This window comes from Vigna unguiculata, chromosome 3 (genome assembly GCF_037176805.1).
Source record: "Vigna unguiculata cultivar grain cowpea cultivar isolate G323 ecotype 2 chromosome 3, ASM3717680v1, whole genome shotgun sequence".
Taxonomy (NCBI): Eukaryota; Viridiplantae; Streptophyta; class Magnoliopsida; order Fabales; family Fabaceae; genus Vigna; species Vigna unguiculata.
The window spans coordinates 63,397,157-63,461,002 of record NC_140794.1 but is presented as its reverse complement, the minus strand read 5'-3'; the positions used below and the strand labels follow the sequence as shown (position 1 = coordinate 63,461,002).

The following is a 63,846-nucleotide window of genomic DNA, read 5'->3' as shown; positions in this document are numbered from 1 at the left end:
TTATAGGAATATGTGTAGTTTATGAATCATGTTTACAAGTTCTGGTTTTTTTAATTTTAAATATTTTTTGGAAAAACGTACAAATTACGATAAGGGGAATTGATTTAATCTTTTTGTTTGAAAAAAAAAATGCTAATTATAAAAATGGAATTTTAATGAGATTAAATCCCATAGTAGATTGTTGTTATTGAATTTTCTGATTTATTGTGGTTGATATATAAGTATAATCACGATGATTTTTAGATGAACTTATTAAATTGATATTAAGATTACACATGACAGAGTACATTGAAATATACATGTACGGTATATACAACCATTGAACTTATAGTTTGAAATTATTATTTGAATTGAATTAAATTTGAATGACGTGTATATTTACAAAAACCTTTTTTGATATGGAATAACGATGATATTAAAAATTTTGAGGGTTGGAAAACCTGAATTGGACCAAAAACAAGTGGATTTTAATTTAAGAATGGTGAAAAATAGTTTTAAAATTGAAATAAACTAAGTTTTTGCCTAAGGGTATTAAATGATTAGTTAATATATCCGATGACTCATAAATTACTCCAATGAATCTAAAAAATTTGCAGTAGATTAATTTTAGTCTAGTAAGGCATACCTCATGAGTAATTGATTAATTGTTATTTAAATTTGTTTAACAATTTCCCTAAAATGCGGAATGGCGTGTCTAAGACGAATAAATTAATTCATAAGTTTATTATAATAATTACAAAAAATAATTATTATACTTGAGTCCGTATTGTGTCACAATTGAAAGGAAACTTCTCAACCAATACCAAATAAGTCTGACAAAGATAAATTAATATAACTAATACCTGACAACCATAAGAGAACGCATTAAATGAATAGTAAAAATAATTTTTAGGTGTTTTTTTAAGTGGTTTTTTACTTTTTTATTTTTAATATTTTAAATTCATTTAAAAAATATAAGTAAAAGGTGTCAAAAATTAATAATTAAAAAATCATTATCCAACTGAATATTAATATTTACAATGATTTAAAATTGGAAAAGAACCTCGAAGTGCAATTTCTAAATCAGAGTGAAGTCAATGTTATAATGGAGTAGAAGGGTTATTGCAGATGCTCTCACTCATCTCATCTGTCTACAGCCTGGTGTATACTATAACTATATTCCACACAACCTCCTCTTAAAGGAAGTTGCGGCTGTATTTTTTTTTTTACATTTATTTATCGGGGAAAGGACAAATTAATTTAATACATGAATTGGTTAAAAATAAAAATTTAATTATAGAAAAAATTTGCAGAAACTTTTGCACTGTATTTGGAATGTTTCCAATGGGTTATTTAATTTACGGTACGTTTACAGTTGGAAAAGTTGGTAAGGAAAGGAATGCATTGATTTTCGTTCAATTACCGAAAAACAAAACAAAGAAAAAAAAAACACCAGCACACCTTCCATTCTTACATACACCTTTCATTCCTGCATATGAGAAAATGCGAAGGTATCCGTTTTATAAATTTATAACAAAAATAATCTAATCAAATAAACGAAATTCATTAAAATTAAATAAAAGACAATAAAATGTTTATTCTTTTCTTCTGACATTATAAATATTATATAAATAATAGTTAAATTAATCAATTTGAATTTTGATATTTTTAATATAACTTTACTTTTAAATATAATTTTTTACAAATTATTTTTTAAATATTTTAATATATAACTAAATTTATTCTATCGATGAATTAAATCTATTATAAATTTTCATCTCACTTTTTATTCTATTTTTCTCCTTTCAAATAATATCATTTTTCATCCTTTTTCTTCATTTTTTTTTTAAATTTTCCATTCTGTCAAATTCACTTTCTAATCCAAATACATCCTTAAAAATAAAATCACAATAAAAAGAAATATTCTTCTTTTGAGAGGATATAACAGCAAAAAGTGTTTTCTTTCGAAATAAGAAGCACACTTTACATATAAAAGAGATGTTTGACATTAAAGAAATTAATTTGTATTAACTATTACAAAATTTTAATTAAAAGAATATAATTGTGAGCTGTTTAAAATTTATAAATATATTTCATTAGATTAAAATTGAAAATATTTTGTTAACTGTACAAATCAGGAATCATATTTATGGAGTATGAGTTGGTTCAATGGGACAAGTCTCTCTCGTTAACTCTTTAATTGACCTTTCCTTTATTAAAAGCAATATTACATCTTTTCCTTTAAATTGTTTTCTAAATTAAATACCAAACAAAAAAATAAAAATAAAAAATACAGTGAGGAAATCGTGGTAATGTTCTCATTTATGGTAGCAAAAAAACTAATGCTTTTGTAAGCAAACATCTCAATAAATATATGAACGAAATCATTGCTATGTAGGACCACTAGGGCACAGACAGTGACAACCACATCGTGGAAGTGCCCAACAACTCAAATAGGTTAATAATAAGAAACACTACAATTTTAGCCTAAAAAAATCTCTCTTTTCAAAAGATAAAAAATGTAGGTTGGGAAAATGCTGTCAAAAGTATCATTCACGAACGGAACGTGTTCTTATGGGAAATATAAAGTAGTTTATAAATCTCATATTTGATTTTAAATTCTTTATCTTCACTCACGATTGATTAATCTTTTCTATCAAATTTTACATTTTGGTTTACCGACAATGAAAAGCTATATGAAAAATGTGTATAGACCGTGACATATAAAAATGCGTATAGAACGTGACATAAAATGATGAATCGTTTTGAAAGGACTAAAATAATAATATATTTAATTAAAATTAACAATAAAATAAAATAAAGAATTAGATTATTAGCTGTTTCAAAATAAATTAAAATAGATAATTTATTTTATTTTAAAAGATAATCTAATTTTTAATTTTCATAAATGTATCTGTTTAAAAAAATAAGCCTAAAAAATCTAATTTAATATTTAGTGACAATTATTAATATATATATATATATATATATATATATATATATATATATTTGTATCTTAAATTTTATTTATTTATTTAATTTTATGATAATAAAAACAACATTAAATAATGTGTGTTAGGATTGAGTGTTCACCGATAGACCAAAAGTTATTCTATTTATTCAAGTGTCACGATTCAATTGTGACCCGACCTACTTGGCCACCACCACAGGACATTGATGTCACCTGCAACAATTTCTCCCTCAGGCAATTGTTCTATTAGGAATCTCACTCTTGGATTGTGACTTGGCTCACCTGACCTTCGTCATGAGACAATTATACAACCCTCAACAAGGTGAGCATGTCTCGTTAAGATGAACAAAAGTACAAGTAAAAGGTACTTATGACTTGAAATGCTTCCGATTGAAAGGGAAGTGTCAATGTGAAAGGACTCACACTTAGGAAGAAATTGTTGGGAATCCAAATGTAAGTCTAAGTTTTTCAGAAGATATTGTTGAAAGACCCAACAATGTGTTGGTATGTAGCTTTCCTTGTATCATACTGTCACTATAGCATGGCCAATAGAATAAGAAACGATGATCAAATGAAGGAATACAATTATACATTTTTAATCCCAGATTTTGATGCGATACTGAAATTCGTTATTGTATGAAATTTTGATATATTTTAGTCCTCAAACTATAAAAATAAATGAATATTATCCTTTTAACCTAATTATCTTAAAAATTCTTATGTGAAAAATATATTTCATGTTAACATTTGAGATATTTACACCATTTCAAATATATCTGCTTTAGTGTCAGTTAAAAAACTATCAATTAAAAAACGTTTCATGTTAGTATTTGAGATGTTGATATCATTTGATACATTCTCAATTTGATATCAATTGAAAAAAGATTTCATGTTAATATTTACATAATTCAAAACATTCTCATTTTGATATTATCTGAAAAACTGTCAGCTAAAAAACATTTCATATTAGTATTTAATTATTTGACACTAAAAGATTTAACATAATTATAATTAAATATGTACCGTTACTAAAGACTAATAAAAAAAAAAAAAGCATCGTTGTATAATTAGGGGCAGGCATAGTATTGTGTATTTTTTTTTTCTTTTGTTTCTTTCTTTTCTCTTTTTCCGGTTTCAGGCTTCCGTTAATGTGCTTTTGTCATCATGTATTTTTGTGATTGTATAATTTGTATATTATTCGTTTTACTTTTATGATAATCTTTTATTTATTTTTGAAGAGATAATATAATTATAAAATATTGGAAGATGATTACTCAAATAATACTAATAATAATAAAAATATGAAATAATATAATAATAATAATTATTAAATCAATAATAATACTAAGACAATATATAAAACAATGAATATTAATCAGAGATTAACAATTATAATAATAAATAAAAGATAAAAAATAAAGAGTAGAAATATCCTGGATTGAGCTATGCATAGCGCTATCCTTAGAGAGAAAACGCTCCTACTGCACAAAGCTAAACAAATATATCAATTCACAATCATACGTGTTTCTTATCATATGCGTTTCTCTCCCAATATACAACAACCCGTCAGATCAATCAAGTGCAGCGAAGGATTTCCGAACCTTATGAACACCATTGTCTTAAAGATAATATAGAGAAGAAAAGAAGAACATTTCAGAGAAAACTCTAATGTTTGTTGTCTTTGTTGTTGTTTTTGTTGCCCATGCACCTAGGTGGTATTTATAGGTAGCAAAAGGAGACAAAGGAGTAAACAGTAATAAGAATATAGCCGTTAGCCATAAAAAACATTAACCCATAAATTAAAGGTTTATAAAATCATGAGTAACAGTAAGTTTTTTATTTTAATTATTTATTTTTTAAATTATATTAAAATATTTCTAACAATCCCCCACATAATTTAAAAATAAAATAAAACAAAATATATTATCTTTTAAAACAAAATATTGTAGTTCAATCTTCCGGGTCTGGCCCTTACACCTAGTGCTTATAAACTTCCACCCGAGAAAATGCAGAGACTTGATTGTCTTGAACTACATCTCCTGTGGCCGGGTTTTAGTAAATAACACATACAATATCGATGTTCATTATAGGTTCTAATCAGTGGGTGCACGTTACGGCCTTGTGCATGTATCTTATTTCATGAGTGTCACTTAGAGACTTGCCCATGTCTCACAATGGCGGCCCCACCATCACACTCACTAGGTAAACCCTCAAAGGGTGGTTTGTGACTCACACCCCTACAATAATTGTCATTGGGTTTACTAAGAGGTATTTTATAAAATAAGCATAATAATGCACATACCTCAACCTTATTATTGTCACAATTTATAGTACACCTCGCCGTAGGAATGAGACATAAAATTTAATCAAATTATTTGGGGTACTTTAGTCAACAACAACTTCGTTGTTACTCATTGAACTCCATTCCATGGGATCGTCATTCATGTGGAGATGGATGTCCATTGTTGCAACTAATTTATGGGCTATAGTCTCATTCCCCTCGACGACTTAAATACTTATTGTTGATGCATCAACCTTTTGATAAGCATATCTGCAATATTTCTTTCTGACCTGACAAAGTCAATAGAGACAATACCATGAGTAATTAAGTTTCTAATACATTTGTCTCTCATTCTTATATGTCAATTTTTTATTGACATTTTTACTAAAAACATTAAATATAACAATTTGATTGTCAGGATGCATTGAAAATATAAATAATTTATGCTTGCACAGTAGATCATGACATAACAACAACTTTTTAACATATTTTCATGATAGGGCATCTTCATCCATGGTTAAAATATAACCATAACCAATAGGTGATTTTGTGCCACCAGAATCAATATCCAGTTCACATTAATATATATCATTCAATAATCTCAAGAAATTGGACATATTGTCATAATTAGAAAAAATACAAAATAATATTACACTAGATGGCTAAACAATGAGGTATATATTCATTCACTCTATATAATATATAACTAAGATTTTTTTATTAACAAGTATGTTACCATTGCAAGACACCCCCACACTTTGAAATATTTTAAATGTGGTTCTTTTTTCTTTCATAACTCATAACAAGTTTTATCATAATCTTTTGTGTTCAAAATATGGTAAGCAAGATATAAAATTTCACTAATATAATTTTATAGGAAAATTTAAGCTAGAACTTGAAGCATAACATTTATTATTTCAAAACATTTTTTTTCTTTCTTTCGATGTACCATCATATTAACACCATACACTATATGAAGATGTTACTTAATGAATAATACCATGAGTTTCACACAAAAACTCATTTATAAAGACATGTATCATCACTTCTTTAATTAATTAATTTTGCACCTCAAAATTTTATAATTTGAATGGCCTCTAACCAAAATTTATCAACATCTCAACAGTTGTAACAATAGCATGTCATAAATCAGAATTTAACATTTTGTAATAATCAAAGAAAACTTATAAATATTTTATTACAAGATAAAAACACTTAACTCAAACAAGTTATCACAAATATAGCATTTATCAACCAAAAAATAATGTTTAGAAATAGTAATCATATTGCACTCAAGAATCACATGATAACTATGTTGAGCAAGTTTCTAAATTCAGAAACATGAAAAACATTTAAAAAGAAAAATCTAGAAGACACGTTTAATTTTTACTTGACCATCCTTTCAATTTATCATATGAAGATTTTTTTTTTATCATCACACACATGATCATAAGCATGATGTCAATTATTTCATTTTAATTTCATGTCATAAACAATAATTTTGAATTCATAAATTTGATAAAGATTATATTTATTATCAGTCATATTTTTTCTTTTCATATAAATATCAAGTTAATTTTTTCCTTTGCAAATGCAAAGTTTAGTTCAAGTGTTTTCATAACACAATAATAGTTTTAGCATGACAATTTATTTTATAATTGTTTTCATACAAAACAATTAAATTATATTCATGATATGGAACAACTTTATCAATGGTAAGAATAGACAATATTAAAGCATAAATTAATATAACAACAAAAACATCACACAAAAAATATTCGATGAGAAAGAATTTCATTTATTAATAATTTCATTTATTGTTACCAATAGGAGTAGAACAATTATACACATAAACTTTTAGGATTAGTTGAGGATGATTTAATTATAACCATAATAAACACATTAGTTCATAAAATGTGCTTTCAGTTGTCAGCTCTATATTATTTTTAATTTTAGGAATGAATACAAATGAGTAATCAAAAAGAAATAATAATAATTTTTCTCTCTAAGAATGTTAGAAGATGATTACTCAAATACTACTACTAATAATAAAAATATGAAATAATATAATAATAATTATTAAAACAATAATAATACTAAGACAATATATAAAACAATGAATATTAATCAGAGATCAACAATTATAATAATAAATAAAAGATAAAAGGTAAAGAGTAGAAATATCCTGGATTGAGCTACGCATAGCGCTATCCTTAGAGAGAAAACGCCCCTACTGCACAGGGCTAAACAAATATATCAATTCACAATCATATGTGTTTCTTATCATATGCATTTATCTCTCGAGATACAACAACCCGTCAGATCGATCGAGTGCAGCGAAGGATCTCCGAACCTTATGAACACCATTGTCTTAAAGATAATATAGAGAAAAAAAGAAGAACATTTCAGATAAAACTCTAATGTTTGTTATTGTTTTTGTTGCCCATGCACCTATAGGTGGTATTTATAGGTAGCAAAAGGAGACAAAAGAGTAAATAGTAATAAGAATATAGCCGTTAGCCATAAAAAACATTAACCCATAAATTAAAGGTTTATAAAATCATGAATAACAGTAAATTTTTTTATTTTAATTATTTATTTTTTAAATTATATTAAAATATTTCTAACATAAAAAATATAATTAATAAAAAAAAAACTCTACAACAACTAAATACTATTAGATAGAAGAAAAACAATACCATAGAACAAAGATAAAGAAAAAAAAAATCCAGAAAACACTAATAAGAAGACAACTAGCACTGCAACAAAGACTGTTACATCAAAAAATTAATTCCGTCAATTAATTCATCGGGTACCGGCCTAGTGCGGGCAACAATTAAATTGTATAAAAGGTTTATAGATTCTTTAATGTTTGGTTTTGATTTTTCAATATTTTAAAAATATTAACTATAACAAATTATATTGTTCTAAATTTTTTAAAAAGAGCACTTTTCTCACTCTTTTGTTTTATTTTTTTTATTGACAACTAATTAAAATCAAACACTTTTTAACAATAGATCATATTATTATGAGCCATTTAAATTATGAGTGATGTTTTTTATTGATTTTTTTAAGTATACGAACAACTTGTTAACATTAGCACCTGTATTTTTTGTTTGTTAGTTTTTAAATATAAAAGCTAGATGCGCATGTCGATACATAAGGGTATTAACACTGCAACTTTACACTATAGTGATATTGATAACGTTAACGTAGTCTTACTAGAACTTAATTACACTCATTCTCTATGTTTTTAATAGTCTATTCTTTCTCATTTAAAAGTTATATTATATTAGTGTAACTTGTATAGAAAAGATTGAAAGAATAATTCTGATGTATTATTTCAAAAAATATGGTATCATGTATATACATACAAGAGTGCTATAATTCCTCAATTATTAAAGGAATGAGTGCACAGATTTGCTCACAGAGATAATAATGCCTAAATTATAGCTAATACAATATTTGACATATCTTAACACCCACACTCAAGTTGGTGCATGGATATCACACATTCCCAACTTGAATAGAGACTCATTAAACACTCTGCTTGACACTCCTTTAGTGAGAACATCAGTCAACTGCAATTCTGATCTTACAAAAGGAAAGAAAATTATTCCAGCTTCAAATTTCTCTTTGATGAAATGTCTACCAATCTCCACATGCTTTGTTCTATCATGTTGCACCAGATTGTGAGCAATTGTTATAGCCGACGTATTATCACAGTACAAACTCATAGTTTCATTTTGTTTAAAGCCCAAATCTGATAGCATATTTTTAATCCACAAAAGTTCACATACACCTAGTGCCATGCCTCTGAATTCTGCTTCAACACTAGATCTTGCTACTACAGGTTGCTTTTTACTCCTCCAAGTTACAAGATTCTCTCCTACAAAAGTAAAGTATTCAGAGGTAGATCTTCTATCATCTTTTGAACCTGCCCAATCTGCATCGGTGTACCCTTCTACTTTTAAGTTTCCAGGATTTGAGAACAAAATTCCTTTTGCAGGAGTGGACTTTAAATATCTCAAAATCCTTTCAACAGCATCCATATGAAGCTTTCGTGGGTCATGCATAAATTGGCTAACAACATTCACTGCATAGGTAATATCTGGACGTGTATGAGACAAATAAATTAATTTTCCTACCAGCCTTTAGTATCTCCCTTTGTCTATGTTTGCTGAATTTGAGCATTGAAAGAGTTTATGATTCTGTTCAATTGGTGTATCAACTGGTTTACTCCGAAGCAGTCCAGTTTCTGATAGTAAATCAATAGTATATTTTCTTTGACATAGAAAAATACCATGTTTTGATCTAGCTACTTCAATACCAAAAAAATATTTGAGGTTTCCAAGTTGTTTCATCTAAAATTCAGATGCAAGGTATTGTTGTAAACTGGAAATCTCATCTTGGTCATTTCCTATAACAATCATGTCATCTACATATATAATCAAAGTTGTAATTCTTCCTTTTCCTCTCTTCAAAAAATAAGGTGTGATCAGAGTTACTAGCTATATAGCCAAAAGCCTTCATAGACTTGGTAAACCTTTCAAACCATGCTCTTGGGGATTGTTTTAATCCATATAGAGCCTTCTTTAATTTGCAAACCTTCATTCCAATTGAATCTATCATACCTGATGGAGAATCCATATAAATTTCTTCTGAAATTTCTCCATGTAGGAAAGCATTTTTCACATCAAATTGTAGAATAGGCCAATCTTGGTTTGCTGCTAGTGACAGAAGTATTCTCACAGTATTGAGCTTGGCTACTGGTGCGAACGTTTCTTGGTAATCTACACCATAAGATTGAGTGTAACCTTTAGCCACAAGTCGTGCTTTATACTTCCATCAACTCTATGCTTAATTGTAAATACCCATTTGCAGCCCACAGTCTTCTTCCCTCTTGGTAAGGACACAAGACCCCAAGTGTTATTTTTTTCTAAAGCTGCCATCTCATCAACCATTGCTTTGGTCCATCTAGGATCTGCCAAAGCTTCCTGTATATTACTAGGAATAGAAATTGAAAATAATTGAGATACAAATGATGCATATGACTAGGATAACATGTGAGATGACACATATTTACTAATGGGATATTTAACTTTGGCTTGGCAGTCTGGTTCATATTTAGCTGGAGGTTGGCCACGGTTAGAACGAGGTGGAAGATTATACTGGACAGTAGTAGACTCAATGTTTGGTGTGTTGGTGATCTCATGCAGACAAGGATCAATTTCATGATCAGTTTCGTCTAAATTAGTATTATTAAGGGTAGTATCAAGAGAAACAATTTCATGATTAATTTCAAGTACATTAGTCTTATCAAAGATAGGATCAGAAGGTACCTCTAAAGAGTCAAGCCGAACCTGTGAAGAAGATTGAGCCAACTGGTTAGGATCAGAAGACACTGTATTATCCAAAGGAGAACTTTCCATATTTAGGATTGGCTCACTTCCTGCAGAATGATCCTCACACGATAATTTATCTTTACAGTATAATTTTGTATCTGGGATATCAAACATACTAACATCATATACTAACATCATGATTATGCACTTCACTTTCATTGCCTCCCTGAAGTGTAGAATCAACATAAAAAAAACTATGCTCATTAAATGTCACATCCATAGAAATATAAAATTTCTTTGATGGTGAATGGTAAGCACAATAGCCTTTTTTAGTTGATCCATACCCAACAAAAACACATTTTAAAGTTCATTCTTCAAGTTTTGTATGTTGATATGAGTGTAAGTGAACATATATAACACATCCAAAAATATGAGACGGTAAAGAGACTATGGAAGGAAGGATACAATGATCAGACAACACATCTAAAGACCTTCGAAAGTTAAGCACATTAGAAGGTGTTCGATTAATCAAATAAACTGATGATCTCACGGCCTCACCCCATAAATGAGATGAGATATTACCATATATCAAAAGTGATCTTGTCACCACTAATATATGTCTATTTTTTCTCTTAGCCACCCCATTTTGTTGTGGTGAATAAGGACATGTAGTTTGATGTAAGATGCCTTTGGAGTTCATGAACTCGATTAACCCAGTCTTAAAATATTTCCCTCCATTGTATGATTGAATGACCTTAATGTGTGTATTAAATTGAGTACTATCATATGATGAAAGGAACAAAACATATTACACACATCATTTTTATGTTTAAGCAAATACACCCAAGTTACCCGAGTACAATCATCAACAAAATTGATAAACCATTTTTTCCCATTATGTGTAGATTATGGGACAGGACCCCAAACATCTGTGTGGATTAAGGAAAAAGGAAAATCTGTTTTTTTATTGCTTAAAGGAAACACAACACGATGACTCTTTGCCATTACACAAGTTTCACAAATAAAATCAGAAATATTGTATTTATGAAATAGTGATGGAAATAATTTTTGTAGATAACCACAAGAGGGATGTCTCAATCTTCTATGCCATAACCAAATTTCCTTTTTGTTTTTATCGTGTATGTGGTCATTCGCAAGACAAGTCAACGTTCCTTTATGGGTTTGTTGTGAGACATTTTCAAGATAATACAGTCCTTCTCTCTCTTTACCATTGCCAATTTTCTCCTTGGAATGGATGTTATGGAAAAAACAATGGGTTTGATAAAATAAGGCAATACAAGAATGTGAGTTGATTAACTTGCTGACAAAGAGAAAGATTACAATTCAATGTAGGAACAAATACAACATCAGAGATTGATAAGGAGGGAGAGAGGGATATAGTACCTACACCTTTAACAGGAGATGAGATCCCATTGACATTAATAATAGCAATTTTAGAACAATTAGGGGAAAAATTAATAAATTTATGTGGATCACAAGTCATATGATCGGTAGCACCTGAATCAATTATCCAATCACCACCCCTAAAAACAACAGAAAGATTAAGAGCAGAGTTAGATATACCTAACTTGGTTACAAATCCGGCAACAGTAGAACTATGACTCTTGGCAATAGCTTCTTCACAAGTCATGAAGTCCCAAAATCAAGTTTCTCCGATTGATTTTTGTCGGAAGGAGCCATAAGAAATATTCAAATAAAGAAGTCGGTGTTTGGCTCTGATACCATATAGAAAAGATTTAAAGAATAATTCTGATGTATTATTTCAAATAATAGGTACCATATATATATATATATATATATATATATATATATATATATATATATATATATATATATATATATATATATATATATATATATATATATATATATATATATATACATACATACAAGAGTCCTATAATTCCTCATGGTTTAATTACTCGGATGGTACCCACTTTGGTACAGGTGTGTCAATCTGGTACCCGCTTTTAAAAAAGTATCAATTGCATTCCAACTTTTGAAAAATTGCTTCAATTAGGTCCCTTTCAGACGAAGTTGACTAACGTCGTTAGTTAACGTGCCACGTGTCAGTACGTAGTTTTTTTTAATTTTTTTTAATTTTGTTTTTTATTTTTTTTAAATTTTAAAATTTTTTTAAAAAAATTTTGAAAAAAAAAATTAAAATGCCACGTGTCAGGTCCATGTGTGTGACATGTGGCATTGTCAGTGCCACGTGGCATTGCAATGCCACGTGTTAGTGTCACTCTCAGATGTCATTCTGTTGATTTCGATTTAGTCCTCATATATGTCTTTTTGTTTCAATTTAGTACCTACTTATGTGTATCTCATTCAATCTTGACCTATTTGTTTTTAATAATTAAAATCCATTTTTTATAAAATTAAAAGTAATTAAGTATAAAATTTTTACAAAAATTAAGTATTTGATATTTATATTAAAATTTAGTGGTAAAAGTCATTTTATTAAGTCATTTTTAATAAAAAAAAATTAGTGTAACATGCAGACAAATAGAAATTTTGGTTCAAAATTAGTAAGAGACAATATTATTCTATTTTGGAAAAAAAATAATTAACAAAACATGAGTGCTTAATAAAAAAGTAATTAATAAAGTAATATGTTAAAAAGTCATTTTTAATAAAAAAAATATTAGTAAAACATTTTATACAAATAATAAATTTAGTCTAAAAAATATTAGTAAAACAATATGAATATTAGTACTTAATTTTGCAAAAATATTTATACTTAATTAGTTTTAATCTTAAGAAAATGGATTACAAAAATATTTTTTTTATTAAAAAAATTGGGACAAAATTGAATAAGATACAGATAAGTGGGTACCAAATTGAAACAAAAAGACATATATAGAGACTAAATCGAAATCACAATGACATCTGATAGTGACACTAACATGTGGCATTACAATGTCACGTGGCACTGACAATGTCACAGTCACACATAGGAACCTGACACGTGGCATTTTTTTTTTTCAAAAAATTTTAAAAAAGAAATGTAAAAAATTTTAAATTTTTTTTAAAAAAATTTAAAAAAAAACCACATACTGACACGTGGCACGTTGACTAACGACATTAGTCAACTCCGTCTGTAAGGGACCTAATTGAAGCACTTTTTCAAAAGTTGAAATACAATTGACACTTTTTTAAAAACGGGTACCAAATTGACACACCTGTACCAAAGTGGGTATCATTCGAGTAATTAAACCTTATTCCTCATCTATTAAAGGAATGAGTGCACATATTTGCTCACAGAGATAATAATATCTAAATTATAGCTAATACAATATTTAATATATCTTAACGACTTTGATTTCTATTTAACAGTAATTATAATAATATTATTATTAATGAAACACAAACATAAATGTGTTTACCTATTTTATTTTATGGAGTAAAAATACTTTTTTATTATTTTATAGATGATTAGGTATACTAATCTTTTAAGTATAATTTATACATATTTATTTATACAATGCATTTTATTTTTATGCTCTATTATCTAGATTTACTATATATTAGTTAAAAATTTAAATTTAACATTAAACAAATTTGAAATGAACCCATAATTATATATACGGGTATGATATAATAAAATGCCTTAGATTGATGTTGTAAAAAATCTATATATATATATATATATATATATATATATATATATATATATATATATATATATATATATATATAATTTAAAGGTTTTCTCTTTTGTTCACATTTTTGTTTTATTAATTTTATCTTTAATTATTATTTTAAAATTAATTATTTTATGATTATTTTATTTTTAATTGTTATTTAAAAAAATTCTTTTATTTTTTTATAATTATTTTATTTTTCTAATTTTACATTTAGTAACTATTTTAAAATTAATTATATATTCTAAAAATAAATACTATTGATCTTAATTTAAATTTTTATAAAAATTAAATATTATCGCTAGTAAAAGATAAAGAAAATGAGAGAAAAAAAGTTTTAACGATTACAAAGAATCATAATAAGAAAAAAAAAGTAATTTCATGTATATTAACTGGTATATGTAAAATAAAATAAGATATTTTACTAATATTGTAAGAATAAAATGTTTGTACACAAAAAGGAATTTAATTTAAAAAAATCTTTCTGATATTTTTTAATTGGATAAATTTTTTTATAACCTTTTGAGAAAATTAAATCCACTCCGATGATTGAGAATCCTTGTAGATATTTGTTACCATTCTTAATAGCTGTCCTTTCAACATCAACAACTACTTGTCGCCACTAAAAACGGACTATGTTTTCTTTCTCATTAATTATTTTGGTCAGTAGTTGGTTTTTTATAATACTAAAAACAGGTATAGTGTGACAATTTAAATACATAATATAATATAAAAAATTAAATGTTAAATAATAAATGTAACGACAACAAAAAAATAGAACAATTCTATTTATAAATATCATAGATATTAAACAAACTGACTAAAACAAGAAAAAAAAGTATAAATATATGTGTAATTATAATCCTTTTAGATAAAGTTTTTAAAAGATAAGCTAGTTTCTTAATATCTCAATACCAACAAGAAGAACTATTACTACACAATACAAAATATGTATACATCAAGGGTTTTTATTCGTTTTTAATTAAGGATAATTTGGTTATTTTAATATGAATATTGGGTGGAGGAAGAAATGATGGAGGTGCAGGAAGAAATGCCCAGTTTTAAATGCATAAGCAAACTTAACTACGTGATACAGAATATACAATAAGAGTTTGGTCTTAATAGTATGGTTACAATGAAAAATTCTTATCTATCACAGTAAATATTTTTCATTTGATACATCAATATATATTAATTTTTCTTTATTATTGTACATAAACTTTCTTTTATATAAAAAGTTACGTTAATTTTGATATCTCAATTAAATTGATATTCTAGAATCCAATAATAAGGTATCATCACATGAAGCAATTTATTAAAAAGAAAAACCAAAAAAAAAAAACATAGAAGAACAAACTAAATCTGAAAAATTTACGAAACAAACTCAAAAAGCTAAACAAATCGGAAAAAAAAGTTAATACGTACTATAAAAATAATTTAGACTAATAATCAGAAGAAGATATTCAAACTATTTAAAGTTTAGTCTAGTAATAGGAGAAAGAGAATCAAACTACTCAGTCTAATCTTTTATCAATTTCAAGATTTAAAAATTTATCCGCCACTAAAAATATGAATTCTCTAAAACTGATAAATAAAATGCATGAACTTTAGAGTTATATTACCTAAAAACACGAGCGTCCATAGGAAAGTTTAATGTACCCGTTTCTGCATTTTTTTAAAAGTCCGTAAATGATATAGAAAATCTAATTTATCTGTTATTCTTCCATACTCAAGGAAAATAAAACAGCATCCTCTATTCTCTTGTTCTCAATACCTGGATTCACCACAACACATAACAGTAAAAGTGTAGCCTATAAACTAACAACAAGAATAACTTGTGGGATGTTGCTTAATTCTTCACAATTTTGAAAATAATACAAGATAGTATTACGAAATTGTAACAAAAACATGAATTCAAAATGAACATAAAGGAAACTAAACACCTTCAAAGTTACATTACTAGTAACAAAAGGGCAAAAACATTTTTTGAAAAAGAAAATTATAAATTAAAATAGCTTAACAAGTAATCGGGTAGAATAAAAGAAATCATTGCATCTTGTCTTTCCATGTCAAGTAATTAAAGAAACTATGCTTATTATCCTGAACAGCAGGTGATACATTATCTACGATGGCATTACCGTCATGATCAATTCTGTAAGAGACATCAAGTCCCTCCAAAATCAGGTGATAAATGATTTCACTGGAATTTATAGCATTCTGCTCTCTTTCATGGACTAATGTTTCATTTTCATGGTCATCTACATCAGAAGCATTACCCAATAGTTCATCGTTTTCTTTCTTAGGTAGTGCATCATGTGGCCGATTGCGTTGACTCAATGACCGAATATCCCAGGAAAGAACCTGCTTTATCAAGCTTTGGAACTCACCTGGTGATGCATACAATGACTTCTTTTCCTGAATCATAAACCCGTATGATGTAAAGCAACAAGATTGAAAATGTGACTTAAGGAAACAAAAAAAAAAAATCATGCGTTCAGATAAAACGGGAATATTAGCAATTAAAACCGACACTAGATAGTTAAGTACAATGTTAAAATTAAAATAGTGAGAGTAATCAAAAGCCAAGACATAAGTATGGTAATCAGAGTCATTTCCCTTTAATTTAAAATATGTACCCCTGAAGAAAGTTGAAAACATGAAAGGTTGAATTACATACTGATTGGGTGCATCCATTATGGCTAACAAAAATAATTTCAAATAAATAATTAATTGAGCCTTTGCTAAGTTTTGTCATTACAATTTCAAGCAAGGTCACTTCAGGTTCAGCCCCTGATTTTCTTTTATTCCAATTGAGCCACTTAATTTACCATTTCTTTTCAATATGATTGGTTTTGCATTAAAATTAACTAACAAACGTATTTTACGTGAAGAATAGTGATATATATATTGGTAACCTCTATCAAACAATTGCAAATGTGATGTATTAGCGCAATCATGATCATCTGTTGAAGAGTACAAAGATCTGTCTTGTGGTTTTAAGATTAATTAGACAATCCACCACCTGTATTAGATGGCATTTTGTATTGACTATCCTTGCAGTTTTCTGTTATTTCGTTTTCTTAGTCGTATATAGAGAACTCTATGAATATGCGATATATGTTATAGTGAGAACATACTTTGTGTATAAAACCTTCTGTTATAATACAATTGTTTTCTTTCTTGTTCTTGTGTTTTTTCTTGTTATTGTTGAACGAACCCAATAATTGACGTCGTCTGAGAGGAACAAACTCAAGAACAGCAAGATTTGAAGACATGGTCACCAATTTTCCATTGAGAAGTTTTTGTTTTTTTTGTGAGAATGACTTCGGATTATGGAGGATCAAGATGGAAGTTATTTTGATACAACAAAATTTGTTGATAAGATAAGGGTGACATAATCAACAAAGTCAAAAACACCATAATTTTGTGTCTTGGGAATAAGACATCCAGGGAAGTCACGAAGAAGAGAATTGATACATCAAAGTGTATGAAACTTTCGTCATTGTATATGACAAATTCTTTGGTACATAGACGCTATCTGAAGTAACAATTGTATTCATTCCAGATGACTAAATAAAGAATGATGGTGGAGTAGCTAGCAGATTTTAACAAGATTCTGAATATCTGGATAACATTGAAGTGAAGCTCAAAGACAATGATAAGGCTTAACTCTGGAGGAGGTTTAGAACTCAATTTGGACTAGGGAGCTACAAAAACTTCAAGAGTATAAGGCATACTATAATGTCTTGAAGAGTTTGAATGTCTTGAAGTCAAAGAGAAAGAAAATACGGGAGGTGAAATTGAATAAGTCAAAGCATTCATCCACTGATTTGTCACAAGATATGTCACTATAAGACAGACAGTCCAAAGAAGGAAAAGAATGAGAAGGGCAGAAACTGTCATTACAAAAGAGACTATATTTTTGATGTTGCAGTAGCGTCTAATAGCTGGAATATGCTAGAGTGTTAGTGGCATTAGTGTCAACTACACAAAGAAGTTGAATTATGGACTCAGGTTGCACTCATCACATATGTTCGGTGAAGGAGTTTTTTGAGACCTTAGAACTGAAAGGAAGAGATGTAATTCTTCTTGGGAACAATAAAGCATATAGGTGCAAGGCATGGGATCAATCAAATTGAAGATGATTGACAACCAAGAGATGATATTGCAAGATGTGAGAATGTGTTCAAGAGCTTAAGAGAAATCTTTTGTTGATTAGTATGTTTGATCTTATGGGTTTGTCAACCAAGATTGAACAAGGTACTATGAAGATTTTAAAAGGTGCGTCTAAAGTTTCTAAGGAAGTGAAAAAGAAAAGTCTTTATATACTAGAATAGTGATCACATGTGTTTGTGGCTAGTCATACGATGCAAGATAATACCGAACTGTGGCATCTAAGATTGGGACACATTAGTGAGAGAGGTTTAACGGAGTTGGGCAAATAGGTAGGAGGTGATAGAATGATGAATTGGAGTTTCGTGATCATTGCATACTTTGGAAAGTTTCATAGATTGAAGTTTAAGTCGGGTAAGCATATATCCGGTAGACCGCTTAAGTATGCTCATGTAAACCTATGGAGTCCAACAAGAGCTCAAACTCATGGTAGGTCTTATTTCCTTACTATCATTGATGATTACTCGAGGAGGGTGTGAATTTATACTTAGAAAAGAAAGACTAAAACTTTTTATTGATTAAGGAGTGGCACACCATGATTGGTAATTAGCATGTAACCAAACTTATAGTGCTTAGAATTGACAATGGATTGGAGTTTGTGTGCAGTTTAAAGAGTTTGTATCATAATCATGAATAGTACAAAATATTGTCTACTAGAATGCTTTTAATAGTGTTCATATTAGTTAGACCGTGTACCATCTACCACATGTATTATTATATGGTGTTTTGTCTTAATTGTATTTGTGGTTTTTGGTTATTCTGTTTCTTTAGTTCTATAAATAGAGAATCCTATGTATATGCGATATATGTTGCATTGAGAACATACTTTGTATATAGAACCTAATGTTATAATACAATTACTTTCTTTTATTTTTGCTTTTGTGTTTTTTTCTTGTTATGATTGAACAAACACAAGAAATAATATTTTATTTATTTTTCTTTATTAACTTAGATGTTCATATCATTATTATTATTATTATAACAAGGTTGTAATTTATAAGAGTTGCTAAAATATCAATTTTCTTCCATGAAAAATGTTAAAGCTTCAAGGAGCTGCTTTGCAATCATTTGGAAAAGTGAATCTATTCTTATTAAATAAAAACAAAAATAAAGAGTGGACATTATGCATTAAGCAGTTAACAACTCACCGCCACTATCCAGCAATTTTCGAGAGCTGAAGTGAAGTCCTCCGAAAAGCTAATAGAAGCTACAGAAAGCAAGTTATCATCCTGAAGAAATACAACTTTTTTAAGAAGAGATAATTCATTAAACTTCTATAGAGAGATGTGAGAAAATATAATATTGCTCAAGTACATTTCATTGCGGACTCTAAATGCACACCATAATATAAAGCTTTCGAATAATCATAATACAAGAGTTTCATTGCGTAGTAAAAGGTAGTGATGATTTATTATATATCATTTTTCGCAAATGTGAAGATTAAATTGATATCCAGCTAACCATTGTTTAAAGTTACTTACAGTAATCGAAAGATCAAATTGTTAAAATCTGCTATACATTAATTAGAAAAAGTAAACCAATATAAGCAGTGAAAGATATAGCTAAAAGGAAAACGGGGCATTACTGTCAACCAATTTGGCACTGTAGCCTCTCGGATGCTGTCACAATATGGTAGGTAAGGCTTGAGATCAAGCACCGGCTGTTGATGAGATTCCGAAGCAACATGATTATGCATTTACATAAAAGCATAAAATTCACAGTTAAACAAATACCAATATCACGAGTGGCACAAAATTCCATTCAAGTTTGCATAAAAAGCAGGGATTGAAAATGGAGGCTTACAGTTCCATCAACCAGATCCACACCCGAGAGCAAAACCATATTTCCCTGTACAGCCTCTACCTACAGTATAACATGAAAGTTAGAAACTACAGCCGTCCTTTTTGTTTATTTGAATACAAAATTAAAATTCTATGGAGTCGATGGCAAAGGGAGCAGAGACAACATGAAAAAAATATACATTAATGAGACCCTGCATAAAAAGTAATCAATGGAGAACTAAGATTTCCCTATCACATAATAATAAGGGTGAAATTCAATTTCCTATCAGCAGTGTAGCCCAATTTTAATGTGTCGCTATCATTCCATGATCTGTGGTTCCTTTGTTACGTGACTGATTCATACTTCTTCTCATCCACTCTTAAGAAAAATGGCATGTAACAGTCACATGTTTATTACACAAATCATTGTTGTTGCTTGGCATCAACATACTTGTCTTGTCACGTGAATTTTTAAAATGTAAAACAGTACTGTATGGTTTCTTAACCACACAACACTGAATTCATACTTGGGGAGGGGGAATAACCACCATAAAAACTTAAACTGAAGCTATCAATTCATAAACATTGGGCCACTTCTTTCATAGCATATGCAATGAGCCCAGGAACAAGGGTCTGAAATCCGATACTGTCTTAGGAATGAATTTACCGTAGGCTTGCATTGCAACAATTTAGTGATGCTAAGAGGAATCACTAAGTAATCTAAAGATAACAAAGGATAAAATGATTTTTCCTGAGAGACTTGTTTGCTGGTCTCCAAAATTCAACAATATACATTAAACCAGAGATATATCGATCAGTAAAAATGTCATTCGTGAGAAGAACCATCTCAGAGTCACAAAACCAACAAGTGTCCTTACCTTTGCAACTGTGAGTCCGATGGGGCATGGACGGTGTGGGGATCGTGTGGCAAACACTCCCTTTCTTCCACCCTTCAATCTTGGAACCCTCACCTATTCATCCACCGATCCATATGAAAAGACTTCTATAAAACAAAAAATAACATGGCATAGCTATGACAAAGTAGATTAAGATTATGTTTAAATAAACTTCTTTTTAAGCATTGATAAAACAAGAAAATAAAAACATAAAATGAATTAATCTTCTCACGTATGCTAATTTGGACTCATGAACTTAACTCTCGTAGAAACTATCTCTTCTAACTGGTACAAAGATTAAAAATACATTTGGGTCACGTCAGAATTTCAATTCATTTTTTCTTTTGATTTAACTTCAATGACTAAAAATAATAAATCCTCTCTAGTATATAATAAGCACTCATAATTAGTTAAAGAAACTAAGGAAAAGTTCATGTGAAAAGGGACCAAATTATTATTTGAAACCAGAGGCACACACCTTGGCCTTGAACCCTGATTTAGACGGATGCTTCCACAGCTTATCAAGATCCGTATTTAAGTGAAAAACATACAGAATCCAACAATGAGAATATTCCACCAAACCCTCGAGCGACGCCGGTGGAACGCGAGTAGTGTTAAAAACCAAACACGCCCTGGCAAGTGGCACGAGTAACGGTTGCCTCGGCGTCCCGTTCCTGGTGGAGAAGCAGGAGTGGACGGTACCGATTGGCATCATGGGATAACAAGTGAGGTTTAGGTTTTCAGATTTAGGTTGCGACTTTGTTACTTCTTCTCTCAAGGCCTGCAAATACCGGAGTCGGAAACGGAATTAGGAAAGCGTAAAGTGGTTGGTTGGGTGAGAGAAAGAGGTGATCGAGACCTGTTGAGCCCTGATTCGGCCTTGCCTTTCGGAGGCACATTTCTCAGAACAGAACTTAAGAGATGCCTCGAGCTCCTCGATCTTGGAGTTCATATGGTTCCATTTTCTCTTTAATGCGTAGGCTGCAAAAACCAGTGACAAATATGAGGACGATGGTGAGTGCGTGATTACACTCGGAATTGAGATAACTTGTAGTTACCAGAGATGGAAATGGCTGTGAGTGTGAAGGTTATGGCGGTCACTGTCAACCATTTTGTTTCTGAAATGTTGCCGCGCATCACTAACCAGCTTCGGGTCAAAGTAAAATCACTTCACTTCTATCTCCTATATATGTAGATATACTCAAACTAGGGTCTCTAAGTTTTTGTTTTCTTTCGATTTAAATAGGCTTAAATACCTTTTTGTCCTCATTTTTATAGTGTTTATTGCGGATGATCCACATTTTGACACAATATTTAAAATGGTTCTCATTCTTACCGAATGTTTAAAATAGTCTCATTTTCGTAATTCGTGTTTTACTTGGTCTTTTTTTATAACGCCGTTTCAATCATCAACGGAGCATTGTACAGGTGGCACAATTTGTATTTGTATTAGGGTGTGTTATGTGTACTGTACAGGTGTGGTAATCAGATATTTGGGGATAAATAAGTGAGCTAAGATTTTGGTAAGAAATGTTTGGGCAGTTGGTGAGTTTTGACAATTTTGTTCCTCCATTCCCAATTGGCGTTGCTGCAATCTTCTTCTTTCTGCAATCTCATTATATAGGTATGTTACGATCTCAATCTTCGTGCATTGTTGGTGGTTCAACGAGAAATGGATTAATTCTGAATTGTTGGTAAAAAATTTTGGGTACAATCTGTTTTTATTTGTCTTAATAATAAATTGGTTTTAATTTTTTGTTTATTGATTTACAGAGTGGTGGTTCCAATAACGTGGATTGCAACCTTTTTCAAATGGTGGTGTTGATGAAAAGGATGTCATCAACATGACACAAATGAGCCAAATTAATGATTTGGAGAAGTCATTGAAGGTTGCTGAGAAGAGGCTGCAATTAGTAATAGGTTTCACTTGTGTTGTTATTGTATTATTCATACTGTTATTGTGTGTAATCTTTTAAAGTTCAATCTATTTTGTACTATTGTTAAATGAAGAAATGAATTAGTTTGATTATGTTGATATTAGTCCCACCATGTTCAAAATGACATCTTAATCTGAGCATTGAAGTAAGTGATATTGATCTAAGCTTGAGAAAAATTAAATTGATTTAAGTCGGGAAGAAGTTAAATTCATAACGTTAATTCATCCTCATCAAAATGCACTACATCAATGTTTGGCAAGAGTGAAATTGAACGAAGTTTAAGAGAAGTCAAAATGCAGTACATCAATAATGAATTCTACATCAGAAATTCCAACAAATAATTAAGACGTTTGTAGCTGCTATCATGACCTCCTCCTAATCTGTAATTTCATCCTAAACTGCTGAGATGGTTCTTCTGGTGTTGGTAGTTGTGCTGCTTGACTCTCCACTTCATTCCTTGGTGGTTGAGTTGTTTGAGTTTCAACAGTTGGTGCATTCTCAGCAGTTTCAGCAGTTTGTGCATTCTCAGCAGTCTGAGCATCTGGTGCAGTCTCAGGTAATTTAGAAACCATGCAGAACATCACAACAATCAAAAGACAAATAAACCCCAAAATATAATTACGAAAAACCCTAACCCACGAGCAAACACAACCCAAAAAACCCTAAACTCATTTACCTCGTTGATGATGATTAATTAGAAAATTGAAATGAAGAGCGCAACTGCAATCCAATGATGAAATGACAAGTATAGCTGTTTCCTCTGCAAATCTGAGCTCAAAAAAGACGAAGATGAAGAAATTAAAAAATTAACCTTGATTAGTCACATGTACAGTACACCTAACACACCCTAGTACAAACTGTGTCACCTCTACAATGCTCCGTTAATGATTTAAACGGCGTTATAGAAAAGGACAAAATAAAACATGAATTAAAAAAATGAGGGTCATTTTAAACATTCGGTACAAATGAGGATCATTTTAAACATTTTGTCAATATGAGGACCATATGCATCAAACACTACGAAAATAAGGACTAAAAAGGTAATTAAGCCATTTAAATATAATGTTCATATAAGTTGAGGAAATTTTCACTCCAGTGGTATATTTCCATAAGACGAAAATTTTATTTGAATGATTTAAAACAATTTAATTTTTCTCGTGAGGATTGACTTGCATGACTTAAAAAAAATTCAACCATAATTTCTAAAGAGTTACATAATTTTTCTTTACTTCACAAATTTAATTAGATAAATATTAATCTTCACAAATTTATTTTTTCTCAAATTTTAAAAATAAATAAAAATATAGTCTCAATTACAACAATTTTTCTTACCATATTAAACAACATTTAAAGTTATGTTTTAGTTCTCTACATCACTTCACACTTTCCTATTCAAATGTAATCTTAAAATATTATTTAACATGCAACAAAAAATTAACATTTTTAGAATTTTAAAGAATAATTTATTTGACTTTTTAGTTTTAGAATTAAAATTATCAAAATTTAAAATCAAAACGAATTTATCTTATATGTAAGTTCAGACACAAAAGAAAAAAATATATTTAACTTTAAAATGAAAAAAAAAATAACAATTATATTATTTTGTTAATAGTAAAAATTAAATAAAAAATATTTAAAAAATAAATAAATATTCAGTAAATTAATAAATTTTTAATAAAAATTCACATAAAAATATTTAAATTTTAATTGAACCTTTTATTTTATATAAAAAACACGTGTTTTTATTTTTATGTAATTAAATAAAGTTTTTAAAACATTTATAATAAAGAAAGTAGTATAAGATAATGTAAAGTTTAAAATGAAGATAAAAATAAAACAAAATAAATCAGAAATAGAAAATATAAATATGTATGAATATTGATAATCTTATTCTTGTTAAGAATTATGGAGACCATAAGTTATAACATTCTAACTTAGTTCATTAATTAATTAATATATTTATTTATTGTAATGAAGTAGTTTTTTTTTTTATTTTGTAGGAAGTTATTCAATTATAAATATTCAATTAGTTATTCGAAATGTTATCCAATGATTATAATAAAAATAGCTAAATATTTTTTTTCCTCGATTATCACGTAAAATTAAAATTGATTTGATTTTGTTTGATCCCAACAACGTTGATTATATGCACTTGACACATGTTCTTCATGTGTTATTAATTAATTTTTTTAAATAAATTAAAAAAATTAAAAGTGGATCCGTTTGACTATGTTTTAAAAGTTTGAACCAAGTTTCTTCCTCTTTAAAATCTTTATTTGTTTTTCCTGAATTATATCACTTAAGTTTTTATTTGTTATTGGGTTAAATATGTTTTTAGTCCATTAACTTATAGTGAATTTTGGAATTAGTTCATTTCGAAACTTAACTTTAGACAAATTTAGTCATTCATTTTTCGAAATACGTGGATTTAATCATTTTAATCAAATTTTGTTAAGTTTATTTAACATTTCAAACACACATTTTATAATAGTAGTTAACTCAACATCAAAGCAGAATTGTGTTAAACAGTATAAACAACTCAAATACAATCCTGAAATGCGTACGAAACATCGGACAAACCTAACAAAATTTGATTAAAAAAAATTAAATCCACGTATTTCGAAACATGAAGGACTAAATTGGTCTAAAGTTTCAAAATGGACTAATTCCAAAATTTACTAAAAGGTAAGGACCAAAAACGTATTTAATTTGTTATTTTACTTTTTAATTTTGGGTTAAATATGTTTTTGGTCCTTTAACTTTCAATAAATTTTGAAATTAGTCAATTTTGAAACTTTGGACTAATTTAGTTCTTCATATTTCGAAATACGTGGATTTAGTTTTTTTAATCAAATTTTGTAAGGTTTATTTGAGGTTTCATATGTATTTCATAATTGTATTTGAGTTGTTTATATTGTTTGACACCATTTTTGCTTTAATGTTAAGTTAACTACTATTATGTATTTGGGTTAAATATGTTTTTTGTCTCTTAACTTCTAGTTAATCTTAACATTAGTTCATCTTAAAACTTTAAACCAATTTAGTCCTTCATATTTTGAAATACGTGCATTTAGTCGTTTTAATCCAATTTTGTTAGGTTTATTTGAGGTTTCGTATGCATTTCAGGATTGTATTTGAGTTGTTTATACTGTTTGACACATTTTTGCTTTAATATTAAGTCAAATACTATTATGAAACACATTTAAAATGTCAAATAAATTTAACAAAATTTGATTAGAAGGATTAAATCTACGTATTTAAAAAAAATAAAAATAAAGGACTAAATTGATTCAAAGTTTTGAAATAGACTAATTTCAAAATTGACCGAAAATTAAGAAAAAAAACATATTTATCTCTTTAATTTTTCTTATCCAATCCAATTAAATCCTTAATTCGATTTCTTTCCTTATCTTTTTCATGCTCCCCACTTCACTCCGTCTGTTGTTTTTTCCGCTTTCATTTATCATGCAACATTCTGAATTACATGTATTACGACACTGTAGAATAAAACCCCCCTTTAATTTTTTATTCTTGAAAAATCATATCCTACTCCGATCCTCTTCTTGTTAATTAAACATGAAAAGCCGCTTTTGTTTGAGAGCAGATAGGAATTCTTGTTAATTAATTTTTTGATTCTTTATTTTATGATAGACCTCAATTTTTTATTTTCTTTCGGACAGCTGTTCAGCCACACAGAATGCAGTTGAACCATTTCCTGTACCACTCGGTTTCACTAAAACTAGAGGATTTTGCAGATCACTGTTTCGAGCAGTGCGAAAGTAAAGAACACAGCAACCTCGCAAGTTCAACCTTTAGGCATGGCGAAAGATTCTTCAATACAAGGACCAGTAAAGGAGGAGTTCACTTACCAAGCTGGATCCGCTCCCTTCAAGAGTTGTCATGCTTCTACCATTGTTGAGGTCATTGATACAATAATCTCTGCCCATCAAAAAAGATTTATCGATGTTTTTTTCTTTTTTATTCTTCTTGGTCAAATGAACCCAATGACACGCTGTTTGACCTTTGCAGGTTGATAAGGATCATTTTTTGGTTGCCTATTTTGGGGGTTCATTCGAGGGGGCACCTGATGTCAAAATATGGGTGCAGACTTACAAGGTAAAATGCATACGCTTTACCCCAAAGTCTTTCAATTAATTGGAAACTGGGCGTTTTCACACAGTTGTACTAGTTTTGGGGGCTTTAGTATATTCTCCTGCCAAGGTTTCTTCTTTAATAGCTGTTTGTTTTGCCTGGCAAAGTCAGCATGTCGTAATGTAGAGTTGCTATTAAGTAGTTTTACAAATGTGTCTAAAGGAAGTGTTAACAAATTTTGATTTCTAATCTGTTAGTCAAAAACCGTCTTTATAGTTTCACATCTGTAGGAGGGATGTAATGAACTCTAAATTTTGAATGCTGCACTGACTTTCTTCTGATCACAATTTTGGTGGATAGAACGGGATATGGCAAGCACCTGTAATTGCTGATCAACAACCAAATGTTCCTATGTGGAATCCTGTACTGTTCAAACTTCCATCAGATGTGATACTTCTCTTCTACAAGATAGGCCAAGAAGTTCAGAAGTAAAGTTTATAACTTTTTCAGTCCTCATATATCTATTTTTCACTCGTGCCAACATTCATTGCTGCAATGTTCACATATATACATATGGTAGTTGTTGAGACAGCTAGGTTTGTGATTCCACTTGGTTGATTGGCATCCAATTTTGATTTTTTTTTTCCGGTCCAATTTCTCTATCCAAAACCTAAGTGCTTAATTGGAAATTTCCATGATAACAACTCTTTTTCCTCTTTTCTTTTTCTTCTGACTAATGTCTTTATTGGAGATTTGATAACGACATGGATATTTATGGTTATTAATTAGTTTAGTAAGTCTGACGAGCATTTTATCAACCTGACTTTTTCATGCATATTATTGTTTCTCCTTCTAAACTCCTGTGAACTGGGTAGTTTGAATCATATTGTTACGCGAGGTGGGATTTGCTTAGGTTATAACAAACTTCTAGATATAGCACTTGGTGTGGAAAGCACGGTGGTAAAGTTAATGGCTGTGGGATATAAGTGAAGAAAGAGGGAATCAATTTCAGGTAGTCTTGGGTGGTGTTGCCGTAGGGCATAGAATTTTTCCTTCTCTGTTTTGTTTGCTTCCACTATTAGTTGCTATACTTTGTGCATATTAGCACTGTTCTCTGACAACTTTTTTCTATTAGTCTGCAGTAAATTCAGTTCCTATCAGATATACTGATAGGATAGTATAACAGAAGAGTTTCCGTGTGAAAGTTCATATTTACAGATAAAATCTGTAATTGGTAAAGAAAAAGATTATAAATTCACATGGAAATATTTCCATGACATATAAATTATAATATATTGAAAAAGATATATTCATAATTCATTGCAACCCCATAGATTGAAATTGAAATCTTTAAGTGATGGCTTTGTCCAGTCTGAAGTTGTTTATCTAATAAGTTGTATCCCCCCTCTCCTCCCCCACCATATAGGACTTTAGGTAATTTTAATGAGAACTATATTTATTTCAGATGGAGTGGATTTGTGAAACGCTCATACGATAAAGGCGTGACTTGGACATCAAGAGAACAGCTTCCTCCTGGTATATTAGGACCTATAAAGAATAAGGTACATCAGATCTATTTCACTGAATTTTATCAATGGCAAGAGGTTTGATGTTCATAGTTATATTAAATTTATTCTTTACTACTGGCTTTCCTTACTATTTCTCAGCCCATTTTGCTTGAAAATGGTGATTTAATTTGCGGATCATCTGTTGAAAGCTGGAACTCCTGGGGCGCCTGGGTGGAGGTGTTATCTGAACTCATCTTAGTTGAGCGCTTGGCTTCAGTGTTGGTTAGAAATGGTAGCCTGCTGACATTTATTACTTCTTTTGTGCAATAGGTAACAGCAGATTTAGGCAGGTCATGGAGCAAGCATGGCCCAATTTACATTGAAAATGAACCTCTGAGCGTGATTCAACCAGTACCTTATCAGACTGCAAATGGGAAACTACGTGTTTTACTAAGATCCTTTGATGGCATTGGTACAGTATGTATGTCAGAATCATCTGATGGTGGCAAGACTTGGGGATATGCAAAACCTACTCAGCTCCCCAACCCAAATTCAGGTCAATTTTGCGAACTATATTGCTTTCAAATTTTTGCAGCATAATTATGAAGATTGTTTTAACTGAACAGTAAGAACTACGTTGATGATGGATAACTTCAAATTTGAAGTTTTTTTACTCCTTTTCATTCTTTTGCTACTTGTCTATGTTGTGCATTATCTGTGTTACTTTGTTTACCAGGTATCGATGGGGTTAAGCTTAGAGATGGCCGGTTATTGCTTGCTTATAACACTAAATCAAGGGGTGTGCTTAAAGTGGCACTCTCTGAGGATGATGGTGATTCTTGGTGCGAGATTCTTACATTGGAGGATACATTGGGAATGGAATTCTCTTATCCTGCTGTTATCCAGGACAGTGATGAGCGAATACATATCACCTATACATATGACAGAACACAAATTAAGGTACAACTCAATTTTTTTATGGTAATTGATTATAATTGATGGTTTCAGTTATCATCATTGGAAGATGTTGAGTTTCTTTTTTGGGAATTAATCTGCAATTCGTTTCCTGCATTTCCTCATAATATTAACCCCTATCTTTTTCTTTGGCAGCATGTTGTTCTTCTACCAAGTTGACGTGGAGTAAATTGTTTCAATTTCGAAAATGAAGAAACAAGCAAGTCTTTTACTTAATCCATCTACATTGTCATGTATTGTTCTTTGTTCAATAAAAAGCTAACTAAAAGTTTGGTTGTTGGTGTTTCCGTTTTTTTAAAGTATGAAAAAAATGAATAATCATTGTCAGCTATTATTTTTATATATCATTTTTTTAGAAAATTTCAAAAATAGTCTTCTGAAAAGAAAAACAATTATATTTTGAAAAATCTGCAAAATTTAGTCCCAAAGAGGTATTGGTACTTTTGCATACTTTTTTTTATCCATGCTCCACCTAATGAAAAAGACGATTATTGCATTCTTTAATTCATTTTAAAATTTCCATTGTTTAGATAAAATAAACTTGTTGTGATCTCTTTTTTGTCAATATTAGGAATTTAGTCAAAATTTATGAAATATAAAATTGTCATATTCTCTAATACATTTTGTGGGATCGAGGTATTTTCTGTTTGTTGCATTCGAATAGTACTAAAAGCTGGACAAAAAGGAATTAATTATTTTATGATTTATTTTGTTTTATTTTTTTAATGGATAAAAAGAAATTATGTTTGTTTAGGATTAGTTTTTTAAATTGTTCATTTAAGAATTATAAAAATGAAATAAAAACGGCGTATAAACAACGTACTAATAGTATGAGAGTGATAAGTCACATTAGGAAGATTGTAACCTCATAGTAAATAATATTTTCTAGGTTTAAATCATGATTGTTTTCTCATAGGATGTGTGATAGTTAAAACTTTGATTTATTTTCTTTAGTGTCAATTTTACTTAAAAAATGATAATTGTATAAATATTAAAATAAATTACTAAATAATACTTATTTAAATGTCAAATAATTAGAGAAAAGAATAATGAATTACACATAATTTTATATTTTATGGCAATGTCAAGATGAAAAATATTCCAATGATTTGAGTGAACTTAATGTATGAGATGAATAAATAAGACAAAATGAAAAAAATTGTGTAAAGGTAGGTGTCATTCTCCCAAATCACTCTCATTTTTTAATTTTTTTTTCACACTTTCTTCTCTCAACTTTTCTCCAAATTATTGATTTCATATTTGAATTTTTAGGAAGTTGATTCCATCTTAAAGCAATTGAGGAATCAAGATTATTTTTACTCAATCATATTTTCAATCCGAATAAATTTTTATTTACTTTATAAATTTTTCTCTTATTTTTCCTGTGATCTTGTTATTAATGTTGATGTGGTCAATTGAGAAAAATGACCATTTCAATTTTATTTTTACCACATGTTGAATTTTTTTAAATTTGAAAACTTTGTTTTTTGTCCCTAGATTTGGATAAGTTCATGCTTTAGCTAAAAGTTTCTTTAGAATAAAGAATTTTAGGTAAAAAAAATTATTTATGGTTTTGATACAATCATAGGATAGATAATTTGGATACGAAGGTTACTTACTAGATTTTGATATCTATAATTGTCGGTTGAAATTTTGTTTGAATGCTTGAACATGAGTATTGCTGGGTTTGATTTGATAAATGATTATTTAAAATGTTTTGAATTAGATACTGTTATTGATTAGTTATTTAGTAACTAAATTATGCATGTTAAATATAAGGTTTCTTTAATGGAATTTTGAATATAATTTAGATAATAGAGTAAATTTTTATAACATTTCATCTAATAGATCATGAATTTTGTGTGAGTATAAATATGCATGCTTTGATTAAGAAACCAAGGTTGATTTAAATGGATAAAAGATGAAATGCTTGGATTAATTGTTTGAATGATTTAGAAGTTGTATTATTATAATGCTTTTAAAAATATATTTGAAAGTAATTGATTTTGATTTTCACTCAAGTAAAAGATTTTTTACTCTAGCAAAAGTAGGGTTCCAACTCAACCTCTAACCTGCTTAATCTAAAAATTATTGAAAAAATATATATTTTTTTCTTTTTTTTTTCTCTTATTTGATTGGTTGCATTTAAATGTATATTATAAATGTAAAACAAAAATTAGTTTTCATATTTAATCGATTTGTGACTTTAAGATAATTATGTTGTATATTAGGTATTACGAAAAATGATAAAACTTGTATGGATATGTAGGTACATCTAGGATGATTCTGAATTAATGTATGATTTGTATATTAAGTAGTTGACATCTATGTCATGAAAAAAATTCTTGATGATCGAAGTGGCATAAACTGTGACATGTGTAAATATAGAACTTAAATTGTAATGAATTTATTCTAATCCTTCTTTTATATTTCACTTGTAAATCTAAATTTCAGATATTTAAACATTAAATTTAAAAATAACTAAATATATAGTCAAATAATTTACACATAAATCATAACTAAATAATACTTTAGTTTATATATAAAATACGACTAAAATCTCACAAAAAAAGTATAAAAACTTTGATTGTTATATAATCACACATAAAATAAAATAATATATTAAGAAAAAATATAAAAATAAAAGAAAAAAAAATTGAACTATCATCATTGTTTCAAAGTAATATTAATTTAGAAACTAAATAGTAAAAAATGAAAACAAATAGTCAAAATAAAAATTTACTGTTGTCAAATCTGCTGTAAGCCTACCATTTTCACAGACATTCATTCCCAATACGGGGAGTACTTCAAATTTAAAGTTGTGTAAAGAAGAAGACCAAAATAAACGAACGATTACCGATACTTTAGAAATTAATATACTTCATTTATTTACAAACGCAATTTCACAATAAAATATTTCGTCACCATATTTATATGCTACAAAAATTTTGTTTCCAATTGTATAAACACAAACGTGCTTATCCTGTACAGTAGGTTGCAAATATTTTAAGGAACAGCAGAGAGACATAGAACATTGAGCATTCAATACATCAAATAAAATGAACGGCAGACGATGACATTTGAAAATGTGGAGGGCTGATATTTAGTCAACTCCCAAACTGAATAAAACAAAAGAGTTAGACAAAATTTATTCACATAACTTTCATTAGTGGAAAAAACCTTAAAAAAAGTTATGTGTGCGATGAATATAGTTTTCCAGTGTGTAATTTCTCTCTCACGTTCCACGCAGTGTTCCTTGAAGGTGTCAGAAAGAGGAAGCGTGGAACTGGAACCATGTCCTTGTTTCTTACCTTTGTATATTTGGCCTTCGTGAGTATGGTTAATAGAGCTTACTCCGTTTCTGGGTATGCAAACACCTTAACTCTATCACTCTTTCATTCACCTGAAAAACCATTATTTGATTTTGTTGATTTCATACATTTATTATACAGTGTTCTGTATTCAAGTACATGATTTTTTTTTATTTTTTTTATGTTGGTGCTTTTTGCTTATATTTACTTGATACTATTAATTTCTGGTGCCTGCAATATTCCCGTAGTTAGATAAGATGAAGTTGCAAACTTATGCAGGAAAAACTCTACAAATTCAGGTGCCGAAGGCTTAGGAAATAAAACCAGTGGCTACGTAAAAGGGCCAGTTGTGGAGGAGTTCCTTTTTCCTGAAAGATCAACTCCTTTCAACAGTTGTCATGCTTCTACCATTGTTGAGGTGGTAAAAATTACGAAATAGTTTTTGTTCGTTTCCTCGGTTTAATTAAACATTGTATATCAATTAACATAACAGATTATAAGTATTTTGACTTTTACAGGTTGAGAAGGGCCATTTTCTGGTTGCATATTTCGGGGGCTCCTCTGAGGGGGCACCAGATGTAAAAATATGGCTGCAGACTTATAAGGTAGAAGCGTTAATTAACTCATCTTTTTCCAAATTTTCCAGGTTTATAGTTGCAGTAAAAATATAGTGTCATACCAGAAGTTGCAGGTTCTACTTGGTTGTCATCAATGGAAAGGCTTCTTCCTGTAGAACTGAAATTAATAATTTATTTTGAACATTTTCTATTTACAGAATGCATAAAAATGTAGCTTCGGAACTACATGAATTTCTAAAGTGGCCGACATGTGAATACCGAATAATATGGTTTCAAATCAGTAATCATTCTAGTATAAATTATTTCCTATTCCTATCATTGTAAAATTGTTACTTAGCTCTAAAGTTTTGAAACCTCGTTCTGGTTTGTGAATGCATATTTGGTTGGTAGAATGGCAGATGGAAATCACCCATAATTGCTGATGAAGAACCAAATGTTCCTATGTGGAACCCGGTACTGTTCAAACTTCCATCAAATGAGTTAGTGCTGTTCTACAGAATAGGCCTAGATGTTCAAAAGTAAAGCTTCAAATCTTACAACCTTCTTGTTTGTGTGTGAGTGGATATCTGTTTTGCTTGCAGCTATTATCTATTTGATGGTAAGATAAGATAAGATAAGATTCCTTTGATTGAAGAAATTAGGAACAATTTAAGCTTAATTTTGATGATTATGACAATTGGAAGGAGTAAAACAATTAGCACAGCATCTCCACATTTTCTGTAGAAAACAAAACCAGAGGGAATAATTACTTTATACACCATCAAACATGTTCCTAAATAGACTACTGGCCTATTCAACATGTCAATGATGCTATTCTGTTCTTCTTTTTTTTTCAAAATTCCTTTCCTTTTGCACCATGTCCCGCACAATTGAGATATGATCCCCAATTTGGTAAAATGCTCTCCCTTTGTAAAGAGGGAAGTGCATCCTTTATTGTATACAAAATTGCAATTGTAAGAATATTTCCTACCTATTTCTTTATTCTGCAGCATCCTACATAAAGTAGGATTATGCATTGGCTGGGATTCCACACTACGTCAACTTGATTCTTTTTGTTTTCATGGGTGCTTTTGTATCTTGTTATGGTTAAGAATCTGTGAAGTGGTATCACCATGCATTATGAAAAGTCTACATTCCCAAGTATGAATCTGTCACCCTCCATTGATTGAGATCCATGTTTTGGTACTCAGGTGGAGTGGATTCATGAAACGTTCAAATGACAAAGGAATTACCTGGACACAAAGAGAACAACTTCCTCCTGGTATATTAGGACCTATCAAGAATAAGGTGAAACTGAAACTACTAACTTACTAAGTAACATTTTTTTGTATGTTCCTTTGGAATTGGGATTTATAATATAACTGAGTCAGAACAAATTAATGTTTTTGTTACTGAATTCAGTATCTGTTTTTCAGCCCCTCTTGCTAGAAAACGGTGACTTACTCTGTGGATCTTCTGTTGAAAGCTGGAACTCATGGGGAGCATGGGCAGAGGTGTCTAATAGAACTCACTGATCTTTGTGATGTAATAGCAGTTGATCTTGATTAGCTGGTTAACTTCTATAGCTTGTGAAATGGTATCAGGTTACAACAGATTTTGGCAGAACATGGAGAAAGCATGGCCCAATTTTCATTGAAAACACACCTCTTGGTGTGATTCAGCCAGTACCATACCTGACTGAAAAGGGGACACTACGTGTTTTGCTCAGATCCTTTACTGGCCTTGGTAGAGTTTATATATCAGAATCCTTTGATGGTGGCAAAACTTGGGGCTATGCAAAGCCTACACAACTCCCCAATCCAAACTCAGGTCAATTTTCTAAACTACTCATGTTGCCATTTTACATCCCCATGCATGCATCAGTGGCGAATTTGGATTATGTGCTGAGTTTTTTGTGTTGTTCCTCTACTCTATTTTCAAAAAACACTTTGATGTTACCAACATAGTGTACTTTAATACTCAGCAGAAAACAACACCAAAAAAACTCAGTAGAGGATCTGGACTAATCATGGCACATTTAAGAAACTTGTTTTGTTGGCTTAGGTATTGATGGGGTTAAGCTGAGTGATGGGAGAATATTGCTTGCTTATAACACCATTTCAAGGGGTGTGCTTAAAGTTGGTGTTTCTGAGGATGATGGTGAATCCTGGCAAGAGGCACTTACACTGGAAGATACATTAGGAATGGAATTCTCATATCCTGCTGTTATCCAAGCTAGTGATGGACGAGTACACATCACCTATACATTTAATAGGACACAAATAAAGGTACAGCTTAAAATTTGTGTAGCAAGTGTAAATTTTTTCTATTCATATCACTAACCTTCTTTCCTTTAATTGTGTTCTGTACAGCACGTTGTTGTTAGGCTAAGGTGATGCAAGCCAGCTTCTTTTTTGAAGGCAAGAAGAGAAACACACAAGTTCTTCGTTTCTGCAACATATATGCCCTTTTTCTATCAGCAGATACAAATAAATAGCACAATCAATTGATCCAACGTTTTCAACTAATCTATAAAAATTAATTACTAATGCCTTTTTTTTCACAATAGTAAATCGGTAACTTCTAATCTGTGTACTTTGTAAGCTGATGCCTGTGTCGTGTAACTTTTGTTGTCTTTGATATTTTACGGTTTGACTACTTTCTCTTTACTCATAGGAAAAAATATTGTCATAGTTTTTAGGTACTAATTAATAGAACTTTTTTTTATCGTGACTTTTTATTAGGCATTATACCGTAAAAAAGATTATATAAAAGTATATTTGTTTTTTATATATTTTTAGAAGTATATATTGTGTTGATTTTAATTTGTATAAAACATATCAAATTATTTTAACCGGCATGAAATTTTGTAAATGTAATATATGTAAAAAGAAATTTTAATCTAAGGTTGGATTTAAAAAAATATATGATTATGAACAGTTAAAAAGTGACTTTTTTTATCAGACAAAAATCATGATGTAATATTTAGTAAGAGTTGTACCTGTAATTTGATTTCTACTTTATTATTATTATACTGTTTATTGAAGAGTGAGAAAATAAGAAAAGAAGTGTAAATATTGATATTGTCATGTTAAACTTTAAAACATGATTGGAAGACCGGAATAGAATAGAATCAGTGTCTATAGTGCTGTACGGAAGTTTTGTTCCAAATAATTTTACTTTGCTTCTAATCAACTCATGAACCCTGTTTGTCGCAGTAGTTACCAACGAACACGGGACGGGCCTAAACCTAATAAAGGTTCCTGATTTTTTCCTGATTTTTTTAGAAGTCCAGCAATACAGATAAAGGGCGGCGCTATAAACCACACATTGGGCCAGGCCAATAAATTGAGTAATTTAAGGAAGTTATTTAAACAAAAAACAACAAAACACCTCTTTATGAACCACGTGACGGACCTAGGCCTATAAATTGAGTAATTTAAGATGATAACAAAAAAAAGTAAATAAAGAGGCCTCGTTATGATTCATTCGCATGATGGGCCTAGTCCAATCAATTGAGAAATTATAGGACGACGAATAAAGACAAGAAAAATGAAAATATCAGAAGTTTCTGGTTGAACCTAAAATTCAATGCCCCCAAAGCGAAAAAGAAGTGAAAAATAATTTAATTGGAGAAACATACGTAAGGAAACTAAATTTGTGGTGGTCAGCGTGGGACCAAACTCAGACAACAGAAAGAGGGATATCTAACAATAAGCAACGAGGAATTATAAAAAAATTAAAAAAAAGGAGTACTAACATTATTTACATGTATTTGTGAAAAAAAAAACATTTCCAAGGACTGCAAAAAAAAAAAATGCAGATAACACATTTGCCTTCCTTTAACCTAAAATTAATTCAAGAAAATCATTACTAAAAGCTAAAAATGATTTTGTGAAGTTAATTTCCGGCAAAGAAAATAATTAATCAAACATGAAGTTCGATGTTGGAATGGACAATAATATTTTGATTACTAGATTTTGACTATATTCTTTTACAACCTAAAATGTCATCTTTCTGAAATATAAAATAATGAGATAGTGAAAAAATGAATAATCACTCAGAAAATGACACCTTATATTTTCTAACAACTTATGTTGTAAGAAAAAGTTGTCAAAAAAATTATTTTCCATATCGGTTCCAACTTAGCATATGTTAATGAAGGTGGTTTATAATGTTTGATTAGACGAATGTGTGTGAAGGGAACAAAGCGATTATGGACGGTGTATATAAGAAAAAACGAGAGGCGTGAGTGTGTGAGATGTTACTTAGTAGGCAGAAGACACACACAAACACACGTATAAAAAGTGACAACGTCAAGTAGTGTAGGCATGCAGTGTTGTGTCGGTGCCATTTTTCAGGGGCTTCCTCCGTTTGCTTTTTTTCACATTCGCACCAACCCACTTCACGTTTTTGCATTAACTGCCACGTACTTCTCTACCTCACTCTCCTTGATTGGTGGACTTTGACTCCACTGTTCTTGGTCGTTTTTTTAACGTGGGAAAGATCTTCCATGAAAAAGAATGTAAGAAAAGGGTGAACCACGAAAATGGAAATAAATGTTTTTTTATTTTTATTTTTATTTATTGATTGATTTTAACGGAGTAGGAAAAGTCAAGGCCATGGTAGAAGCAGTTATGTTGTAGCATAAATGCATGAGCCTAGCCTATTCTACCACTTATCATAGTTTTGGAAAGAAAAACCCTTTCAAATGTACTAACTGTTATATGCATGTGTCTCTCTTTTTTACTCTTTCCCTTCTTCCACCACCAACCTACACTCAAACCAATCAACATCATTGCCCTGCTTTTCACCACTCTCTCACTCCATTCACCTATTTTTTTATCTTCTTTCTTCATTCCCATGCCTATTTTTAAATATTTACAGTTTCAAACTCTTTCGAAATATCCAACTCTATACCACTTAGTTGCCTTTAAATCACTGCATCAACTGAAAACTATCACATAACTAATTTCTATACCCCACTTTTTTAAGTTTGATGTCGAAATTCCATAACCCACACGCATTCACGAATCCAGAAACATCGAAGGATTAATGAGAAAACGAGCAATCTCAATTTTGAAAGTTACATTTAGGGTTTGACTAAATGATTCTTGGCAAGAAGAAAAAATAGTCTGCACATGACAAAAAATCTGTTCGTTTTGTAATGATGATGTCAGTGGTGGATTTTTAACACTGTTTATATGTTTGGTACTGTAAAGAAATATGCTTTTTCCTGCATATGACAGTCATTAATTTGAGGAAAGTTGAGGCATTTAATTTTGGGAGAGGTAAGATGAATAGAGTGGGTAGAAGGACAGAGTTAAAAATTAATTTTTCTGTATTTGGCTATAGGAAGCAAATTGTAAATGTAGTTTATTTATGAAAGTTTGGTTTGAAATTTTAATTTTGGGTGCTGAATTCCCATTAGGGCATGCAAAGAGGGTGAGATGATGAGGTTTGAGAAAGAAAAAGAGGGAATTGTGTGGGTATGGGAATAGGACAAAGACAATGATTATGAGGAAATTTCAAAGAAGCTACACCAAAGAATGTCAGGTGTTAGTATTGTACTTTTTCTAGTTTGAATCTGGATTCATTGACACAATGCTGACACCAAAGGATTATAAAAACAAACACCTGGGTTTTATTTATTATTATTATTATTATTATTAGTGAATTTGTTATCAGATTAGAAATGCGAAAAAATATATAAGTTTTTTGGAAGAGAATAATTCCATGTTAATTTGTTTTACCAGATGTTAATATTAATGAAAAGTTTGCTATATATAGAGATGGGATTAAATGAATGGTCCCTCAATCTTATCTAACATTTTGAATTTGAAATTGATTCTTTTGATTCTGCGTGTTATGTTTCATAAATTGGGTAGAGTTTCGGTCAAAACGAAGTTACAGGGAGAATATCCTCATATTTTTATACAGAAAGTAAAGTAATACTATAAAAGTATAAACATTATAAGACTTGCTATGGACAAATATAGATAAATGATTAAATTAAAGATACCTCGATCTCCAACATTTGAATTTGAATTTCATACTTGAGATTCCAGTGGTGGCATTATATATAGAAAATTAATACGGTAATATTTGAAAAAGGTTAATATTTTTTAATAGTGTGTTTAATTTTTATTTTTCTTTCAAATTTTACATTTAATATCTAATTTTTTTTATCAACTTTCTCTCTATATTTTTTTTAACATTTTTTTAATAGTCTGTTTTCTATATCAAATAACTCAATAATTATGTTAATTGTCCAACAAATTATTACGCTATTTGTGAATCCGATCGACAAAGCATTTAAGATGATAATAACATAGAAATAAAAATTCATAAAATAGTGTTTAAAGATTTTTTTTTTATCGGAAAAGATTAAAAATAAACCTTTTAACTATAAGGTTCAAAAATATATTAAACTCTAAACAAATTATAAAATTAAGAGATTGATGATAACTATTTATGTGATAGTGATGTGGAAATTAGGTATATTTCAAAATAAAATTTAATAGATACTCATTAACTTAATTTTATATCGTTGTGTAAGATAAAATTGTTGACTTTTATAATGCTTTGTAACATGAGTTTATTAACTTTTATTATTTTGCTAAAATAAATTAGTTAACCTTTTCGAAATCTTTTGTCAATTTTTATAATTAGAAATTACTCCATTGGTTCCGTTTTGAAGCGTTGTTTAAGATTTTTAAGAGAAATTATTAAATGTTATAATTTTTTGGTTTAATAAAATATTTATAACATTTTCTATTTTATTATTTTTATTTTCATTTCAAAAAATTGATAATTAAATAATAAATTATAAAAAATTACGCTTAAAAAGAAAATGAAAATGAGAAGATGAGGGAGTATTAACTATAGTTTATGGTTAAGTATAAATTAGGTTTATACAGTAGTGCGGTAATTAAACTTATTTTAATAAACTTAATTTTTAAGATTTAACACTGAATTATATGTACGAAGTGTAATAAATGTTTATAGAATTCTCTAGATACTTAATTTAATGTTGGTTCAAGTCAAGTGATGTGGATCATTTGGTGCAGTTAAACTAAACCACTTACCTATAAAGTCATAAACACACGAGTTTCTTGTAATATGTACAACTGTAATTATAAATCATTTTTATTTGGATTAGAGAATGGAAAATAAAGATATTTAAATTAGATGAAACAAATGTTTCATTATCATAGATTTATTATATTTATTGCTTTGACATAATTTTTAATTAATTGCTATTATAATAGTTATAATTTTTAAATGTTAATAGAGTATTTATGACATAATAAGTATATTAAAAATATAATTATTAGTTTATAATATAAATATGTAAAAATTCATTATGTAATTGATTGTATTATAATCGATTGCGTTAAAATATCCTCATTTATTTTGTTTTCTTTAAAGATAAATACAATTTGAAAAATTGTCTTGAAATTTTCATTTTTGTGTTTACATCATAGAGGAAGACAGATTCACGCTCCACTCTTCTATCCTAATCCAACTGTACCATATACATGATTCACATAGAGATATTATTGGAAGTAGTTTGATTATTTGTCTAACATTATTTATAAATCAAACTAAAGTTAATCAACTTTATATTTGTTAAAAATAATATTTAAATTTCTCACATGTTTTATATATTTTATATAAGGACTTAATTTCTCACACAATCTTTAAATTAATAATTAATTTAAATACTGATTCTTTATTAATTAATATTAAAAATTAATTAGAATCTACTTCACAAAACAATTATAATTTTTTATTTATAATAAAAACTATTTTAGATATTAATCATTTTTAGTCTATAAATTAACATTTAAATACTAATTAACTTTATCTCCAAAATCGATTATAATTTAAAAATTTTATTATAATAAATATGTGACATTTTATAAATTACCAACTTATTTTAACTAAAATGATTATGTGATATAAAATAATATATGATGTTTTACAGTACTTTTCAAAACTAAGCATATGAGAGGATAGTTTTTAATATATGTAAATAAATATATGTATATTTGTATTTGTAGAATTTTCTCTTATGAATAATTAAGTTCTTTTTTAAAATAAATGTTTAAAAATTAAACATAATATATATATATATATATAATATAATATATATATATATATATATATATATATATATTTTGTATAATAAATATTTGTTTAAGTTCGTATTTTAATTGAAATGTAGATTTATAAAATTTTGAAAATCATATTATAACATAATATATTATGAGATATATAATTAAAGTAAGAAATATTATAAGTGTTATAGAATTTTTAGAATGTGTAAAAATATAAAAAATAAAAAATATATGATATTTTTTGTTTTTGTTTATAAGGCCCACACTGTTCCATTACTTTAAGAGAATCACCGACCAAGGAGGCGACATTTTCATGATAAGATATCTTAATAATTATTAAACTATAAATATTTTCCTTATAATTTAAATGTCATTTCGTTTTAATGCAGATATTTAAATCATTACGAATCGATATTAATTTGTAGACTTTTTTCTTACTAACTTTAATTTAAATTTTCATTGAAAATTTTGAAAGATTCACTTCATAAATGAATTCATTATTAAATCATAAACTAATGGCATTTGAATGTTCTTCTCACTCGTATTAGGTAGTATTTTTTTTATTTATTTTTTTTTTTCGGTGCGTACCTAGAAACACATATTAAACAACATTAATTCTTTTTAAGTGATACCTTAATTATTAAAAACACTTAATTATTTTAAATAAATAATAAGTGTTGCATTGGAAATAAGTGTTGTATTGGATTCTTACTTTTTATGTAAAGAGAATAATATTTAATATATAAATTAGCTCATTGTTTATTTTTATATTCTTTTATACGCATCAATTATAATATAACTAAGTATAGATAGAATATAATGATTGAGTTAATATGTTCAATAATACAAATAGTTTAAATAAGATAGAGTATATAGATTGTATTATTTAAGTAAAATAAATAAATAGAAAAGTTAATTATTTTAATTTTATTTTGTAAAAAATATTTTTCTTCTTTCTTCTTTATTTTTTAGATTTTTAAATGATTATTAATCTTTTCATAATTATGAATTCATCTTTGGTAAGTTTTCTTTGTTAGTTTTATGGGAAGGGTTGTATTTCTAATTGCTTGTCCTTTTATAGATATGAGTTTACTTTATAAATCCACGAAAAGTGAAATATTTATCTCCTATTATAATTCATTTTTTAATAATTATTTGTCTGATCTCTTTTCTAGTCAGTTTTATGAGTAATGTTGTATTTGTTTAATTATCTTTTTTTCTTGAGTTGGTTTTACGAGAATAGTTTTATCTAACGTTTGGACTTTGCATTTTAGTTTTTGGGAGATAAATATGAATCTTTGTTAGTTCAAGGACATGATGGTGTGTTTAGATTGGTGATAAGAGAATTTTATGTATAAGTTTAGACTTTTCGTTGGAGTAACAAAGCTAAGAGCTTAAGCTTGGTTAAGCAAGTTATAGATATAAGAGAAGCTAATTGTAATTTTCTAGCACCTTGTGATCACAATGAGAAGCTAATTATGATAAGAGTAGTCTTCTTGGATGTGATTATGTGACTTGATCACAATGAGTTTGAGTTTTTTGTGTACGGAATGTATTTTGTTCGTAAACATTCGAAGCATTTGAAGTTTTGATATAAATAATATATGGTTATGATATCTTTTAGAATTATTTGATAATAATCATAGTTTTGGAAAACAGTTTATGTTCTTAATATACATTACTAGTTAGTATTGTGTTATAAGAATGGGATATTTAATTGTTGAAAGTTATGAAAATATTTTTTTGACTAATTTGGCACGATTTCTTCAAATTTGAATATTTGACTTATGCGTATACTAACTGTTTCGGGGTAGGGACCAAGAGCCCACTAAAAGAACTCCACTTCGCGATATCTTCCTCCTCTCCAACGACTTCAGCAAAGTCCACTCCTTAGCTCGATCGATTGGGATGGCGATCGGGGTACCTGTCTAAAATACTCCGATGCTTAAGTTAGAAGGGACCGATCGGTGTGTCAGATTACCCGTCGTAATAAATGCGCAATTAAGATCCTTACCAACTTACCTTTGGGTCCTATTTATAGCTTTTGGCATGGGCCTGTAATTAGGGTTTCTTAATCACGGCCCAATGATCCCTTAATGACGATTAATGACTCGTTTAACCCATAATCGTTGGCTTAAGTTATATGACCGTACGACCGATGGTCGCTTGACTAGGTTAAATGACGATGTTCTCGACAAGCTAGTAATGTGTTTTACCGATCGCCCGTCAGGTGTTTTTATGAGGTCCGTCGCTGTTGTTTTACCGGTGAACCGATGGACTCTAAAGGTCAGAGGGTCTATCGTCGCTGTTGTACCGATGGACCGATGGACCCTTGAGACAAGAAGGTCCGCTGCTGTTAATTTACCGATGGACCGATAGGCGCTCAAGGCTGGAGGGTCCATCGCTACTGTTCTACCGATGAACCGATGGTCTCTAGAGGTCAGAGGGTCCATCGTTGCTGTTCTACCGATGGACCGATAGGCGCTCAAGGCTGGAGGGTCCATCGCTACTGTTCTACCGATGAACCGATGGTCTCTAGAGGTCAGACGGTCCATCGTTGCTGTTCTACCGATGAACCGATGGTCCTTTAATGGTGCTACACGGTTGTTCGCTTACCCGTGAGATCGATGGTCCCCTGGGGGTCAGGAATGGCCGATTGACCGATTGGACATACTGTACACAAGCCCCCCCAGCCTCGAGCGATAGGGATGAAGCGAAGAGGTTTCTCAGACCGTGGTGCCGATTGACCACTGGCGTTTCTCAACGGTTACATTGTCTCGTGGAACGTGCCTAGCAGTTATGATCTGAAGCGTCGCGAAGCTGGGACCGTCGATCCGAATGTGATCGTAGGGTCCTGGGGCTGCCACGTGTCACATGGTCCCCCCTATAAATAGGTTTGTGTGACTGTCGTTATTTTCACACTTTCCTTTCTCTTTCTAGCCGAGCTTCCGATCGTTTTTCTCTATCTGCAGGTAAAAATGTCTTCAAGCGCATCGGATTCAGATGGTCTGTCGGGTGGAGCGGTCAGGTATTCTGGGGACGCTGGGTCGGTTTCCGCCCTGTTTGAGTCGTCTGAGTCGGGAACTTCGCTCGGGGGAGTGTCGAGCGGCGCGAGTTCCCTAATTCTCCTAAGTGGCAGTTCTGAGGCCGATCCACCGGTCGCAGAGGCGGCGGAGCAGGTCGCTGCTTCTGATGAAAGCGGGGACATCATCGGGATTGACGTTGGCGACGAAGGGGACGAAGTCAATCTGCCGGAAATATCGGGATATGATTGGGCCCCCTATGAGCCGCGTACGCTCGTGACAAGGTTTCGCTGGGGGAACGACCTGGGGGATCTGGTCGAGCGGACCAGAATATTCAGCGAGGAGGTAGAGGATGGACACCTTCGGGTCAAGATATGCGCCGGCAACGAGAGAGTGTGTCACGGGAAGAGAGAGGCGAAGCTAGACTTCTTCTACGTGTACGCCTGCCTTTTCCATGATCTAGGTTTGAACGTGCCGTTTGCCGATTGGCAGATGGCAGTCCTCCGCCAGATCCAGTGTGCACCGACGCAAATTCACCCGAACGCATGGGCGTCTATGCAGGCGTTCGACGTCCTTTGCCGGGCGGCCGGCCTGACGCCCACCATGCCTTTGTTCCTTCATTTCTATAAGACGCGGCCGACGGCGTCTAAGGGTTGGGTTTCGTTCCTCGGGGCGAACAAGAGCTTGTTCACCCTCTATCTTGCCTCCTATAAGGGTTTCAAGACCGGATTTTTTAAGGTCGCGATTCCCCGCAAGGGAAGGAGATATATCTTTGACGAGCAGGATCGTCCTAAGTTTCCGCTTTATTGGACGGCGTTCCCACCTCCCACGGATGCTTGGGCTGAAGAACAGTTGACACCGGCCGAGCGGGCTGACCTGGCCGTCCTTAAGACCCTGCCCGACAAGATCCACCCGCGGCCGTTGATCCAATGCATCCGCTCCCCGGACATATCGAGGGCGGTTTATGGTTAGTTGTTCTGATATTATCGATCGTCGATCTTGGTCGCAGTTTAACTTATTTGCTTTGCTGTTTTACAGATATAATGGCTCGGACGACCGCTGCTAACGCCGAGTTCGTGGCTCGTGCTAAGGCTCGACGGAGGGGGGAGGATACTGCTGAGGAGGTGGTGCCGATAACGACCGTCCCTGCAGCCCCTCAGGCCGATCGAGCTCCTCCTTCCACCGCCCCTGCCGGGACTTCGGGTGCCGTCTCGCGGCCTCGTCTGATTGTGAAGGGGCCCGGTTCAGGTGCTGGCGCCACTGCTGCTGGGGACAAAGGCAAAAAGTCTAAGAAAGATGACTCCCCGTCCGACCGACCTCTCAAAAAACAAAAGAAAGGGGAGGCGTCTGGATCCCTGGCCGACGCTTTCCTCGGCGGCGGCGTGCGCCTTGATGACGAGGTTTTTCTTCAGTTGGGACCTCGAATGACCGAGGCGCTGAAGGACGTGTCTGAAGAGGATGCCCTTCGGACCGCCGGGGAGCTCACTCTCAGGCTAGCTGCCCTGTACACCAAGTTTCCTCGCCCCGAGCGGAGCAGAATAGAGGATTTGGAGAAGGAGCTTGCAGCGGCCAAGGCTGAGCTCAACGAAGTGAAAGCGTCGGCGGCTGACCTGAAGACCCAGTTTGATCGGCTCAACGGTATTAAAGCCGAGCACGCCAAGTGCGCCGGCCTATTGAAGGCTGCAGACGATCGAGCGAAGGCGGAGCAGGCGAAAGCAGGTGAAGCCGCTGATGACCTGCGCAAGCTTCAGCGACGCTTCGATGATCTTACTCTGGAGCACATGGCCGCCGCTGGTTCAGCTGCCGACTGGCAGAAGAAGGCGAAGGACTTGGAGGCCGAACTAGGAGTGGCCGATGAGCAAGTATTTGCTCAATATGAAGCGGGTTTCCAGAATGTCGTCGACCTTGCTGTCTTTTACTACAACTGCTCTCCCGATCGGTTCGATGTTCATATGGGGGTGGTTGATGGGAGGGTTACGAGGGTCTTCGACCGGCTGGACGAGGTCAATGACCCACCTGTATAAGACTTGTAATTCGTATATTTTGATATAACCGATCGAACCCGATCGACCGTTCGATTGATCGCGTTCGCTCGGTTATTAGGTTACTTTTTGACAAACACTTATGTAAATTTTTAGCCCCTTATTTATTTCATCGATTGACCTGCTTTCATTCGTTTATTGCTTCACGCTGGCGACCGGCCGTACTTCTGTTGTTTACTAGCGTTGGCGATCGGCCGTCTTAATTGTTTATCTTGTTAATTTGGGTTGCACTTAGATTTGGGCTGACTGGACGACCGATGGATCTCTTGTAAAACTAGCATGATTATCTGTTCTGTATGGTTGTCGTTTGTGCGCTCAATTTTAGTTTTTTAGATCGTTGGTGCGGTACCCTCGATCGGTTAGGACAGCTCGTGTCACTCGTTTACCCGTAGGGTGATTAGATCGCTGGGATCGGTGCTGACAGAGCGGGTCTTCCTCTTGGAAGTCCCCGTCTCGATCGGTCAGGCTTTGCTCGTGTCCCGTGGGGAGCCCCATCGGTCAGATTGTTAGATGAAGTATGAAACGCTCATTTTATTCATGATTAACTGTAATACATTTTGATGTGTGACGCGTTCCATGTGTTGGGTATTTCTTTGCCGCTCAAGTGCTCCAGCCGATAGGCTCCGTTCTGGAGGCTCTCGGTCACGCGGAACGGGCCCTCCCAATTTGGTGCCAGCTTTCCCTGTGTTGACTTCTTTCGTGCGTCGTTGGTTTTTCTCCAAACTAAATCTCCCTTGACGAAACTTCTTGGTTTGACCTTCGCATTATACCTTCTTGCCACCATTCTCTTGCACGCTTCAGCTCGCACGGCCGCCCGTTCTCTTCGTTCGGTTGTCCAATCTAGCTCCTCGCGCATTCGTCCACAATTCACCTCCAAGTCTTGCATTTCCCGCCGAAGGGTCGGTTCCCCAACCTCGACCGGCAGCATGGCGTTTGTACCATATGTCAGGTTGAAAGGAGATTCCCCGGTCGTCCCGTGTGGCGTGCATCGGTAGGCTCAAAGGACTTGTGGCAGCTCGTCAACCCATGCTCCCTTGGCCTCTCCCAATCTTTTTTTTAACTCAGCCACTATAACTTTGTTCATGGCTTCAGCTTGACCATTGGTTTGGGGATGCTCGACCGAGCTGGTAACATGTCTTATCCCTACCTGCTTATAGAAGTCCTTCAGCTTTTTGTCAATGAACTGACGACCGTTGTCAGTGATGATCGTGTGGGGAAGGCCGAAGCGACATATAATGTTGCGCCAGACGAAGGAGTGAACCTGCCTAGCGGTGATATTAGCCAAAGCCTCCGCTTCGACCCATTTAGTGAAGTAGTCGACTGCTACGAGTATGAATTTCTTCTGCGCTCGACCGATTGGGAAAGGTCCGACGATGTCCATGCCCCATTGAGCGAACGGCCACGGGGCTGTCAAACTGTGTAGCTCGGTCGGAGCCCTCTTCATATCATTTCCGTGGGCTTGACATCCTGCGCACTTGCGTATCATGGCTTCGCAATCTTCTTCCATGGTCGGCCAAAAATATCCCGCTCGGAGTATCCTTGCTTTCATCGTTCTCCGACCGGTATGCATCCCGCAGATGCCATTGTGGACCTCGTTCATGACGTATTCCGCTTCGTCTGCTGATAGGCACTTCAAGAGTGGCGTTGTGAAGCCTCTCTTGTATAGATCTTCTCCGATGATCACAAACCGGAGCGCTCGTCTCCTCTCCGTCGGCCTGACCTCTTCTCCAGCCTCGCACTTCTTTAAGAGTTCTCGCACCTCGCTGGTCCAATCAACCGATCGACCTGCTACGGCGCATTCTCCTGCTGAAGGTCTCATCAGGGTTTGCCTGATAATTGTCTTTAATTGCCCCTTCTCTTTTCCTTCCGCTAACTTCGATAGCCTGTTGGCTCGGGCGTTCTCCGCTCGGGGTATGTGATGGACGGTCACCTCCTCGAATTCCTTCATGGCTTCAACAGTCTTGTGATAGTACTGGAGTAATAAGTCGTCCTTAACCTGATATTCTCCTTGCACTTGTCCGACCACAAGCTTAGAGTCGGTGTTACATCTCAACTTTGTTGCACCCAGGTCTTTCGCTAGCCTTAACCTGGCGATCAGCGCTTCATACTCCGCCTGGTTATTTGAGGCTTTAAACTGGAACTGCAAGGAGTGCTCCACTGTGAAGCCGTTCGGTCCTTCAATGACGATTCCCGCTCCGGCACTTCGTTTGTCCGACGACCCGTCGACGAACAGAATCCATGTTTGCTCGGACGAAGAGATCGGTCCATGGAGTTCGGCTGCAAAGTCGGCCAAATGCTGCCCTTTGATAGATCCTCTAGGTTCGTACTTGAGACCGAACTCGGATAACTCAACTGACCATGCGATCATTCGACCGGCCAAGTCGGGCTTCCGGAGTATCTTGGCTATAGGGTGATCGGTTCGGACGACCACCTGGTGACTCTGGAAGTACTGGCGCAACCGACGTGAGGCCGTTAATAACGCCAAGGCTATCTTCTCTATCAACTGATACCTCGTTTCTGCGTTCTGTAGAACTCGGCTGATGAAATAAACAGGCCGCTGCTCCGGGGCTTCTTGTATCAATGCTGCGCTGATCGTGTCGTTAGATACCGACAGGTATAACTGCAGGGGCAACCCTTCTACCGGTCGGCTCATGATTGGTGGACTGGTGATCATCTCCTTTATTTGTTGAAATGCCGCCTCGCACTGGTCATCCCACTTCTCTGCGGTCTGCCTCTTCATGATCTTCAGGATCGGCCTAACCTTCTCCGTCAGCCTGGGCAGAAAACGTGCCAGAGAAGTCAGCCGCCCCATTAACCATTGAACCTCCTTCAGGTTTTTAGGGCTCCTCATCTCCACGATAGCAGTGCACTTGTCTGGATTCGCCTCTATGCCTCGGGCGGTCAGCATGAAACCTAGAAATTTCTCCGCCGGCACCCCAAAGACACACTTCTCTGGGTTGAGACGCATGTTATACTTGCGTACCTAGCGGAAGACCTCGCCGAGGTCGCGTACATGGTCTTCGGCAGTCTGCGATTTCACGACCATGTCGTCCACATAGACTTCCATGGACCGACCGATCTGCCCGCGGAAGACCCGGTCCATCAACCTCTGATAGGTAGCCCCTGCGTTCTTCAGACCGAACGGCATGACTTCGTAGCAGAAGTTTGCTCGATCTGTGATGAACGCCGTTTTAGACCTGTCCGGGCCATACATAGGGATTTGGTTATACCCTGAGTATGCGTCCAGAAAGCTCAGGAAGTTGTGCCCCGAGGCCCCGTCTACCAGCCGATCGATGCTGGGCAGGGGATATGCGTCCTTTGGGCAAGCTTTGTTCAGATCAGTGAAGTCAGTACACATCCTCCACTTCCCGCTCGGCTTTTTTACCATGACCACGTTAGCCAGCCATGTCGTGTACTTGATTTCCCTGATAAAACCAGCTCCTTCTAGTTTTCTCACCTCCTCCTCGACCGCCTGCCGTCTTTCTTCTCCCATCTTTCTTTTCTTCTGAGCGACCGGCCGGGCTTCTCGGAAAATGGCTAGCTTGTGGGACATCACGTCTGGGTGGACGCCTGGCATGTCGGCGCTCGACCACGCGAATAGATCTTTGTTTTCCAGGATCACGGCGCCGATGATCTCTTCCTCTTCCGCGCTCAGGGCTCCCCCAATCTTCGTGAGTTGTCCAGGTTGGCTCCCGATGAAGATCTCCTTGGTCTCTCCTTCTGGTTGCAGCCTATCCTCTATGTTCGTTCGGGGATCTAGGTCCGTCATCGCTACCTCCGATCGGTGTTGTTTACGCGGTCGGCTGTGAGGCCTGATCCTCAATCCTGCAGCATAGCACTGCCTGGCGACCTGTTGATCTGCATGCACCGTGCATATCGTCCCCTTGTCCGATGGGAACTTCATGGCCAGGTGCAGGGTAGACACAATCGCTCCGAAGGCGTTCAAACAGGGTCTCCCTAGCAACACATTGTATGAAGTGTTAGCTTCAACAAGAAGGAATCTAACTCTTACCTCTCGGCCATCCTTCCTCGAGCCGATCCTCGTGCGAAGATCTACGTATCCCCTCGTGTCCACCCGTTCGCCCGAGAAACCTACTATCTGCTCGTTGTACGGCACGATCAGGTCCTCGGAAAGGTTCATCCTTTGGAAAGTTTTCCAGTATAGGATGTTGACAGAGCTTCCCTGGTCGACCAACACCTTCCCGATCCCATATTCGGCCACTTCTATCGAGATAACCATCGGGTCGTGATGATCAGGATCGGGCGCCTTGAAGTCGTCGTTTGTGAATGTGATGGGAGGCATCGATCGGATCTTCTTCTCGACCAGATGGACCGACTTCAGCGCCCGAACGTGCCTCTTTCGGGCTGCGGAGCTTGACCCTCCTCCGGCGAACCCCCGGAGATGGTGTTGATATAACCCCTCAGGGGTCTTTCCTGGCTACGACTGCGGCTCCTTCTCGGACTCCGTTGTGACCGAGACGGTCCTCTCCTACGCTTCTCGCGCTCGGGTTCCCTTTTCTTCTCCGATCGGGTTGGGGGGACTCTTCTCCTCGGGCTCTGGTTCCTCACCGGACTCCGCTGGGGACGATCTTGCCGAATGTATTTCTTCAAGTGTCCCTGTCGAATGAGCTCTTCTATCTTGTCGCGGAGCGTGTGGCATTCTTCGGTAGTATGCCCGATAGTCCGATGGTACTGGCAATGCTTGCTCCCGTCTGCATCGGGCGGCGAAGGCTTCTTCCTAATCGCTGGGAGCGAATCGGCGCTGAAGGCCTCCTGCAGGATCCTAGCTCGGGGAACAGCCAGGGGGGTGTAGGTTGTGAACTTCGGTGGCTTCCTCTCGGTAGGTCGGGCTACCGGTTTGCTCGATCTGGGAGCTATCGGCTTTGGGAGTGCAGCATCCTCTTTCTCCCTCTTCTTCACCCTGAACTCCTGCATGTCTTCCATTTGTATGAATTTGGCTGCGCGTTCCCTCATTTCTTCCATCGTCTGCGGCTTCTTACGGCTTATCTTGTCCGCAAAAACTCCTGGCTGGAGTCCGTAAGAGAAGTGATGCCGCGCGATCTCGTCACTGAGACCTTTTATCTTGACCGACATTCGGTTATACCGATCAAGGTAACTCCTCAGTGATTCCCCATCCTCCTGTCGGATGTTCACCAGATTGTCGACCGTCAAAATGGCCGGTTTCAGGGGCGCGAACTGTGTGCTGAACCTCGCCTTCAGAGTAGCAAATGAGTCGATACAACCGGTCGGTAGCTCAGAGAACCACTCCAGCGCCTCCCCGGTGAGTGAGGTTGAGAAGACTCGGCACCAGATGGGATCGCTGACAGCATGAAACATCATCTGATGCATGAAGACCCGCATGTGGTTGTCTGGATCGGTCGTGCCGTCGTACTTGTCAAACGTCGGCATTTTCCATTTCTCCGGTAGCGGCGTTTCTAAGATGTACGAGGTGAAGGGGGAGGACCTCGACGCGGGGATCGGCTGTCGTGACGGGCGACCCCCGTTGTTCGCTCCTGAACTCTCCGCCACCGTGTGTGACGGGTTTCCTCTTGAGGCCTGCGTCCTATCAACCCGAGCTGGCTGTGATTGTTCATGTCCCGTAGGTGGAAGACGGCTCTCCACCCGCTCAGCATCTCGATGCTGTTGTACTCGACTTAGCCTGTTCGGGTCGGGTACGGTCGGGGTCGAAGGGATTTCGTCCTCCTTCTGCCTTAAGATGGCATTCTCCTCACGTAAAATCTGCATCTGCGTTTCATAGTTCCTCTGCATCTCGTCCATTCTCTGCTGCATCAATCGTATCATCTCCCTAGTATCCGCTTGATCATCTGCTAACCTCCCTCCGTCCATGTTGCTGTTTCGGTTCCTTGTGGTCACCATATGGGTATATTCTCAAAGGAGATTGCTCGACCCCACGGTGGGCGCCAAAATGTTTCGGGGTAGGGACCAAGAGCCCACTAAAAGAACTCCACTTCGCGATATCTTCCTCCTCTCCAACGACTTCAGCAAAGTCCACTCCTTAGCTCGATCGGTTGGGATGGCGATCGGGGTACCTGTCTAAAATACTCTGATGCTTAAGTTAGAAGGGACCGATCGGTGTGTCAGATTACCCGTCGTAATAAATGCGCAATTAAGATCCTTACCAACTTACCTTTGGGTCCTATTTATAGCTTTTGGCATGGGCCTGTAATTAGGGTTTCTTAATCACGGCCCAATGATCCCTTAATGACGATTAATGACTCGTTTAACCCATAATCGTTGGCTTAAGTTATATGACCGTACGACCGATGGTCGCTTGACTGGGTTAAATGACGATGTTCTCGACAAGCTAGTAATGTGTTTTACCGATCGCCCGTCAGGTGTTTTTATGAGGTCCGTCGCTGTTGTTTTATCGGTGAACCGATGGACTCTAAAGGTCAGAGGGTCTATCGTCGCTGTTGTACCGATGGATCGATGGACCCTTGAGACAAGAAGGTCCGCTGCTGTTAATTTACCGATGGACCGATAGGCGCTCAAGGCTGGAGGGTCCATCGCTACTGTTCTACCGATGAACCGATGGTCTCTAGAGGTCAGAGGGTCCATCGTTGCTGTTCTACCGATGGACCGATAGGCGCTCAAGGCTGGAGGGTCCATCACTACTGTTCTACCGATGAACCGATGGTCTCTAGAGGTCAGAGGGTCCATCGTTGTTGTTCTACCGATGGACCGATAGGCCCTCTAGAGGTCAGAGGGTCCATCGTTGCTGTTCTACCGATGAACCGATGGTCCACTAAATTGTTGTATTTTATGAACATGTTATATTTAAATATTATTATAGTATGATGAATTAAGTCTTTAAATCGAATGAAAATGCATAATAATAATAATAATAATAATAATAATAATAATAATAATAATAATAATAATAATAATAATAATATAACATGTGATATGTTGTAGACATATAGTTATTTCAGATGAGGTAATATTATGTTAATATATGTATTGAATTTGAGATTATGAAAGAGTTATTTTGATTCTATTGATATTGGACTCACAAAGAAAAAAAAATATTTGGTTGTGAAAATTTACAACGATTACAATGTGAAAAAAAAAAATATATTTTGTATATTACAAAACTATTAAAATTCATATAATGCTCCATCAGTGTATCTACAATTGTTCTTTAATAGATACTATAAAAATTGATATGAAAAGTCGTAGTTATTATAATTTTATATTAATGATTTAACTAACATGCTATAAATAAATACGGAGTCTTAGACTATTTTAATATTTCACAGTATATTTTCTTCTAACTAAACCTCAACTCGCAATTGCAATATTATCGTTTTCGCTTATGTTAAAATATTTATTTGAAAAGATGTAAACTAAAAATAACTTATATTAACTTGTTTTGATACTGGAAATATTAAAATGAATTAAAATAAGTCATTGTAATATTAAGTTGTATTTATAAACTCCAATAAATATCTAAACATCATCTCGCACTCTCTTTTCTTTTATTTCAGTCCCTAAACAAAACTTGAAACTTCTAATAAATGCTATGTCTATCAATTAGATGTACTGAAGATATTCCCTGTCGCTAATTTTAGAAAGTAATTTAATAATTAGTTGGGAGATACAAGAGAAAAAAATAAAAAATTAAAAAAAAAACAATTTATATAATTTATAAATATAGTTTTATTTAATGAAATTGTGTTATGACAAGAATATGTTTTCCTTTATTATATGGGTGAAGGTGTGGTGGTATTAAATATGGTACCTAAATTCATAGATGCATTGAACAATGGGTAAGGGAGATGGTAATGGTGGCTTGATGCAATTATGAATTTAGTTGAAAGTAGTTTAGGTCTCAATTTATATTGAATGCATTCTGAATGTGTAGGTCCTATAAAAATGAATGAGAACGACAATGATATGGCTACCTTCCAATGCAAGTACCAGCAGATGCGCATGCCCATAAATTTACTCACTTCTTAAACTACCTTCATCTTCAACCATTTCTTAAGGATTTCATTTCGGAGATGATTTTATTTATATCCTATTTGCAAGTACAATATATATATATATATATATATATATATATATATATATATATATATATATATAATTCTATGTATATATTATATAGTATTAATAAAATTGTACTATACTAGGCGGTTGAGACCGGTATGATTAACCACTCAGTCCCAACCACTAACTTATAGTCCCAATATCAACAGAATAATTGGTTAGCTGTACAAAAAGATCATGCATACATAATTGTACTCCTAATTTAAGAAATAATAGTTAAATTCCCAAGATCAAGTTACATGTCTCGCATAAGTCCTAGCCCAGCCTTATAGGTCCATAAGAGGTCCACTCAGTCCAATAAAGGCTCAGCCTATAAATAAGCTAAATTGTGATTAATACTCTATAAATATACATGGATCCCAGTAATTAAAGGTACACAATTCATTATTTCACTAATCTGTGATTTGATTTTTGAGAGTTTTTTTGCTTACTTAATTGTGAGAGTCTTTTCCACAGGTAATTTCTAAAATGTCCAATTCGCCTACATTACAAAGACATATCCCAAAGAATAGAGAAGTATCCATCTCGAAGAGTCAAGAATTTGATAAGATTTAATTTGTAGTTCCTGATATTCTGATATTGTTTTCTCATAAAAAAAAACATAGCACAAGTTTATAGCATTAAAAATTATATAGAATATGTATAATTCTAAGTTTCTTAACATACAAAATCAAATTCAACTAGCTCAAATTAAATATGGGGAATGTTTCTTTATGTTTATCATCTAAAAAAAATGTTTTTAACAAATACGATTTATCTTTGTCGTATATGTTTGTTTAATCTGTTTTTAAAATAAATACAGTCAGATTTTAGTTTATTTTAATAAGTAAATTGCATCTATTTATTAAATAAATGATTTTTAAAATTTATTTAAAAAATATTGATTTTATGATTAAGCAAACTAATGTACAGGTGGATAATGTGAAGTAGGTCGTATGAAATAATCGTGAGTCTCGTCTCTGAGGTAAGTGGACATTTAAGTTGTCAATTCAGATAATTTACTGTCATGTAAGTTAAAGTGTGGACTCACCAAGTTTATAATTCACATTATTTTTATTTATAAGCATCTATATCTATATATATAAACAAGATTCAATTTCATCTTTTAATAAAAATTATTTTAAGTTAAAAAATTATTTTATCAATCGAATTTTCTTTAAATTTAATTATTTTTTTATTTGACTGTTTTATTTAATTTAAACATTTTTTAATTATAAAATTATCATATTAAAATTATAAAAAATTATTTATATTTAACTTTATAATTGTAATAAAATAATAATAATAATTTTAGTATTTTTTATCATCATTAAAAAAACAAATCATGTGTTTTCACTGCTAATATATAAATATGCATATAAATTTTTACTTTATAATTTACTTTAATTTTTTTAATAATATTTTTTCTTTATTTACTTATAGTAACCGGAAAAATATTTTGTAATTGATATGTTTAGAGTATATTCATATTTTGATGAGATATTTGAATTTAGGATTAAAAAGTTATAAACAATTTTCTAAAATATTTTTTAATTTTTTTAATTTATGTAAGTCAAACCTGTTAACCTATTAGTTTTTTGTGAATCACTTTGTCCCAATCCGGATCCAAATGAGTGGGCCAACCGACATTCACACTCCTAATAGTCCACGGTGAAAAAAAAAATTCTAAAATACCAGTATTTAGATGAAAGCTTTTCTTATAATTTTCTTTTAATACATACATGCTCTTTCATTTGTATGAAAAAAAAATTTCAAAGAAAATTAATTTAAAAAAAAAAAACTTCCGGTTCTCTTCTATTGTCTTTCCACTCTATTTCATATATTATTTTAAAACCAAAGGAAATACAAATATAAAGTAATGTTTTTTTTTAAATAAATCTTATTTTGAGGTTTAAGTTTAAAGAAAATTTTATTTGGATAAAAGATTTAAGTGAAGGTCCATAGAAGGAATAAGAAAACCATTTTCGAAAGCTAGTAAATGAGACAATGACAAAATTGGTGAGGCGAATAAAATATTGTATATAGATTTAGTGAAGAGGTATTGGTTCTATATCCTTATATGGTCACCACAGGAGTTTTAATTTGGTTAGTATCTACAGTACAACGTTAATGTTAGCAAAAACATTTGCCATTTACCTAACAATGATTGGTGAATACAAAGGAAGAAGCAGAGTGTCTGTGACAGATGTGAATGAAAGAAACACTGTAATAAAATGGTTGGATGATAAAAATGATTTAATTAGGATAGTAAAAAAGGGAATGGGTAAGTAAGTATAATTAGGTGTAAAATGTGTTGGTGATTATGAGTGAATGAATTGTTGTAGGTCCCTTGAAGGGATGGGTATCTTAAAGATTTGTCAGAACTTTAATAAGCAGATTTTGATAAAAGGCTGGTTTGAAGGGTTAGAAGAAGAATCTTAGTAGAAGGTGAAAGGAAAGGATTAGGTGGTTAAAGTGTATTACGTAGGCAGCAGCATGGTATCTTTTTGATTTCAGGTGAGAAGAGGTTTTGTTAATTTGTGGTAGAAAGGTAGCTAAAAGCTTGTGTGTAAAGTGTGGGAGAGAAATTGATTAATGGTGTTTGGAGATGAACAAAACCTGAAGAACATTAGTTAGTGGAGGGAAAGTAACTTTTCATGTGGCTTCATCTAAGTGGGTTTTTCTATAGTTAGTAACACTTTAAGGATTCCATGTAATCAAAAAGTTTAAAGTAAAGAAGATGCCTTGTTCATTCAAACAAAAAGCTTTTTGAGGTGGGAATTTGGCATCTTCTCCTTATCCCTTATGTCACCAAAATGGAACAAGTATACAACAATTATATTATATGTATACATACATTATACTCATTACATGGGGCGGTGCCCCTCTCATCATAACAACCTACCCTAGCCTTTTATCATTTCCTCTTCATCCATCACTCATATCGAACAATTATGTTAAATAATTCATACATACCCCACACCACCATTCATAAATAAATACCTTCTAACTATTTTTCATTTTATACCACCATTCAAGAAAAAAAAAATTCTACTATCCAACATTCCGTAAAAGTAATTAAGTACGTCTTGTTTCATTCTGTTAAGAATCCAAGTGTAAGTCTATAAGTCCTACATTGAATAGAAATGAGAAAGTAAAACATTATATAAGAATAAAAATCCATAAATGTATTGCTTTAAGGTTTTTGGTTAAGAGTGGTGTCAATGTCTTATAAGGTTGGACTCAGGTCTCATTGATGCTTGTTCTTCTCAGTGAAACCCCCACTACAGGTCCTTGTATCGAAAGTCTTTTCGTCTTAAAGTTTTTGGTTGAGAACGGTATCAATGCCTTATTATGTGTGTCACTCGATAAAATAACCTCTTGAATAATCATAGTTTTGACTTTAGAATTATAGTATGAACTACACAACTTATTAAGAAAATAAAATCTAATGGCTAATTGATGATTTAATCACATATAAAATTTCAAGGTGTTGAGAAATCAAACCAGATTATTATATTAAAACTATAAATAAAGTTAACTAATCACTTTGGTTAAAACATGTTTAATACAAATCTTATAAAAGATGCCCGGTGCATCTAATTATACCATTTTATTGACATATAATTGATTATTTATGTATTTGTGGCTTAAAGTAATTTGTTATATTTGTTATATCGAGAGTGGGTACAATACATAAAGATGGTCAAATGTTTTAAATTTTTATAAACTTAACAAGATATATGCATCTACATATAACTTTTGGAAATTTAATGTTACAAATGTTCTATGTTATATTATATACATGTACTTTTGTTAACGTATATTATACGTATGGAGTAGTATAAATAGATTAAATAAGACGTTAAAATAGAAGGAAATTCCATTATTAAAAGAATTATATTTAATTATTTATTTGAAATTAGAATTCAGTTACATGTGGTCTATTTCTTTAATCTTGATCGTATAAAATGGGTCAAATTAACTTCTTTAATAACTATAATTATAATTAAATGTTCTGTTCATCCATAAAAAAAGATTGTGATTTTAATTTTAATATAATGATTGTGATTAAAAGCCTTCACTTCTTGGGTGACTTTTATTACATCATACACGAAATATATTTCGCGGATTAAGACCTGTTAATTATTATGACAAATGAAAATATTAAATTAACGCTAGATTAAAGTAATAGTGATTCAGGTTACGGATTTTAGTTACAAATGTCACATGTGAATTGCTCGTGACTTGTGATTTGTTGACCACGTCTTAAATAATTAAAGTTTGAGTTTAAATTTGACATTAAATGGTGTTTTGTTTTCTTAAACAAAAAGGTTGTGGACAATTTGTGTTTTTCTCTTTCTTAAAGGAAAAAGATTGTGGGCAATTTGCAATTAAACACATAATTTGAGTTATTAATCTTGATCTAATCATTGAGATTAATTTTTTTATTTTTTATTTTTGTTCTGTTATAAGCCATTTTTTAAAAATCTTTGTGCGTACAATAATGACAATGATGATGAAACTCGTTATCTCGTACATGTCAATTTTCTACAACCAGACTGACCTAATATTTTATTTATTTTCTTCCAGTATAATCAAGAATTCTCTCCGATATGAAGTGATTTTTACTACATGGGGGGACATTTTGCATGTAAACGACAAAAGCAAATAATAAGAGTTTAATAGACATGTCTCATTATTGTTATTTTAGAATCATATTCATTGCTAGATAATCGTATCGGGTTAATCTTTCTGAAAATATTTATCAATTTTTACATTAACGATTAAAAATAGTGGTGCAGATGAATTAATTTTAGTAATTATGAGTGGTGAGATGGTGTATGAAAAAAAAATGTTGGTGACACTTAATTTTCACCGTATAGCTCCTTTTCAAAAAGGAAATGATGGTACAATTCTTGTTCTGCAAAAAGGGGGAACCAACGGTCTTGTTTAGCTTGATTGGTGCTCTTCTGCCGACTGATTTCGTCTCTTGAAAAAGCAAGACCACTTTCTTTTATTCTAATCTAAACTTGAAAAAGGAAAAAAAAGAAAAAAAAGAAAAAGATGGGAGAATAGTTGTGGAAGAAGAGATTGAGGGAAGGCACGAAAGTCTACTTGCTTTGAGTGCAAGAAGCTACCAAAAAACTTTTGAGAGGAGATGGCCCTAATTTCTTCCCAGTTGTGAGTGATTTGCTCCTCTATGTGTTTGCTTAAAGTTTGACCTTCATCACATGATTATCATCCACTTTTTACATATCTTAATAATAAAAAAAAAAGGGCATGCTAAAGTGCCCTTTGCCTTGCAATACTCAAAAGTCTCATGGGACCTTTTGCCTCATTACATTCCATCAATTACCCTTTGTGGGGGAGACTTTTCCTCTGTCACCCTTTCATCATCTCAGTTTTTTAAACTTGTGGGAAATGTGCTTTTCTCTTTTAATTTCCACACTTATGAAATGTTCAAAATCTGAGAATATACAACTTTGTTCACTAATTCTACGATTAAAGGCTGTTGTGTTGTGTTTTTAACTTTTTTTAAGGTTTGTTCTGTGAGCATATAGAAGAAGGATCCTTGGAATAGAATCAAAGGGATGAAAGTAACGGGCGTCTTGGAATCATCATAGTTTCTGTATTATTGGTGGGGATGGGAATGGAATTGAAAAGGGTGTAGTGGGGAAACTTTTCTCTTGTGAAGAAACCAACTAAGAAGCAACAACGCCTTTTTGACAATCATACATACTCAGGTAAATAATTCAGAAAGAGAAATTGAAAATTTTGAATGTGTGGGAGAGGGAGAAGAAGTAAAATGATGGTAAAGAAAAGAAACATAGATGCAAAAGGATTGAGAAAAAAGTGTTGTGTTAGGGTGATGGAGAAAATAATTACGGCATCATGCTTAATATAAATGCTATTGCTAGAGACAAAACAGCCAAAGTTTAAATAGTCACAAAATTGAAAAAGAAAAAAAAAAGAAAAAGTTTCTGGCCAATGTTCATTGTTGCACTCAAGCCTTTGTATTCTTCTTTCCATTCTCACCCAATGAAATTTGCGTTCAAACCCAATCAATTAAGGTGCCCAATTTGCATAATATGGACAAAACATTGTTGACACACTCTCTCGCGCATTATTATTGTCCCTTGACGTTATCTTTTTCAGCCATTCAATTCGCACGTTAATTAAAATAGTTTCTCAATAACTCAATTTTTCTTTTTACGTGAGCTCATTCCTCTGCTTCGCATCACTAAAAAAACGGGGTCAACTATTTCCCGATGTATCAGAAATTCGTCACTGACAACAACTCCTCCTGATGGTGATAAATAATATTATATTATTAATGGATGATATATAAATTGTGTGATGGTTGGTAACGAAAACTTAGGGAAAGGTGGAAAGTGAAGAAGTTAATGTGATCAGAGGTGAGGAATGGAATACTGGTCTTCCCCGCAGTTGCATCTCAATAATGATGAGTTAGGCGAAATTTGAGTTTTGATGAGCGCATGCAATCAATGACACAAACCAATGCTCGATGCTTTTATGACTTCTTTAAAGTTAAAACAAGCCTCCTATTTTGGATTCTTTGCACACTCATGGTTAAAACACGACCAATTCTTGTTTACCTGTATCAAGAGAAAAAAAAAAAAGTTTGTCTGCCTTTCTTGACTTTTTTTTTTTTTAGTTTAGAAATAAATCTTAATAATAATTTCAAAACATTATCTCTAAAAATAGTTTTTTTGACTCAAATTTTCCATAAACTACAAAAATTGAAAATTTTCATTGTTTATTTAATGAACTTTATTTTAATATACTTTCCAGAAGACATATATGTCTATGGCCACAACTAATTGTAATTTTATTCTCAACTACATGTCACATCACCTCGAAAATGATTTATAAGTAGTATCAAATTATATATATATATATATATATATATATATATATATATATATATATATATATATAAAAATATAATGGAGTTCAATACCTTTGAAAAATATAATCTTTCATAAAATTAGATACACCTTTTATCAAGTTCAACGTAATTAAGCTCGTGCTAAATTTGATTGAATTAAATCAAACGTTTATACAAAGATAGACCTTATTAAGGAAAGATCTAGATTAATTGCGTTCGAATTTGACTTTAAAATTAGGTACGTGAATTTTTCCATCTATTAAAAGCGGAAATTTCAATGAACTATTTGGTAAGTTGGTTAAAAATTATAATATTTATATTTTTAATACTCTATACACTTTTAAAGATTAATTTTTAAATCAAATCCTTCTTTTATAGTTAAGGTAATAATATATATGAGATATTGTTCCTTTTATTATTAGCTGACATTGTCTTATTTTCTTTTGAATATGTGTCTTCATAGATTAAAAAATAATGATATTGTAAATTATTTTTAATTTTATTTCTTAATTAAAAACAATGATTTTATAACACCGATTAAAATGATAAATACACGATAATCATTCTCCAAAAGTTATGATGGTTACATAAAAATTGCCTATTAAGCTCTGAACAATCTATTGAGTTTCCTCATTAACATTACAGTTCCTCTATATTCACCTTTCTTTCTTTTTCACAAATGTTCTTTCATGGTATTTTTGCAATAACTAGTAAAAAATTGTGTTACAATCCTTATATTGTAAGTTTAAAAAAAATATAAATGATAAGTCTCTTCCATTTTTTGAATACAATTCCTAACGTAAAATTATTTTTTCTTCTTTCCCCTCCGTCTTAGCATTCACATCTCAAATTCAACTTCTTTTGTCATTTTGGCTATCTACCTTACCTTTCCTTTCATCATTACCTTTCTCCTATTCTCCTTACTAATGCCACAAGTGTCATTTTTTAGAAACATCCTTTTCCTTCTTATCTTCCTAAACTTTTCACCATCTTTTTAAAATAATTGGTCACCCAGAAATAATTTTGACTTTGTCAAAATCATCTATTAATTCTATTGAGAATAGTATTTATTTATTAAAACAAAAAAATTCCATAATAACTATTTATGTTAACTATTTTCAGACGTAAGAAAAAAGGAGTGAACTCTTTAATTATTGTGATAAATTGTAATTAAGGAAACAAATAAACAAGACATTTTGGATTTGTAGATTTGTATCAGACTATTCTATTATAACTTTTTCTTTTCAATGATCTTACCTTCGTAACAAACAGAAAATCATGTTCCATGGTGGACACCCTGCACCCTGTAATTTTTAATCTACTTCTGAATAATATATATATATATATATATAAAGACTGTTTATTTTTTTATTCTAAATAAAATATAAGAGTATTATTTATTTTTAATTTTTTTATTTCTTTTCGATTTTGCATGGGAAGTTTGTAACCACCACACTCTTCCTTCTTCTTTTTTTTCATAGTATACAAACTATTCACCATGCAAGAAACTAAGATATTTTTAAGTATCCATTTCTAATTAGATATAGATAATATGTAAATTCATAATAATTGTCATGTCAATAAATAATTTAATCTCTTACTTGTATTACTTCATATTTATTTCCAAGTATATGTAGGGAATTTTAATAGAAAGATAATATCCACTTTATGTAGCATTAACCCAAAAAGTAGAATATTCTGGATGATGGGATCTTTAATAGGTTGAATGAACCAAGTCCAATTTTGTAAGGTCAATGTTTGTAAAAGACGATGGAGAGTATAAAATTAGAAAATAGTACAAGAGGTTCATAAGCATTAAATTATTATTCATCTTAAGTCAGGGTAATGTTTATGTGTGATCATGTGTGATATATACATGTGAGTTGAATCTTTTAAACTATTTGCAGAGTATCTCTTTCTAAGAAATTGGTTACTGATTTCGTGCTCTACTCTCGAGTTCATTTGAAATTTTTATTGTAAAGAATCTATTATTTTTTTGTCCTCTATGATTCAACTTTTTTATTCAAATTATATATGTATGTATGCGTTATCATATTTTTAAATTCATTAAGAAATTATTGATTTTGTAAGAAAACATAAATTTTATTATGTTGTTTTTGTTAACTACCAATCTTTAGAATTAAGATATAAATAACTCTTTTACCCATATAGATTTAATTTTCATTTAAGGAAAAAAAAATGTTTCTCTGTTTTTTTTT

General features: G+C 32.5%; 5 protein-coding genes across 5 annotated transcripts; 2 read left to right on the top strand and 3 right to left on the bottom strand.

Moving 5' to 3' along the window:
• Positions 1–16,175: 16,175 nt before the first annotated feature.
• LOC114175885 (tRNA-thr(GGU) m(6)t(6)A37 methyltransferase) lies at positions 16,176–22,299 on the bottom strand. The gene is made up of 8 exons (XM_028060727.2): positions 22,153–22,299; positions 21,954–22,075; positions 21,573–21,875; positions 21,077–21,169; positions 20,221–20,280; positions 20,003–20,077; positions 19,566–19,646; positions 16,176–16,659 (listed from the first exon to the last, which is right to left on the bottom strand). Exons 1-8 carry the CDS (start codon positions 22,229–22,231, stop codon positions 16,291–16,293), a joined length of 1,182 nt encoding a protein of 393 aa, XP_027916528.1. The 5' UTR covers positions 22,232–22,299; the 3' UTR covers positions 16,176–16,290.
• Positions 22,300–26,629: 4,330 nt separating this feature from the next.
• On the top strand, positions 26,630–29,937 carry LOC114176519 (uncharacterized). The gene is made up of 8 exons (XM_028061584.2): positions 26,630–26,951; positions 27,061–27,147; positions 27,484–27,611; positions 28,589–28,685; positions 28,791–28,868; positions 28,962–29,187; positions 29,368–29,591; positions 29,742–29,937. The coding sequence occupies exons 1-8, from the start codon at positions 26,850–26,852 to the stop codon at positions 29,763–29,765; spliced, it is 966 nt and encodes a 321-aa protein (XP_027917385.1). The 5' UTR covers positions 26,630–26,849; the 3' UTR covers positions 29,766–29,937.
• A 2,763-nt stretch (positions 29,938–32,700) lies between these two features.
• On the top strand, positions 32,701–36,023 carry LOC114176788 (uncharacterized). The gene is made up of 9 exons (XM_028061948.2): positions 32,701–32,971; positions 33,197–33,335; positions 33,436–33,522; positions 33,886–34,013; positions 34,686–34,782; positions 34,911–34,988; positions 35,079–35,304; positions 35,539–35,762; positions 35,847–36,023. Exons 1-9 carry the CDS (start codon positions 32,901–32,903, stop codon positions 35,868–35,870), a joined length of 1,074 nt encoding a protein of 357 aa, XP_027917749.1. The 5' UTR covers positions 32,701–32,900; the 3' UTR covers positions 35,871–36,023.
• Positions 36,024–47,203: 11,180 nt separating this feature from the next.
• LOC146888005 (uncharacterized) lies at positions 47,204–47,590 on the bottom strand. The gene has a single exon (XM_085670486.1). It carries the CDS (start codon positions 47,588–47,590, stop codon positions 47,204–47,206), a length of 387 nt encoding a protein of 128 aa, XP_085526612.1.
• A 2,055-nt stretch (positions 47,591–49,645) lies between these two features.
• On the bottom strand, positions 49,646–50,965 carry LOC146888004 (uncharacterized). Its single transcript, XM_085670485.1, has one exon. The coding sequence runs from the start codon at positions 50,963–50,965 to the stop codon at positions 49,646–49,648; it is 1,320 nt and encodes a 439-aa protein (XP_085526611.1).
• Positions 50,966–63,846: the final 12,881 nt, after the last annotated feature.

What these genes read in the sequence shown, in the direction of transcription:
- LOC114175885 (XM_028060727.2), bottom strand. Translation starts at nt 22,231, where the DNA reads ATGCGCGGCAACATTTCAGAAACAAAATGGTTGACAGTGACCGCCATA. An exon ending in CACAGCCATTTCCATCTCTG is followed by an intron (nt 22,076 to 22,152) that starts GTAACTACAAGT and finishes TGGTTTTTGCAG; the next exon opens with CCTACGCATTAAAGAGAAAA. An exon ending in GCCGAATCAGGGCTCAACAG is followed by an intron (nt 21,876 to 21,953) that starts GTCTCGATCACC and finishes CGGTATTTGCAG; the next exon opens with GCCTTGAGAGAAGAAGTAAC.
- LOC114176519 (XM_028061584.2), top strand. Translation starts at nt 26,850, where the DNA reads ATGGCGAAAGATTCTTCAATACAAGGACCAGTAAAGGAGGAGTTCACT. An exon ending in ATAGGCCAAGAAGTTCAGAA is followed by an intron (nt 27,612 to 28,588) that starts GTAAAGTTTATA and finishes TATTTATTTCAG; the next exon opens with ATGGAGTGGATTTGTGAAAC. An exon ending in ATGACAGAACACAAATTAAG is followed by an intron (nt 29,592 to 29,741) that starts GTACAACTCAAT and finishes TTTCTTTGGCAG; the next exon opens with CATGTTGTTCTTCTACCAAG.
- LOC114176788 (XM_028061948.2), top strand. Translation starts at nt 32,901, where the DNA reads ATGTCCTTGTTTCTTACCTTTGTATATTTGGCCTTCGTGAGTATGGTT. An exon ending in TATGGCTGCAGACTTATAAG is followed by an intron (nt 33,523 to 33,885) that starts GTAGAAGCGTTA and finishes TTTGGTTGGTAG; the next exon opens with AATGGCAGATGGAAATCACC. An exon ending in CATGGGGAGCATGGGCAGAG is followed by an intron (nt 34,989 to 35,078) that starts GTGTCTAATAGA and finishes AAATGGTATCAG; the next exon opens with GTTACAACAGATTTTGGCAG.
- LOC146888005 (XM_085670486.1), bottom strand. Translation starts at nt 47,590, where the DNA reads ATGCTGCCGGTCGAGGTTGGGGAACCGACCCTTCGGCGGGAAATGCAA.
- LOC146888004 (XM_085670485.1), bottom strand. Translation starts at nt 50,965, where the DNA reads ATGCCTCCCATCACATTCACAAACGACGACTTCAAGGCGCCCGATCCT.